At 44.3% G+C, this 72089-nt stretch overlaps 2 protein-coding genes across 2 annotated transcripts; both read right to left on the reverse strand.

Moving 5' to 3' along the window:
- Nucleotides 1-5615: 5615 nt before the first annotated feature.
- LOC101170482 (anoctamin-9) lies at nt 5616-44117 on the reverse strand. Its single transcript, XM_023953744.2, has 24 exons — nt 43851-44117; nt 37393-37449; nt 30821-30940; nt 30591-30724; nt 30017-30066; nt 29505-29572; nt 28724-28803; nt 27798-27932; nt 25554-25647; nt 22540-22600; nt 22381-22463; nt 20304-20408; nt 17482-17646; nt 17275-17311; nt 12066-12177; nt 11378-11432; nt 11209-11306; nt 10929-11125; nt 9455-9607; nt 8628-8772; nt 8439-8552; nt 6670-6763; nt 6483-6595; nt 5616-5906 (listed from the first exon to the last, which is right to left on the reverse strand). The coding sequence occupies exons 1-24, from the start codon at nt 43869-43871 to the stop codon at nt 5861-5863; spliced, it is 2337 nt and encodes a 778-aa protein (XP_023809512.1). The 5' UTR covers nt 43872-44117; the 3' UTR covers nt 5616-5860.
- Nucleotides 44118-60036: 15919 nt separating this feature from the next.
- Nucleotides 60037-64693, reverse strand: LOC101164027 (aerolysin-like protein). The gene is made up of 2 exons (XM_004085069.5): nt 64617-64693; nt 60037-63532 (listed from the first exon to the last, which is right to left on the reverse strand). The coding sequence occupies exon 2, from the start codon at nt 63516-63518 to the stop codon at nt 62568-62570; it is 951 nt and encodes a 316-aa protein (XP_004085117.1). The 5' UTR covers nt 63519-63532; nt 64617-64693; the 3' UTR covers nt 60037-62567.
- Nucleotides 64694-72089: the final 7396 nt, after the last annotated feature.

Genomic DNA, 72089 nt, shown 5'->3' on the forward strand with positions numbered 1-72089 from the left:
GACAAGCCACCTAAATAGCTGAATGAAAGTCTCCAGGCGCCGCAAATGCTTGAAGCTGTTCTGTCATTCCAGCGCAAGCTGACTGTCTTTGCAGAGATGTACAGCGAAAGAAGAGGATGCTGCTGTTTTACCCTTGAACTGACTTGCTTGACATTTGCACAGAAATCAAACTTAACTGTATTAATTTAATTTTTTATACACTACCTTTTCAAAAAGCTGCTGTTTTCTTTTTTATAAACGCAGGCTGGGTTTTATTGCACTCTGTGTAGTTCCCAGAGAGGGGCACGTCACGCACCTTCCATTTTATTGTTTTTTGTTTGAATCCTCAAAATAAAAATGACATCAAAAATCGGATTTCTTTATTACATTTCTTTAATTTTATCAAAGCAATGAAACATAATTCATTAATATTGTCTTCTTTCTCTTTCGGCTTTTCCCATCAGGGGTTGCCACAGCGAATCACCCTTTTCCACCTCACTCTATCATGGACATCTTCTACCCTAACGTTAGCCAACTTCATGTCCTCTGTTAAGACATCCATGTATCTCCTCTTTGGCCGTCCTCTTGCCCTCCTGCCAGGCAGCTCCATCTCCAACATCCTTCTACCAATATATCCACTATCCCTCCTCTGAACATGTCCAAACCATCTCAGTCTGGCTTCTCTGACTTTGTCGCTGACACAAGCAACATGAGCCGTCCCTCTGATGTACTCGTTCCTTATCCTGTCTAACCTGGTCACTCCTAAGGAGAACCTCAACATCTTCATCTCTGCTACCTCCATCTCAGCCTCTTGTCTCTGTCTCACTGCTACCGTCTCTAACCCCATAGAGCAGAGCTGGTCTCACCACTGTCTTGTACACCTTTCCTTTGAGTCTTGCTGACACTCTTCTGTCACACAACACTCTTGACACTTTCCTCCAACCGCTCCAACCTGCCTGCACTCGCCTCTTCACCTCTTTTCCACACTCCCCATCACACTGAACTGTTGACCCCAAGTACTTAAACTCCTGCACCTTCTTCACCTCAGCCCCCTGTAACCTAACGCTTCTACCTTGATCCCTCTCGTTCAGACACATGTATTCTGTCTTACTACGACTGACCTTCATGCCTCTTCTTTCCAGAGCAAACCTCCACCTCTCTAGCTGTTCCTCCACCTGCTCTCTACTCTCACTGCAAATTACAATGTCATCCGCAAACATCATTGTCCAGGGAGATTCCTGTCTTACCTCATCTGTCAGCCTGTCCATCAGCATAGCAAACAAAAAAGGACTCAAAGCTGATCCTTGGTGTAGTCCCACCTCCACCTTGAACTCCTCTGTCTGACCTACAGCACATCTCACCACCGTCATACTTCTCTCATACATGTCCTGAACTACTCTGACATACTTCTCTGCCACTCCAGACGACCTCATACAGTACCACAGCTCCTCCCTCGGCACCCTGTCATACGCCTTCTCTAAATCTACGAACACACAATGCAGCTCCTTCTGACCATCTCTGTACTTTTCCATCAACATTCTCAAAGCAAAAATGGCATCAGTGGTGCTCTTACGGGGCATGAAACCATACTGCTGCTCACAAATCTCCACCTTCTTCCTAAGCCTGGCTTCCACTACTCTTTCCCACAGCTTCATTGTGTGGCTCATCAACTTTATTCCTCTATAGTTGCTGCAGTTCTGCGTGTCACCCTTGTTCTTAAAGATCGGAACCAGAACGCTTCTCCTCCATTCCTCAGGCATCTTCTCACTCTCTAAAATCCTATTGAACAACCTTGTTAGAAATTCCACTGCTGTCTCTCCTAGGCACTTCCATACCTCCACAGGTACGTCATCAGGACCAACGGCCTTTCCGCTCTTCATCCTTTTCAGAGCCTTCCTAACCTCATCCTTTCCAATCTCTGCTACTTCCTGCTCCACAACAACCACATCTTCCTCCCTTCTTTCCCTGTCATTTTCCTCGTTCATCAGCTCCTCAAAATACTCCTTCCATCTTTTCTGTACACTCTCCTGGGTTGTTAGCACCTTTCCGTCTCTGTCCTTAATCACCCTTATCTGTTGCACGTCCTTCCCATCTCTGTCTCTCTGTCTGGCTAGCCTGTACAAGTCCTTCTCTCCTTCCTTTGTGTCTAACCTGTCATATAGCTCATCGTAAGCTTTCTGTTTGGCCTTTGCCACCTCTCTCTTCACTCTACGCTGCGCTTCCTTGTACTCCTGTCTACCTTCCTCAGTCCTTTCTACATCCCACTTCCTTTTAGCCAACCTCTTCCTCTGGACGCATTCCTGTACTTCCTCATTCCACCACCAAGTCTCTTTACCGTCTTTCCTCTTTCCAGATGACACACCTAGCACCTTCCTACCTGTTTCCCTGATAATCTCTGCTGTAGTTTCCAGTCCTCTGGAAGCTCATCCTGACCACCCAGGACCTGTCTCAACTTCTGCCTAAATTCCTCACAAGTTTCTTCATTCTGTAGCTTCCACCACTTGGTCTTCTTTTCTGTTTTCCCTCTCTTCTTCTTCCTGACCTCCAGAGTCATCTTACACACCACCATGCGGTGCTGTCTGGCTACACTCTCTCCTACCACCACTTTGCAGTCATTAACCTCTCTCAAATGACCTCGTCTGCATAGGATGTAGTCCACCTGAGTACTCCTACCTCCACTTCTGTATGTCACTCTATGTTCCTCTCTCTTCTGGAAGTAAGTGTTGACTACAGCCATTTCCATCCTCTTCGCAAAGTCCACCACCATCTGTCCCTCCAGATTCCTTTCCTTCACACCAAACCTGCCCATCACCTCCTCATCACCTCTGTTGCCCTCACCAACATGGCCATTAAAGTCTGCTCCAATAACAACTCTCTCTCCTCTGGGAAAACTCTCTATGACCTCATCCAACTCACTCCAGAATCTCTCCTTCACTTCTAACTCACAGCCAACCTGTGGCGCATACCCACTGACTACATTCACCATCACCCCTTCAATTTCTAACTTTAGGCTCATCATCCTGTCTGAGACTCTTTTCACCTCTAGAACACTGTTTACAAACTCCCCCTTCAGAATCACTCCTACCCCGTTTCTCTTCCTATCAACACCATGATAGAACAGTTTGTATCCTCCTCCAATACTACGTGCCTTGCTGCCCTTCCACCTTGTCTCCTGCACACACAGTCCATCTACCTTCCTTCTCTCCATCATGTCTGCCAGCTCTCTGCCTTTCCCTGTCATTGTGCCAACGTTAAGAGTCCCTATTCTCAAACCTATGTTCCTGCCTTTTCCCTTCTCTCTCTGGCCACGGACCCTTCTGCCTCCCCTCTTTCTTTGACCAACAGTAGTCAAATTTCCACCGACACCCTGTAGGTTAACAGCATCGGTGGCGGTCGTTGTTAACCCAGGCCTCGACCGATCCGGTATGCCTAAAGTGTTGTGGATGATTCGCATGGTTATTTTGGCAATTTTTACGCCGAATGCCCTTCCTGACGCAACCCTGTCCATTTATCTGGGCTTGGGACCGGCACAGAAGTAACTGGCTTGCAACCCCTGTGGCTAGATTAATTCATTAATATTGTAATGAAGTTAAACTCCCACAACAGAGCAGTCACGTGGCGCGTCGTTCTCCGCAGAATGCACTGCAGGGCAAATAAACATTTAATCGTTAATAATGCTCATTATGTATTTGTAGCAACTTAGTCATTTTGACAGTAGACTAATTTAGCTAATATAGATACATATTGCATATGTTGCTTTCATTATAAAGCAAGGCTTTTACTATTTTGTGCGGCTCCACAAATATTTGTTTTTTCGTCCAATTTGGCTCTTTCTACATTTTGGGTTACCGACCCCTGGTTTAGTGGGTCTAGATGACCCACTCCCAATGTTAAAGTGCCTAGGATAGCACAAGGGTTAGGGCAGCTCACAGTGGTGCTAAATAAATAAAATTCAATTTGTGTAAAATGTCTTATGGAACACATCAGTAACTGTTGCGTTCAAGTAAAAATGGTTCTTACCTTGGGGCTCTAAGCTCAAGTGTGAGCGAGCAAACGGAGCTTTCAACAATGGGGAGGGGCGACTCCAAGCCAACAGTCACAAACCAGAATTGTAGTTCAAATGAGCTACTGACGCTGGGCATTAACAATTTTAAAAAATGACAGTCTTTGATTTCAGCCACAAAATGCACAATCATATTTAAAAGACACCAGGAAATGATTATACAAAAGAAAACAAATATGGTTGGAGTAGCGTAAAGTAAGGGATGCACGTCCCTACCATTCCATATCACATGTAGCTGTTTTGTACTGTGCTTTTTTTCTGTAGTGGGGTTTTTTTGTCTTCTCAAATACTCTGCTCTTACAAGAGCAGAGTGAAGATGCATGCTATTCTGCCTCCACTGCTTTTCCACATGCATTTCCCTTTTTCTTCCCATCTTAAAAAAATGATTTAAAAAAAGGCAATTCAAAAGGTGGTTGATCATAATAGTAAAGCAGAAGTCATTTTTAAAAATGTTATATTTTAATTTTTATGGTTTCTATTGGCAAGAGATTAAAAAAATGCAATGAAACTTAAGTTCATTTGTCACCTCTAATGAAACTATTACTTTAATTATGATAAAGTTATAGCTATATTTCTCTCTAATTGAGTCAATGGAAGTTGTAGCAATGTCACTGCAATTGAAGAACAAATTCCTACTCATCAAATGATGCCACTGTTACAGGGTGGAGAGGGTGATGAAGGTGATGAAGGGTTGATGCTTAACCCTAAAGCTAACATTCAATCAATCCCTCTTTTGCTCTTTTTAGCAGAGAGATCAAAAGAGGGAATGACTGAAGTGTTTTTTCTCTCAAATCAGTGGCTTTTGGTGTACCCACTGGACGACTCAGTTCTATTCATTCTAAAGGCCCGTACACACCGGGACGGCTATTCGCCAGGCATTATTCACCAGCGTTTTTTGCCACGTTTTTTGTGTTCACACCCAGGCGATTTTCGCTGACGATGAGCCGAGCGAACATGCAATTTCATTCCCTGACATTAGATGGCGCTTAATGTAAACAGAAATACTCCTGTACACAAGGTGGCGCTGCGCAACTTTACGCTTCTTAAACTCGCTTTTCCCTCAGATGAAGAGAGCAAGTATTTACGCGCTTGTCAGAATCATACAAAGAAAACATGAATATTTCATGCATCAGTAGCTCCAACTGGTGCTTGGTTCGGGGATATTTTAGAATGTCCGTCATTATTTCTTCGCGGCTGTGTAGATGCAACTCGTCGTTTATCTTCTTCGCTGGTATGTGTGCTCAGCAAGGCAGTTTTGTGTTTGAGCGCCCCCAAGTTGTGTTTTACTGTAACTTCAGAAGCTATAGACACGTGTGCAAAAGCGCCATTCTCATTGGTCGCATAGTTTTCGACGCGGCGCGTCCAACCAAAAAAACGAACCCGAGGCGTTTTTTAAAAAGTGACGTTTTTACGCGTGGCGTTTTTTCGCGTCGGTGTGCACACTCACGTTGGTGCCCTTTGTTTAGTCACGAGGCGTTAAACGTCGGCGAATATCGTGGGCGAAATTCGTCCCGGTGTGAACGGGCGTTAAATCTTTCTATGAAAGCACATTCTAGACCACAAAGACGGCCAGTAGATGTCACACAGCATTTATTCAGAAGACCAGACTTTTTTTTTTTGCTCCAACCTGAGTATCCAACCCTGCAGTAAAAGAACAAAATCCACACATTCCTTTCAAAAACATACACATTTCAAATGGAATGAAAACAGCAACAGTGTTTTCATTTACATAGTAACAAGCAAAGCAAAACTGAAAAATATATATATACGGCCTGAATTAACCAGGACAGAAGAAATGGATCTGACATCAGCTGCAGGTTACACTTCAGTAGATTTGAATTTGTATTTGGTCCGTTTTCTTCCCCTGAAATTCAAGACAAAACATGTTTTCGTTAATTTATTACCATAATATGAAACTCAGTTTCAACACTTTGAAATAAGTCTAAATGCTAAGACCATAAAGATTAAAAACATCAAAAGCTTTGAACTATCTTTAGTCTAAGATTAGAATATGGTGGATCATCCAATATGGAAAACTATCATTTTGTAAAAATAATCCAGCTATTTATTACAAGAACACATAGTTCTGAAGCTGCATTTACACAGAACGTGATTTGCACGTCAGCGATGTCCAATTTCAATGTTAAGTTTATGAACATTTGCACTCAGATTGCGCTGTGATTGGAGCGTCGAGTTTATAAACATATTTTTGAACAAGCGTCTAGCAGCGAATTCATCCACATGGAGGCAACCAATGACAATCTGACCAGCGAATGCCGTTTGGTGTGAGCGCAGCTAAAAGTTAAACCCAGTCTGCTTGGAGTTGATCGGTCCCAGCAGAGTCATGCAATGCATTACCAGTCTGAGAGGGTAATGTTCTAGCTCTAACTTGATGATGAACGCCAACACAGCCACCCGCAGTGATGGGACGGTTACTTACTTCAGCTCTTTCTTTAGTCGGTCCAGCTTATTTTGTAGCCGCTCATTCTTCACACGCAGGGAATGGTTGGGAACAAACCAGGCTGCTATGAACTTAAACACCAGGACAACGTGCTGCACAGAAACAAACGTGGTAAATACTTCCTGAAGACACCTTCAGCTGTCCTCGCCTTATTTCTGAGACAAACCTCAAAGAGGATGACAAAGGCAAACCGCGCTGCCACCACCAACCAGAAGTGAAGGGTCAGAGAGTGGTCTTCCTCACTTCTGAAGTCTCTGAAGCTGCAGACACAAGATGAGGCTTTATGAACCAGTGTGGAAATCCCTTTGTTACAGAAGTATTTGTAGAAACATGGACCACAGGATTAAAATTATTTAAAAAAATTTAACTGTAAAAGAAAGCATTTCTGTGGGACTGCAGTGATGTGTTGTAGAGTCCTGTTGCCGTAGGGAGGAATGAACGGCGATGGCGTTCCTTCTTGGTGTGTTGGCGTAACAGTGTTGTACGACGGGAGCTGCTCCGAGCCTCTACATCCATGATGGAGGTCAGTTTCACCCAACATCATTGTGTCGGCCCCTTCCTTAAGTGTGCCCAGCTGCTCCCAGCCCTGCCCAGAACAGCCTAGAAGTGTGGAACCATCATGCTTTGGGGCTGCTTATCAGCAAAGGGACCAGGACGACTGATCCATGCAAATGACAGAATGAATGGGACCATGTATGGTCAGATTTTGAGGGAAAACCTCCTTCCATCAGCCATGGCATTAAAGCTGGGTCTTTCAGCATGACAACAATTCCAAACACGTTGCCCGGGTAACAAAGGAGTGGCTTCATAAGAAGCATTTCAAGGTCCTGGAGTGGCCTAACCAGTCTCCAGATCATAACCCCTTAGTAAATCTTTGGAGGGGGTTGAAAGTCCTTGTTGCCCAGCTACAGGCTCAAAAGATCACAGCTGTAGAGGAGATCCGCATGGAGGAATGGGCCAAAATAGCAGCAACAGTTTGTGAAAACCTTGTGAAGACTTAAAGAAAACAGTCGAATGATGTCATTACCAACGAAGGGTGTGATACAAAGTATTGAGATGTACTTTTGTTACCGACGTTCAAACTAATTTTCCACAACAATTTGCAAAAAATTGGGATTTCTTTTCCCATTTTGTGAGAAATCCCAGGCCGCCCTCATCCTTAAAGTGGTAAAAGTTGCACAATGTCCCTTTCACAAGTTTTTACAATCTCAAACAATTTTCACAGACTGATCAACATAATTTAAAATGTCGACCGCTGGTTTAAACTTTTTTTGTTCACTAGATTTTATGCAGGATCCATTAAAATGAGATCTACAGCAAGTTTCCCTTTAACTTGAATTGGAAGCTAGAAACGAGGCGCCAACTTCAACAATGTCTGACTTACAAGGTGTGGTGGAAAAATACTACGAATTATAATGAAAGAACCATCATAAAACCTGGTATTTTCTAATTAGGATTATAAATATCAATCACCGTATTTGCAGCGTTTTATGTAAATCACGCTAATTTGTCTTTGTACAAGACATCTGCTATACAAATAAACTTGCCTTGCCAAAGTGATCTGCAGCTTGGGGGCTGGGAACCAATGGCGTGGAGGACTACTGAAGCTGGTACCGTCATAAAAGGTCTGTAGGAGTTCCCTCTACACCAAATGAACTTAGCCTTTTCAGCAGGTGGAAGCAAATGTTGGTTCTTTTCATACAGGCCATCTGTTTTTAGTTTAATCCAGTTTATTTCTTCAGATGAACATCAAGGTATCTAGAAGTGTCCACAGTCTCAGTGTCTGAGCCCGAAAAAGCTCACAGGTGTTTGTGTTGGAGGGTTTCATTTGAGATCAACTACAAGCTACTTGAACTTACTGGTGTTCAGTAGCAGAAAAGGGTTATTTAGCATTTATCCATACAACATGTGCGTGCACAATAGTTCATGTCTTACCTGCACTCAGTCACATTGAAGAGATGTCTTTGGTTTGGAGGAACAAACTCATCTGGGTTGTTGTCAAACATGTAGGCCGTCGTCAGAGTGCTGTTAATGTAACCACTCATGCAGCTGCAGCAACACAACACATGATGGCATCTCAGAGTCTGTCTGCAGAGGGGACATCGGCCATTTTGGGGGACTTACTGTGTGTCGGTCACTCCTCTGGCGCATGGGCCGTACACGTAACGGTAGACGAGGCGAGGAATGAAATCGGATGTGATTCCAATGACCAAACCGTTAGCAATCACTGCCAATACTCCAACAGCCTCCAGGACCATTGTCCAAATACCTACAGACACAAATCACATAACCTCACCAACAACCTGATCCTGAATGTTGAGAAAACCAAGCAACTGGTGATTCACTTCAGTAGAACATGCAGGTGCACACCCCACTCTACATCAATGACACTGCTGGGGGGATCATCCCACACACCAAGCTCCTGGGGGGCCACGTAGCTGACAACCTCACATAAACGCAGCACACCTCATCCACTGTAAAGACGGCTCACCAGCACCTGCACTTCCTGCAGAGGCTAAAGAGGGCCGACCTCAGCCCCTCCACCCATCATTGGGGTCACACTGCCAACCATCGGGGACCTGGCAAAATAACGCTGCCTGGCGAGGGCAACACAGATTACCAAGGACCCCACTCACCCACCTCATGAGCTTTTCTTCATCCTACCATCAGGCAGAAGATTTTGCAGCCAGCCATCCAAAACAGTGAACCTGCACAACAGCTTCTACACAACTGCCACCGGACTCCTGAACCCGGGTAAAACCTCAGGTTTTAAGCGTACCTGTTAATCCGCCTAGGCCTACCTCTGTTTTTGCTTTCCTTGGCACATGCCAGTTTGCACAACATCTCTTTGCACAGCTGTATTTCCTGTATTTATTTAAATTGCATCTGCCTCAGTGACACATTTCTGACTCTGCCACTTTGATTGAGACATAAACCAATGCACAGCTCACCAATGGTGTTGGTCTTTTTGGGAACCAGGCGTCTCTCCAGCCGGACCATCTTGATGGCATCCAGACGGATTTCAAAGATGTTGTTGATCAGAGCGAGCAAAGGTGCAAGAGGGAACGCAGCCACAAATATGGTGGTAAAGCTGAACTGAATCACTGAAACAAGAACCAGCGGCACAGTTTATGACATCATCTTCCTTTGCAGATGAACATGAAGTGTAATTGTAAACAGTAAATGAAAAATGCTGAAACAGCAGCAAGTAACTAAATATCATGACATAGTTCTACACTTATTAATCTAAAGACACTGCAAAACAACTAAAAGGGGGCTTAGGAATTCAAAACAAGTTTCAAAATAGGAAACTAGTTAAAATGATTTTTATAGAGATAAAAATATGCTAAATGTTTTTTTTATGCAATATGTTTATTAAAATGCAAAATATGTTAACCTAGCCCAAAAAAGGTTTAAAGGAAAGAAACGAAACATTAAAAATTCCAACATTGGTAAAACAAATCCAGAATGTGCTTCATACTTGATCAACTGCAATCGGGTTATGGACAATGCTAACAAAATTTAGCCTTACAACTTAAAGACTAAATTGTAAAGAATATAGAAGATAGCTGGAAAGCTTTTGTTCTCATACACAGTTTAATGAACGGTACAAGTTCATTAAACCTGGAAGCTCCCTGAACTTATCTTTTTAAATGATTTTAAAGCCAGACTGAGAGCACTTGAGGTCAACTCCTTTAAATGTAACTGTTTTTATAATTGAAATTGTAATTGTATTTGTTGTCTGTGTTTGTAACTTTTTGCTGCCTCTTGGCCAGGACTCCCTTGTAAAAGAGGTTTTTAATCTCAATGGGACTTTCCTGGTTAAATAAAGGTTAAATAAAAAAATAAAATAAAAAAAAGTTAAAAATAAATAAACAGTATAATGACATTTAAAAACAGCTTCTAAAGAAAGGGCACACAGAAGAGTAAATAAACAATGTACACAGTCAGGTATCAGATTTTAGTGTTGTTTAAGATCAATGAGCTAATTGAATGGAATGTTTAAATGATGGGGAGTTTATTCAGAAGACAATGTTGGAGCGACTGGTAGAGGAAGAAAAAGTGGTTCAGCTTCACACAAGTTTAAGTTATCCAACAACAGAGAATTGATCATCAGGCCTCAATGTTTTCCACTGCAGTACCTAATAATGTAGACTCTACAACTGACCAGTTCACACTAGTGTAGACACAATTAACCCGGGTCGCACGAACATCCAAAAGGTTTCTTATTTAACTCCAATGGGATTTTGGCATGGGGGGTGAAAGTGTGTCTGAGGATGAACTCACTCTGAAAAGATGGATTTAGAAGAATTGCTCACTTCTCAATAAACATTTTATTTATGTTAATTTGGGTCTTTTTTATCCAACATCGCTACTATAAGATTTCTGTCCAAAGACAAAATGACTGAACTAATGTGGACTTACCCATCTCCAGGAACTCATTGAACAGACTGAAACAGTCTGAATCAGCCAGCTGGTAGTTTTTCAGCCACTCTGCTATTTTGCACACATCACACGGCTCAACACAGCCATTTTCATCACGGCAGGAAGACCGGTAACAGTGACCACACTTCCTCCTCAACTTCTTCGTGGCCCTTTTTCTCCAGCAGTTCTTCAGCCAGCTGTAGGAGATTGACACACAAAAACCCAACCCTGTTTTTCTCTGAAAAAGCTCAGACTAAAGGAGTTGGGAAGGAACACTTACGGGCCGATGAATTCAACAATGTTGTTGATAACCTGTTTCAGCATCATGATGATGGCCATCTGGATGAAAAGGTCTGTCAAACAACCGCTGGGGTGGCACTGTGATAAGCACACAACACACAAGTTAACACAATGCAGTCTGAACTTCTGTGGAAACTCAGTCCTCTTACCTCCTCCAGTCTGTGTCCTGCGATGCGTGCATAGTTCCCAGGGTGGCCATTTATCCTGTTGAAACAATAAAACAAGTTCATTAAAACTGTGTGACATCCTGTCGACAGCATTTTTTAATCAATTAGCTTCACTGCAGAAATTGATGAAGTACATTAGCCTGTAATTTCAGAGCTGGGATCCCTGAAATCAAAAGCAAGAAATAAATCAAGGAACACATATAACGGTGGAGACACCTTAAAGCAAAAAAGCAGTCCACACTCCTGGTTCTGGAAGAAGACAACACCTCAACATCTAGGTCTGCTGAAGTTCATGCTCTTTGTGTTCTAACCAGCTAAACACTGATCTTTTCATCTTGGTTGAACATTTATCCTTTATGAGAGAGCAAACAACACAACATCATCAGCATATGGCCAAGCTTTTGTATTCAAAGTAGATCCCTAAAAATAGCATGGTCTTAAAATTTGTTTGCATGATGCAAAAGATCAGCTTTTACCCAAACCTACGTTTACTCACATGGTGAGAGTCACTTCTTCAAAACATTTGTATAGTAGTTTGAAACTAATGTTCAAAGCATGCATGCGTGTGTGTGTGTGTGGGTGTGTGTGTGTGTGTAATTCTGTGTCCCTGCGACCCTGTTCAGGGTGTACTGTAACCCGCCTTCACCCAACAACAGTACCTGGGTCATACCTGCCAAGGAAGAAAGCCACATAGAAGAGTGAGGAGAACAGAGTGAAGAACTGGAAGGTGAACATCTTGACGGTGAAGCTTTTCTCTTTGGCAGCAAATGAGTTTGGCTTCTCTGAAAAAGAACAGAAAACATTTGAAAAAAAGACAGCCTAATGATCTAAAAACAAGATCCTTTGAGACCGAGTTAAACAATTACATTGTGTCATTTCTCCAAGTCAAATGAATCAACACTGTTGGTGTTTGTTTTATTTGCCAAACCCAATTCTCTGGACAGGGAGAATGATCCATTGGGAGACTTTGAAGATCTTGCCAACCTCTGTTCCCGTCTTCAGCCCCTTTGAATGGACCCTCTGCCAGCTGTCTGGACTCACCCCCCACCACTACTGCAATCTTTTTAGTGCACACTAAGCCTCGCAGAGTTTTTAGGTGACTTTACTGTTCTGTCTTCCCACCTATAAACTTTCTAATTAACACCTTGCTGGGAGACTTCAACATTCATCAGGAAAATGCCTGCCCCTCCTTGTCTGATCTGTCACCTTTGTGTCTTTTATATTTGTTTTTACGTTTTCTCACTTTGTGCATGTTTTATGTACTATATATGACTGTCTACTGTACATGTATATTTTCTATTAATGTATTTAATTGATTCTTTGAAGTTTTTAGGTTGACGATTTTAACACCTGTCCAGGGACTACAGATGAAAAATAGCCTCTGGAATAATTTTGGCGCATTGCAGCCATGCTTTTAATGTGCACTGTCCCTGTTAAATAAATGAATACATAAAACTCGTAGCACCTCTCAACAGGAGACTGCATCTTCTGCCCTGACAGGAATTGAGTAGCTTGTGGACTAACTCTGGACCTAATCTGTTGTTCTGGTTTCTCAACCTTTGACTGTTTGTCTGTACTCCTGTAGCATCTCCATCCATCCATTTTTGTGAACCCCCTGAATCTTTTTCAGGGTCACAGGATCCCAACTACTGTTGAGTGAAGGCAGGGTACGTCCTGGGCAAGTGGCCTGTCTCTCTCAGAGCCACACAACCACTTTCACATGCATGCTTAAAGACAATTCAGAATCACCAGTCAAGCTATGAAAGATTTTTTGGGATTGTGGCAGAATACTAGAGGGAGTAAATGTTTCTCTGTTGCCACCCAGGAAGAGCTAATAGCTCAGAACAAATTCTACAATTTTGATGTGCTTGAATCCTACCTAAGGCAAAAAAAGTTAATGTAGCGCAGGGGTGGGCAAACTGCGGGCTGGATCCGGCCCGCCCCCATGTTTGGTCCGGCCCACTGAACACTATCAGAGACCCATGTTTTTTTTTGTTTTTTTATCTGGCCACACAATTAAGACGTGACATTTTCTTCCCCCCTTCTGCAGTCTGTGTCCTGATCTAAAAATCTCTGACAAATAGAACAGAGCAGAAGACAGTCTTTCTTTTCTATGTCACAGTTCATCTTTTCCGGTTTAGCTCTTTCTTTTAGAGCGATCATGCTGCTTTTTTTTTTTTTTTTTTTATAACTTGTCCTGTCCAACAGCTAGGCAAACAGATGAGAGCTGAGGGCCTCTTGTGTTGGACATATTTTATTCTAACAAGAGGGGTTATTCATCTTCAGACAAACCAAAGGTATGTCTGAATAAACCCCTTTTGTAATTGAGGCCAAACTTTATTAATTTCAATCATGTTTGAAAATCTTTGGTGTTGGACCGGACGGAAAAGGAAAGAGGGGAACAAGAGAGAGGGACGTTAGAGAGAGGGGGGGTAGGAGGGTGATAATAGGAGGGGAAGGGGGGTAAGACCATGAAGCAGCATAGAGCAGGCAGGTTTACTGGTTGTTTATCGTTACGGTACGGTTCACATGTAGTACAAAAAGGGCGGGGCCTGTTCACACACACTCAAATATTATCAACACACCTGCTAGCCGCAGAAATGTCCACATGTCAACATGCACACAAAACAGATAGTGTTCACGAACGCATACTTATGCCTTTAAACCAACTAGTGTGAAATCTTTCATTCATTCAATCATGCAAACTATTAGTGCAAAGGTGAGCTAACACCTGTGCTCAGGTGAGTGTTTATGTTCTTCTAAAATGGATGGTGGAATGTGAAAAGAAGGAGGAGGAGCGCCCAGCCACCCCCACACCCATACCCCCGCCGCAGCAGCAGCGGCAGCCGGAATTCCCCCAGCGCCACACGGGAACAGGCAGGGAACAACCGCCCCCCGGGCGACCAAGACCGCCACCCAGGCCAGGGCCAGCAGGACCGCCGCGAGGCCCCCAGAGCCAGAGAGCAGGGAGGCGCAGAGGGAAAGAGAGCGCCGCCCCAGCCCAGCCAGGAAAGCAGCCCCCCGCCGCGCCGGAAGAGCCCAACGCAGGGCCCCACCGGAGAGGGACGCCCACAGCCCCAGACGAGCACCCCACCACCACCCAGGAGTTCCGGGCATCCCCCCGCCCCGACCCCAGGTACGAGCCAGGACCCCCCAAGGGAGACCCGCTCCGCACTCCAGGCAGCCACCCACCCGGCCCACGGTTGGTCCAGGTAGGAGCAAGGCAGGGGCCCGCCGCCCCCGCCCAGGAGGGGGGAACCCCGGGGAAAAAAGGGCGGCCCATAAGGGATGTTATAAATATGGCCCGACCAGGCTCGGCCATGTTGGAAGTTTGGCGGGGCCCAGCGCCCAGGGGCAAGGACCAGGACCCACCCCCCAGGGACACGAACACCCCCGGCTCAGGTGTAATATGAACCCCCCCACCGTGCGGAGAGAGCACCGCCGGGCCCAGGGAGCCGGCACCCAAGGGACACGGCCGCCATCGCCAAGGGGCCCGCACCCCCCACCAGGGACGGGGTAGGGGACAGATGGACCCAGGTCCCACCTTCCTTGTAAAATGTGTGTGCGTGTATGGGTGTTTGAGAGGGTGTTTGTGTGCATGTGTGTGTGTTTATGTTTGAATGTATATATTGAAGGGGGAGGGGTGTGTGTACTAAGGGGGGTGCAGTTAAAATTGGCGAGTAGGGCACTAAGGGGACATCTCCTGATTACTCACAGTGATGTCCCCTCACCCTCCACACCAAGGGGCCCTAAATGTCTAAGGTGCGGTTAAAATTGGCGGGTAGGGTGCCAGGAGGACATCTGCTGCTTGCTGGCAGTGATGTCCAAGCACCCCCCCTACCAAGGATCCTACGTGTCTAAGGTGCAAATAAAACCGAAAGAGGGGGGGCCCACTCCATACGGCAACCATAGGAGGGGGGCCACTCCCAAGTAGCCCCCCCCCAAGGCGCATCGCAGGCTAAACCCCCCACCCCCTCACCCTAATATGAGGTTATATAAGGAAGGGGGTAAATTGGGGACAGCTGGTAGACTGTCCCCCGGTGGTCAAACAGCCGTCCCCCAGCCCACCCCCAGCAAAGGGGCCAGGGCCACCCAGCCCAGGGGCCCACCCCCGGAGGCGCCGACACCCCAGGCCCGGCACCACCCACCCCACACAGAGAGAGAGGAGCCAGAAAGCGTCGCCCCCCCCCGGAGCAAGCCCAGGCCCCCACCCCCAGACGCCGGCCCTAGAAGAGCTCTGGTCAGGCCTCGACGGGACCGAGGAGGCCAACCGGCCGAGGCAACCACTGATTGCCTCAGCGGAGACCCCGACCCGCTAGCCCCCCCGACCCGTACTAATAATGGGCCCCCCCTCCCCCCCAGAACGCCCCCCCACAGGACAGGGCCGACAAGCCCCCCACCCCACCCCACCCCAGACCCCGCAGCCGAAGCGGGTGACACCCAGAGCGACCGGGGGCCCCGAGAGGGTTGGCCATGTGGGTGAATTCGCTGCTGGACGCTTGTTCAAATATATGTTTATAAACTCGACGCGAGTGGGAGGAGCTACTATCACATGTTTTTAGCCTGATCGCTACAACGAGCGATGACTTTGTTTGTCATGACCAAAAGACCCGGATGATGTTTAGAGATCAGGTTTATTCTGAAGAGCTCTACAAAACCATCAGTCATCCCGTCTCCATGTCTGGGTTCATGACATCACTTGGTGACTCTCTCGGTACGGTGCTTCACCGTCTGCTGCAGGAGCTGCGTCTGTACGATTTCTGTCTGATCATGCTGCTTTTTTAAACAGCCCGTTCTGTGTCCTGATTGGCTGGAGACCCTGTCAATCAATCTCCTCCGTGCCGTGTCTCCTGTACAGAAACGTGGAGCTCTTCAGATCAGAAATCTGTGATGGATCAGATCTTTGTTTCCATTCTAAGATCCTGGACCTCATTTCTGTGAAGGTTTGAGAATTTAAACCAGAGAAAAGTGTGAAAATGTTCATGTCTGTGTGAGAAAAGTGTAGAAAATGAACAATGAGGAGTTTTACTGCCATAAACTTCTGTAATAATCAGAATCCGTGGATTTCACCGATCACGGGTGATTTTTAGAACGTAATAAACGAGGGAACTCTGTACTGGTGAAAAGGTAAAGCAGATATATGCTTAGCTGCAGCAGAAGACATAGAAATGTGCTTTATTTCATTATTACTGGATGAGAAACAGATGTGCAGGACACAGCTGCTCAGTTTTAGTGCAAACTGTGAGACGTGGGGAGCTGCAGCTTCAAAGTCTTTATTAGGATTATGATGGGAGAGGATCCACTATTATTTTTTTGTGTTTTTTTTTTAATGCATGAGTATCTTTTTCCATATCATGGTGTTATTTGGTCATAGTTTTATTTCATAAATAATGTTATTTCTTTTATTAAAAGGATCATGAATGACTAAAACTTTATTCATATAGCACTTTACAACTCCTTGAAGGAACCAAAGGGCTTCACAATAAAAAAAAAAAAATCTAAAATGGGAACAAAAGTTTTAAACTAAAGAACCCAGTGTGGCCCGCCAGTTAAAATAATTGCCCCACCCCTGATTTAGCGCAATGTCTCCCGATCCCATCTGTCAGGTGTTTCTCATAGCTCAGTTCTGGGGTCTCGTCTCTTTATTGATTATTTTCCCTTCTGCAATATTTTCTGTCAATATAACATCACATTTCCTCTGATGACATCCAGCTCTGCCTCACCACACACACAAGTTCAGATCTCCTCTAACAACAGTAAGAGAACATAAAGCAGAAAAGAATAAAACTATCAATTTCATTCATGAGGGAGTCATTGTGATGAGCGTCACAAACATTAAGACATTCAAACACCGATGTTATGTAACTGAGGGATCTTACCTAATTCACACAGCTTTAGAGAAACCTTCCTATTGACCTAGAGAAAGCAGAAAGAGAAATTCATGTAGTCAAAATATGCATGAACACAAAAAAAAGCTGTTGGACAACCTCAATCAACTCCATAAATGGTAAATATCAAGTCAATCTGTTTGGTAGTCAGTTGAGGTTCACACTGAAGATAAATGTTTGACCTGAGCAGATACGAACCACAGTCATGATCTGGATGGTGAAGTAGTGCAACACAGCTCCTAGCATCACGGCCACGACGTTAGCGTTGTCTCTCATGAACTCCCACCTGCTTTCAGACAGAAGGGGGGCGGCCACCACTCGAAACACCACGAGAGCATGAGCCAGTCCGATGATCACCATCAACTGCAACACATCCGTCAAATTGTCATTCTTCATACTTCTCCAAATACTAAAACTAAGTGTTTTCAGACTGGAAAAATTATTTGGTCCGGATAGAACCTTGTGTTTGGTCTGTATCAGAGAAGTGTTGCAGCTTCAACCGGGTCAAAACTGTCCATTGTTTCCTCAGCTAAGATCCAGCCATCATTTCCAATAAAAAGGCTTTTCTGTTCATTTACGTTTCAATGTATTCGTTTAGCCCAAATTCACAACAGTCGTCTCGATGGGCTTCGTATCGGTAATTGAAAAAGTAAAACATAACATCAAAAGGATCATGAATACATAGAATTCAATAGGAAAACACTAAATAGAACTAAAAAACTGACTAAATTAAACTGGACATCCCTGCCCTTAGACCCCCCTTTGCTGTGTTCGATCGTACAGAATCAGTCTTGCTCCTGAAGTGGTCCACAAAGTCCTCACACAATGAGGCGGTAGCTGGTTTGTGTATTCATTTACGTTACAATTGACAAAAGATTCAATTGTGTTGAAAAGGACTCTGGGGCTATTTTCATTTACAGATGTGACATTCACAAAGTATGAATTCCTGGTCTGTTTTACTGAATGAGTACATTGTTTTAATTGGTTCTGGTATATTTGATAGTTTATTTCAGGTTTCAGTTTTCTCCAATGTCTTTCAGCGGACCTAACGTCTCTTGAATTGTTTAATTTCCTCAGTTTTCCAAGGGGGTGTGGGTTTGATTCTTTTTAGATTTTATTGGAGCAACTGAGTGGAGACTAGATTTTATTTTACTGTTAAAACTTTCTATAAGTAGATCACAGGAGGCCGGTAAGACAGGTGGAGAGCTGGAGTGAACAGATGTAATAAATGTTTTTAACCACTTCAGGAGTCATGTAGCATTTCTTCACCGTTCTCACAGCAGTCTCTTGTTTTATAAAACCAGTGATGTTAAAAAGCAGACAGTAATGGTCAGATCCAGCCAGGTCCACAACAGCGGACACACTGGAAGGTAAACCATGACTGATGACAGGGTCAAGAGTGTCCCCCCTGCTGTGATGTAATGAAGGTTTTAGATAAAAATCAAATGTTAAAAAGTGCCATGTTAAAAGAGGGGGGTGGAGTGTTGGTTGCTGAAACTGCTTCCTCAGGCTTTGGTGCTTCCTTTAGTGGACGAGAGCAGTGAGTTTTTGGTTTTCTCCCAGCACGTCCCCTCATAGAAAACCTGTCCGTGTTAGAGGTCTTAAATGCAAAGGCTGGGTGGGAAACATGAATTGGATGGGAAGCAGTGTTGATGGTTGAAACAGTTGTTTGTTGGGGAATGTGGGGGGGGGGGGGGGGGGGTGATCCAGAATCTAGTCAGTCACTTCAACAGACCGACATCTGCACAGATGAAGAGGAGGTTTGAACTGGTGTGGGCATGATGGGGGCATGATGGGGGCAGGTGAAGTCTGGACAGAGTGTCTGACGTTGGCAGCTAAAGCTTTGCTGCCCAGTGGACTGGGGTGAATACCATCAGTTTTATAAAATGAGGTTCTGTTCCAAAAAAGATTAAAATTGTCAGTAAAAACAAACTTGTTCAGGCTGGAAGCAGACTGGAGCCAGGAGCTCATACTCAGCAGCCAGCCGGCCGCGGGAGAGGGAGGGGGGAGTTCCAACTTAAAAACAGTCAATAGTTAGGAGTTTAAAAAGTTAGAAAGTTTAATCAATGCCTTTTTGATTGTTTCACACTCTCTATAAGACGTAAAATCAGCCTCCTGACTGAGGAAGGGACAGAACGTAGCAGGTCTGGGAGTTTCTCCAGGATATCCAGAACAGCTGTGAGTGACCGCGTTAAAGAACCGGACCTTCCTCATTATGGAGTCCCAGATTATAGCCGTTGTTGGGCCAAACAGGGTGGGAGGAGACACGGGCGCAGGTGAGGCCACAGCGGAGCGCAGCTGCATGACGGTGGTGGTGGCAGCCTCACGTTCCAGCCGGGGGTCTGCTTGTGATGGCGGCGAGGCAAAAGCCTTGCTGGACTGGAAGCGGACAGCCTCCTTCAGATGCTGCTGACCAGGAGGACGTGGGGAGCTCCAGCCGGAGACGCTCGTCTCTGTGATCCTCGGGGGTCGAGCAGGGTTGATGATGCATCCCGCGATGCTTCCGTGCTCCTCAAAGATCTGTGTGGAAATCGCAGATGGAGTCCAGAGAAGTTCAGGGAAGTACAGCTGTGGGAGACTAGCGAACCGGTTTGAGAGACTCAGGACAGGGGGCTTCTGGGTCTCTTGAGAACTCCTTCTGGGCCTAAGGACAACCACTTCTTCATCCAGAGATCTTTGTTTTGGAGTTGAGAATGAAGAAGGCCGTGGGCAGATGGAAGGGTCCCATGAATCTGTGTCCTGAAGCATGGCGCCATGCCAGGTTAGCCGCTTAGATTGGGCAAAGGAGACATCCATGAACATCGACAGGAGACCATCTTTTAGTCGACGGATGTCTTCTTTAAGGTCAGTAATGATTTCAGCAGCTTTACTGAGAGACTGTGAGTCCAGATCTTTGGTTGCTTTATAATTTTGTCCTGAAATCTCTTCTCGACTCACTGCTGCTGTTGTATGCATGTCTGTACACATTCATATGGAGTGGAGTCGTTGATTAGTGCAGACGGTGTAAAAGTGCGACTCACCATGATCGTAACCATGACCAGGACCAGAGTGCTTCGTTTGAAGGAATGTTGGAAAACTTTGGCTTTGCATTCTGAATCATTGACAATCTCCAAAATGAGTTCCTCCTGATGACACAAATTTATGCAGATGTTACAGAAAAAATACATCCATGGAAGGAAACTGAGAACAAAGAAAACTACTATAAAACTACTATAGTTATTACACATAAATATGTTTGTAAAAAATCTGTTAGTTGTTCAAAGTGAAAATAAATTATTCTAAACAAACCCGCAAAAATAATATTTTATAAAAACTATAGTTTTGAAGATGGAAAAGTTCTCTGTAACATGTTATCAGTGTTATCAGTGGTGAGAAAGTAACTTCCAAACTCCTATACATTACAAATTACTTGTTGCCTAAAAGTTACCCCTTAATTTACATTGTTATTGTCTCTGCATAGTCATGCATCACGACTCCTAACCCTGTATTCAATTGGAATGATGTGATTGGTGGTGACGTCAACGACTGCTATTAGTTTTTCATAAAGCACTGAACAAACATAAATGCAACCAAAAGGGGAACAATCCAGTGGTTTCCAGAAGAGGAAAGGCGGGAGTAAGGACTTAGAAACTCTGTAAGTAGGGACTTTGTCAGTAAAACTACAGAGATGGCCGACATGATGGAAAGAAGGTGGATCTTTGTTGTGTTTAAGAAACTGGATGAAAAGAACGCAAAGCTAATAGATTAGTAGCAGCTTCAAGCTATTTTGTCATCGTGTGGATAGAAAAATGAACGGGAGAAGAGATCCTAAAGGAGATACAATCTTTGATAAGAATGTTCTGGAGGTGAGGAGAGAGTCAAATAGGGTGGCGAGCTTGAAGCTGGAGCTTGAAGGTGTGATGATAAATGTTGTCAGAGGTTAGGTCCCCCAGGTGGGACGTGAGCAAAAGGTCAAAGCTCTGTCAGGAGGGGAGAAAGTGGTGATCGGGACAGACTCTAATGGACATCTAGGTGAAGGGAACGGATGAGAAAGTGATGGAGAATTTTGGCGTTAAGGACAGGAATGCAGAAAGACAGATTGGTGGTGGACTTTGCTTAAACAATGGAAATGGCAGCGATGAAGACATTTTTCCAGAAAAGAGAGGAGAATAAGAACAAACCAAGGTTCCATGAGAACCTGTATGACAGGTTGGATACGAAGAAGGTAGAGGTGGATCCGTACAGGTGAGGCAGAGACACAGAGATGGAAGGATACACAGCAGGTTAGATTGAACACGGACAGACATGGAAATGTGGTGACAGGTTCCACAAGGGGGGTGGAGAGACAGAAGGAGAACTTTGAAGAACTGATGAATGAGGGAAAATAAGAAAGCACAGAGGTGGATGTTGTAGAGCAGGAAAAGAAGATGAGGAGCAGAAAGGTAGATGATCCTAAAAATACACTGGTGGGGGTATGGAAGAGTTTAGAAGAGGAGACAGAAGAGCTTCTGACTGTTTAACAGGATCTTGGAGAGAGAGAAGATGGCAGAAGAAGGGAGATGTGCTGAGTATAGAGATGTGAAGCTGATGAATCACTCACTGGAGTTATGGGAAAGAGTGGAGTAAGCTAGGACATGTATGAGAGCTGAAAAACAGTTGTGAGATGGTCTGTAGGTTAGGAGTTGAAGGTGACAATGGGACTCCACCAAGGAGCCCCTTCTTGTTTGCTGTGCTGATGGACAAACTGACAGATGAGGTAAGATGGGAATCTCTCTGGACCATAATGTTTGCAGATGACACTGTGATCTAGAGAGAGCATGGAGAAGGTGGAGGAACATCTAGAAAGGTGACGTTTTGCCTTAGAAAGGAGAGGAATGGTCAGCTGCAGCGAGACGGGGTATCTGAGTGTAAATGTGAGGAACTCAAGTGGAACAGTGAGGCTACGGGGAGCAGCCAAGATCAACGGAGAGCGTGGGAAAGAGGCAGAGATTTGTGCAACCAGGTTGGAACAGTTGGTGGAAGGTTTCGGGTGTGATGTGTAATCAAGGAGTGTCATTAAGAATGAAAGGAAACGTGTGGAAGACTGGTGAGAGCAGGCATGTTGTTGCAGAGCCAAACCTCTTCCTCACTCCAGTCGTAAACCTTCCATCTGGACACATACTCTGCCCGTTCTCTCCTCCAAAGCTCCAGGAATAAAGTGGCTGAAACCCCAAAAGACAAACCTATAACTACACAATCACAAATGACACAACAAACATGCTGGAATGACAAACTTACCCCAGATGGCCATGAAAATGGCAAAAGCCACTGTGCCTTCATTGTCAAACAAATGGCTGACCTGTGGGGGGGGGGGTTGGACAGAAAAGGGTGGTTTTACTCTAAGATATCCAAAGTTTTAGTTTAAATGGGCAGTAAATGCTTAACTAGGTCACACATTTTTTTTAGTTTGGTCTTTACCCGATGTCCTAGAAAAAAAAAGCATTAGAAAATATTTCACAGTTCAAACAGCTGCTCATGGGGGGCAGACAGACGAGCTCAAACCAGCTGAGCTAGAAGCGACCAGCTAGCTATGCTATTCATTCATTCATTCATTCATTCGTTGTCTGCCATTTTATCCCTGTCGGGGTCATAGGGCTGCCGGAGCCTACCCGGCCACTTGTAGGCGAAGGCAAGGGACACTATGCTAGTCTTCTGTCATATTTCTATTAGAACTTGTAAAAACCTTTCCATATTTATAGCAGATATTTTCCAATGTCTTTTCCTTAACCCATTAACACATCGGCCTTAGCTCCAGTGGGCACAAAGTAACTTTTCTCTGCACCAGAATCCGTTGGTATCGTAAGAGTTACGGTAGTTCAGTGCCTTTCATTTTGTTGTCCCCGGCGACAGTTCAGGTGTTAAAAGGCCTTCAATGGCATTAGGAGGATGTCCCAATTTTAAAGTAGTTTTTTTCCATATTTTATTTTATTTACATATTTTATCTAAGTGCACAACCCTACAAGGCACACACAGCACTGATGAAATTCCCTCTGAATATTGTTGGTATGTGAGAGATTTTATCATCCATTAGCATCACAAAAACGAAATGTGACCCAGAGGCACGTTTGATTGGTTGGAGCGATGACATTTACATTACTCACAAGTTCAGGATATTGTGAAAAACTGGAAGTGGATGTTGTAAACAGTGTTTGTATCAATTCACAGATTTTCAGGATAGAGAGGGAATTGTATTGTAGTGATAGACACTCCTCATTTTCTATTTTCCACATAATGGTCTCACAGTGGATCAGTGTGTCTGATTTATCAGGGCAGAAGCCAAAAAAATCTAAAAGAAAAACATTTTCAATGTGACATCAATGTCCACATTCTATAGGTGTAAAAAACCAAGATTCATTCAGACAGCCATGAACACAGTCATGAACACACAACATCCCTTAACAGACAAGCACTACCTGGCTATAGTGCCTTCAGGTTGGTAGTAGACAGTCAGGTGTTGCAGGTGAACTTGTCTGAAAGTGTCATCAGCAGACTTGCTTCCTTAATGAGCTCGTATTTATCTGGCGAGAACTTCAGAGCTGATAGTAGGAGGAGAAACGCTGGGCGGCTTCAATAAACACTCCAGTTGTCAGGAGTGGTCTTCTGACGGGAACATGATGAGCAACGGGGAAGAAAGAGACTTTCTGATGACAGAGGGTTTGCGCTCAGTGAATTTAAACACGCGTCTGCAGTGACGTATGTGTCAGACATTTGTGTCATGTCAATCAAGTCCCGTACTTGTCGGAGAGGATTTTGATTGGCTGGTGGTCATGTCCTTGAAGATCGACCGGTCGATCGCGATCGACGTAATGAGCACCCCTGTTGTAGATGGTCCAGTCAATGCAGGTTCTTACATCAGAAACAAAGAACCATCATCTTCCCCCAATTCCACTAGAACACCCCTAACTCTCTGTTCATGGATGATAATATTCCACCACATTGCACCAGAATTGTCACAGCAATGTCCGCTAGATCAGTGTTTTTCAACCTTTTTTGAGCCACGGCACACTTTAACCTTGACAAAAATCCCGCGGCACACTAGCATCCAAAAACATAGATAAATATAAAAAAAAGAAAAAGCTCAGTCTGTATTGATCTACAGTCCCTCCACAATCTCACATGCATTTTTGTTATAATTGTTGCAGAAAAAGCTGGAAACTGCAGCTGTTTTTTTTTAAAGATGTATTAAAAATTAAGTCAAAAGATTCAAAAACTGTTTGATGTGTGTTCGTTGTTTTAAGACGTTAAGAGGAGAGACTCATTGTGCGCTAATAGTCACTTTACTGCATCATGGGAGATGTAGTGCCGATAATCCGCCGACCGTGGAAAGACCAGCGTCTTTGAGCTTCATGGTTTTGTTCACTTGTTCCAGTCTGATACCAGATTCTGTGGAAAGCTACACCGCTAAAGACGAGCTTTAGCTGGTATTTTTGTTAGAACAGAGAGACTTTTTTGTGCTAAATCGAAACAAGGAAGTGAATACTTTAACCACTTCTGATTGGTCTGATGACATGTGATTAAGCCTTCAAGATTGATTGGTGGAGACAGTTAAAGGGGCGGGACTTTTCCTTACACAGTTATAGCTGCAGCTAAATCGCGGTACTGTCATTCTTGTCAAAGTGTCTTTAATAGGATCATATAAACAAAAAGAAAAAATAATTTTATGATATTTCATATTCTTAACTTCTCAGTGTTTTATCAGGGCCTGTTTGGATGAATAAAGAGCTGAAATCCTGGAGATGGAAAATGTTTTTAGATCAGTTAATGAGGGCAATTTCCCACGGCACACTTGACCATCTCCCGCGGCACACTGGTTGAAAAACACTGCCCTAGAGCATGTCTAGGGCCAGCTGAAGTAGAGGCTGGATGATCGGACCCCACCCCCAAGTGGCCTGACAGAACTTGTGGAACAGTGGAACGCCTCAGAACATCATGGGGTTAGTAAAGAGCAGGAGGCGCCGCTGTCAAGCTGTCATAGCAGCAAATGGTGGAAATACCCGCTATTGACACGGTCAATGTTTGCTATTTGGGGCGATCTTTATTATTGTTGTAATTATGGGGAAATAAATGTCAAACCAACAAAAATGGTGTTTCTACTCATTCATTGTTTGCAATATCAAAGGGAATTTTTAATCTATTAAAAATTCAGATCAAACAGCAGAAGCACTGATGTAAAAACAATATCCTTAACCTATTGTGAGTAGTGTATTTATCTTCTGGTGGTGGAACAAAGAACAAAAAAACAAAAGATTAACCTTTGCATAAGTGCAAGTGTCAGACAGGTTCCATGGAGGACATCTTTTCTCACATCGAGGACACATGGTGATGTTGGAGTCACACACTTCCTTACTGCAAATAAAAGCACAAGTGCAAAAAGGTTCATTTGCATTCAAAACCAATTTAACAGACTATATAATTATTTTCAGATTCAAATCAGAAAGTCCATCATGAGCCATGAAAATCATTACAGAATTTTAATCTCCATGGTTACAGACTTCCAACAGGCCCCGGTCGGGTCTAGCTTGACAGAGGTGGGTGCCTGAACGACCCAAACTCTGGTCATGGAACTTGTCTTTTGTACCTTGAACTGTCACCTCTCTGAGAGGGAAAGAGCCGGACCTTTGCTGGAGGTTGAGAGGTACTGGCTAGATATTGTTGGGCTCACCTCCACATCCAGCCTTGGCTCTGAAACCAGTCCTTCAAGAGGGGTTGGACTCTCTACCATTCTGAAGTGGTTCACGGTGAGGCAGCAGGCCAGTCTGGGTTTACTGGTGAGCCCCCAGCTCGCCCTTTTTAGTCATTTAAGGCAACCTTCAGCTGTATCTTGGACACTCTGGTAAAGTGAGAAGAGGAGCTGTCCACTGATCACTACCTGGTGGTGTGAGCTGAATTTACTGGCAGGGCAGGATGCTGGAAAGACTTAACAGACGCAAACATGCTGGGACGGTTTGCTGGGAACATCTGGTTGAGCCCTCCGTTACCTCAGGGAGGTCTTCAACTCCCACATATGACGACAGTGATTGGTCTGAGTGGGTCTGAGGCAACGTTTCTATGGCAACTACTGTCGCCAATCAGTAGTTAGCTTGTGTGAAGTCCACATCCATTCCACTGAAAGCAGCTAGGGAGAATCTGTCAATCAAATGTTTAAGGTGGGGCCATCGGAGGTTTAATAGATCTCTGTTAAAAGACCAAGAGTTTATCCAATTCTTTAAAAAAAAGATTGGGCAACCTTCTTAGAATTAAACAACACTCCTGCCCATCACCACCAGGGGGCACCACATGCTTTTACTGAGGCATCTGATTGGTCAGTTTACAACTTGAATAACTTGAAGAACATGAAGAAAATAAGGATTATGAAGAACATAAAGGGTTTCAGAGCTACAATGGTTATTCTGGCCAATAGAATGAGCAACAACTGTCTATTTCTCTATAGAAATCTATGGGACTTTGGCTTCTTGCAGCCAGCAGGTTCTTCCTGTTTGGAATGTGATGGGGAGGGGGGTCACTTAGTCCAGTTCTCTATTTACAGTCAATGGCCTCCCCACAGACAATATTCAAAATCCAAAAGCAACGAATAAAAACTAATTTCATGGAACCAGTCACCTATGTGGTTTTAGTCTATTTAGCAAACTTTTACTTTTAAGGTTTTTCTTTTGAAAAAGGAGTATAAAAGTTGTATTTGTAAGGAGGGACTGTAGTATGTCATATTTTCCAACCATAAGACTACCACAGCCACCAGGGCGCCATGGTGATGAACTACAAACATTTTGAAAAACTTTAAAAGTTGTGTGTTTGAATTGAATTACATATAAATAAACAATTAAAAAACATTTGATTTCATCCAATCAAAGGAGTTTAAGAAAATTTATAGAAACCTTTAAGCTGCTCCTAAAGTTACAAAAGCAACTTAAGTCAAATGTTTGTTTTCAATTTCCCAAGATGGGATTAATAAAGTATCTTTATCTTTATCTTATCTTATGTAGCGGAGTAATTGTAACTTGTTCTGACCCACAAGTTACTAAGATGTGTTTTTCTTGTGTAACTTCACGGTTACATCACTGTTACACAAGAGGGTGCCATTCATAAATGTGCAAACTCATTTCTGCAACAACGTTTTTTGGCTATGTGAAAACATGTATCGATTTTTTATAATAATTACTGTTTTAGTCTAAAGTTTATGTGGTCAGAATCAGGCTGACTGCATGCACACCAAATATATCCTGATTTTTGATTTTTATTGAGCTTATTCCCAGTTACCTGAACTTTATAGGCGTCTAATCAGTGATGACAGCAGAGACAGTGGTTTGATAGATGCAATAGATGCAAACTCTTGGACAGTTTGCATCTATTAGTGTGTTGGTGAGGCCCATTTGGAATATTTTAGCACACATTTTAGGACAAACCAAGACATTTTTGTCAAAGCTCTTACAACATTTCCTCAAGCATACCTCACAGCAAAACATGTTTGAGTTCCATTCACACGCCTGTATCTGACTCACATGAGAGGGTTGGTGTTGAAAAATGCGAGGGCATAAAGGAACACCACAACACCCAGAACAGCGGCTGGAATCAGCAGAGTGGTGTACCAGCCCAGCCACAGGTAATACAGGGCCACCTTCTCCCCGAAGTATTTCCTGGTCAAAAACAAAAAGTTATGACCGATAAGATGAATTATCCTTTCATCTGAAATATAGACCATCTGTTATTAAACGTACAACTAAGACAAATAGTATTTGACTGCGACGCACTTTCCTTCTGTTTAGGTGCATTATGTGTGCAAGCTAATTATTATTAAATTGTAATTTCTTAACCAACAAAACAAGCAGCCTAAACACGTTTACCCTTCTACCAAAAACACCCCTTCATGACCTTAAAAGGGAATCAGAAGACATATGAAGAAAACTCAGTAAAATAAAAGAGAAACAAATGCTGAACAAATAAAAACTGAGATATCAGTTTCAGTCTACTGATATGGTTGGGTTTCATTCACAATTCTGTGAAACCTTATAGTCTATCAGCTCTGAAAGACTTACCACTGATCTGCCAATGGACAGAGTCCTGGCAGAGAAGACTGCTGCTTCTTTCTACCCACCTGAAACCAGTTTCTATGATTAAAGAGTAAAACCTCTGCCACCTTTGACCCCCAACTACCTGAATGAGAATTGTTAGCTCTGGCCTTCAGGTCTTTTACAGATTGTTGTGGTCGTCTGGATGAGACAACAGTCAGTAAACCAAAGACTTCAAGGTTTCTTCAAAGACTTCCTGATATTCTCTGTTGGACTAGGATTAGTGTCCAGGCTGTACCTGCCCCCGCCTTAAAGCAGCTGGGGTAGGATGGATGATTGAATACGTTCTGCCACAAACTGATGAGACTCTGCTAGAGAGCCACAACCAAAGATCCAGACAGTTGGAGACGTGGACTCACTGGATGTCATCGTACGGTTGTTTCATGAAAACGGCTGTCCATCGCGCCCAGTTCCCCTCCAGCTTCTTCTGTTCCGTTCTCTTCAAAGTAAAATAAACACAAACATGACTTTTGTAATCTTTTTGCAAAAGTTTTTCTTTCATAGTTTTTCACACCAAAAACTTTCCTTCTGTAAGTAATGTTAGATTTCTTCTTCTTTTTAACCCAAATGTAAGAAGGCCATCATTTTAACACAACCCCATTATTCTAGTGGTGTGGTTTTAAGTTCTTTGATTACAACTCCACTTATATAAAGTAATAATATGTCATTTTAAAAACGTTTTAACATCCCCTGCATTTATAGCCATTGATTACATGATTAGAAGATCACGTTATCTAATGTAGAGATGTAGACTTGTCATTTTTACCAAGTCCGTGTCACGTTTGAGCTTTAGAGTTTGAGTCAGGCGTCCAGTTTCCAGTCACAAGTTAAAGTCAGTTTATGTCTGTGATCCACAGTTCAAGACACATTTCAAGTCAGATAGTAAATCTAAGTCAAGTCTTCAAGACAGTCAAAATTGAGTTCAAGTCAATTTTTCACTCTTTGAGTTTGAGACTAAAACAAGTCTCAGCGGATCCAAGTTGAGGTTTCTGATCCAAGTCGAGTTTGATGAGAATTCTGTTTAGACTTCAATCTTCTCTGAGGATCAAATCCAAGTCTGAGTTTCTATTTCAAACCATTAGAGCCTCAACTTTCCACAGAGCAGCAGTTTTCTCTGCATCATGATGGAATCAGACTCACCTCATGCAAGCAGAACATGGTTTCAAAGACGCCATCGTTCATCAGATCCTCCAGACCTTCTGTTCCCTCTATTAGATAGAGATAGATATGCTTTTATTGTCATTATCCATTGTACAATGAAATTAAAGCCATCCCTATTTCTGTGCAAGACAAAAATGACGAAATATAAAATATATCAGAGTGTACAACAGGTACAAGTGTAGAAATATAAACTGTACTAAAAGAATGTCCAAAGATTGTGTGCAAACATCAGATGTGCAAAAAAAACAGCAATGAGGTAGAGAGTGTTTATGTTGGATAAATACTTAAGTGGGCAGAAGTATAGATGAGCATATGTACATATACATATATACATATATAAACATGTACATATGAATGTGATATTGCAGATTTTATCTGTGCATTTTAGAGAAATAACATCATATCTCTGTGAGAAGATGCTGCACTGCTGCACATTTTCTATGCTGATGATGTGATTATGATAAACCTAAAAAACAGCAGCTCCTACTCACCTCCTGTGTCTATCTTTGTCTCATTGAGAATGGAATTAACAATCCTGATCCTGAGGGAAAAATAAAAGTGTGATAAAGTTCAGACAATAGAAACATTGACAGTGAGACACGTTTTCAGACTTTCTCCTGTTGTTGTTATTCACAGCTTAATAGAGATCCTGATTCTGGAAAACAAACATGTGAATGTTCAGCTGAACTCTGGTTTGGACCATCAGAGGAAACCAGCTGGAACGTGGATGAAACATCTTGGTGAATTTTCTCAACTCTGGAGATTTTCGTTAATACTTGAGCAAGAAAAAAGGGAGGTGAACATTTAAAAAAGAAAGTGGTAAATGTCAAATTCCAGATCTCATTTCTCTCCACAGATCAGTGTGTAAAACCTCCAGGATGTTTTCTGTTGTTTTCAAATGGGTTTGCAAAACAGGCTGAAATGAAACGGTTTAACAAGTCTCTGCCTGCGTGCCTGTGTGTCTATGTGTATTTCTCTCTGTGTGTGCGTGCCCATTTAGATTTAGATTTGCATGTGTGTGCAGGTGAGTGAGGATGTGTATGCGTTTGTGCACGTGTGTTGTACCTGGTTGCCAGGGTGACGCTCACATCTTCACCGTTGCAGGAGTCTGACACTTTGAGGAGGTACCGATAATCCTCAAACTTCTCCTCTGGAGCTCGCAGACCATAAAAGGTTTTTTTATCATCATGGCTTAGCTCCTGCAGAAACATGGCCACCGACATGCACACACACGTGCACGTGTCAGTTCTCCTGGTCTGATCATCTCATCATTTCAATATTTCGGGGAAACTCACCACAACGTGAATCTTTTTCTTATTCAGTTCCTTGATGAAAGCTTTCTCTTTCTGAGTTTTTTCTACATCCTCTTCGTCCTTTTCACTCACGAGAACGAAGTCATAGGGCCTCCGGGGAGCCTGTTGAGGCCCCGCCCCCCACATTAGTCAGCAGACAAACTGCAGTTTGACAAACATTTGTGCGTTTTTTCTGGATCTTTCTGTCTGTCTGACATCAAAAACAGTATGTGTGAAACCAAAGCCGGGTTCTTGAATGTTCTGCTTCTTCTTAAGAAATCCAGTTTGCTCAGAATTATTTCAGAAGCAGCTGCTCCCAGCTCTGCAAAATGTGACTCTTTCAGTTGACAGCTTTCATCCTGTATTGTTGTTCGGTTATTAACACGTCTCTGGTGCCTTACAAAAGTATTTACCCCCATGACTTTTTACCTGTTTTGTTCCATTACATTGTTGAGATCGATGTTTGTTGATGGGGATTTTATGTGACGATCGCTGACGTCTAAGTTGGTTGAAATGAGAACTTTTTTACTCAAAACTATTTTTTAAAAGCATAAGGTCGGATGGTTCTCTTTCTACTGCCGTACAGGTTTTTTTTTTTTGGGGGGGGGGGGGGGGGGGGGGGGGTGTGTGGCTGGACACTCTCCCTCTTTCTTTTCGGTCTGAATGCATAAGTATGCTTGTGTGAACATCAGTTGTATTGTGTACATGTTGACGTGTTTGGTATGTGGGCATTTTTGGAGCCCACAGGTATGTTTGTGGCGTTTGGGTGTGTGTGTGTGGAGAGGCCCCGCCCCCTTTTGCATTTACATCACTTATAGACCTCACTGTAATGATTGTAAACATCCAGCAACTTTTTACTTTATGCTGCTTCACAGTTCTACCCCCCCCCCCCCCCCCCCCTTCTTTAATCACCCTCCTACCCCCCTCCTGCATCCCTCTTTCTTCTTCCCTTCTTTTTTCTCCATCCGGTCCAACAAAAGACTGTTACAGATATGAGTAAGATTAATCAAGTTTAGCCTAAATTACAAAATGGGGTTTATTCAAATATACACCTGGTGTGTCTAATATTTCATAAACCCTTATTGTAACAGCAAAATATTTCTAACACAAGAGGCTTTCAGCTCTCATCTGTCTGCTCAGCTGTTGGACGGGACAAGTTAAAGGGAAAACAAAAGAAGTAGATGGTAGAAAATTTGGGCTTGTCAATGTATTGACCCCCTCAGTTATGAACACCATAAAAGGTTCTGGTGTAACCGGTGACCTTCACAAGTCACACAGTGAAATGATGCCCACCTCCATGAAATCACATGATCCATCTTCACACACCGTGTTCCAAACTTTTATGCAAAGGACATTTTTCCTTGATATTTCTGAACAGTCAACACAAATAACAGTCAGCGTAGTTTTTAAGATGTTGCAAATGATGGCACACAACAGGGTTATAAAAGATTCTATTGTCTTTTAAAATGGTCATTTGTTGATTTTTCACATTTATTAGAATCAAAACTTTTTCAATCAAATTGTCTCAAAAGGTCAAGTTCCATTTGAACATATAAGTCCTTATTGTGCAGCAGCTCCACAAATAATGCATCCATGAACTTGAACTTGTGAGTTTTTGGAGTCTCTGCTTGAATTTCTTTTCAGGACATTAGAATAGCCCCACATGGTGGGTTGTGCTGGGCCTGGGGTGTCGGCGCCTCCGGGGATGGGGCCCCTGGGCTGGGGGGACCTGGCCCTTATGCTGGTGGGACAGTTGTTTGACCCCCGGGGGGACATTATACCAGCCGTCCCCAACTTACCCCCTTCCTCATATAACCTCATGTTAGGGTGAGGGGGTGGGGGGTTTAGCCTGCGATGCGCATTGGGGGGGGGGCTACTTCGCAGTGGCCCCCCTCCTATGGTTGCCGTATGGAGTGGGCCCCCCCTCTTTCGGTTTTATTTGCACCTTAGACATGTAGGGTCCTTGGTAGTGGGGGTGCTTGGACATCACTGCCAGCAAGCAGCAGATGTCCTTTAGCACCCTATCCGCCACTTTTAACCGCACCTTAGACATTTAGGGCCCCTTGGTGGGGAGGGTGAGGGGACATCACTGTGAGTAATCAGGAGATGTCCCCTCAGTGCCCTACCCGCCAATTTTAACTTCACCCCCTTAGTACACACACCCCTCCCCCCACAAAATATACATTCCAATATAAACACAATCACATGCACACACACACCCTCACTAACACACATACACACATTTTGCAAGGAAGGTGGGACCTAGGACCATCTGTCCCCTACCCCATCCCTGGTGGGGGGTACGGGGCACTTGGCAACGGCTGCGTGTCCCCTGGGTGCCGGTTTCCTGGGCCCAGCGGTGCTCTCTCCGCGCAGGGGGGGGGTTCACATTACACCTGAGCCGGGGTGTCCATGTCCCTGGGGGGTGGGTTCTGGTCCTTGCCCCTGAGCGCTGGGCCCCGCCAAATTTCCAACTGTGGCCGAGCCTGGTCGGGCCATATTTACAACACCCATTGTGGGCCCCCTCCTTTGCGGGGGCGTCTGGCCCCTGCCTTGCTCCTCCCTGGACCAACCATAGGCCGGGTGGGTGGCTGCCTGGAGTGCGGAGTGGGTCTCCCTTGGGGGGTCCTGGCTCGTACCTGGGGTTGGGGCGGGGGATGCCCAGAACTCCTGGTTGGTGATGGGGTGCTCGTCTGGGGCTGTGGGTGCCCTTCTCGGGTGGGGCCCTGCGTTGGGCTCTCCCGGCGCGGCGGGGGGGCTGCTCTCCTGGTTGGGCTGGGGTGGTGCTCTCTTTCCCCCCATGCCTCCCTGCTCTCTGGCTCTGGGGGCCTCGCGGCAGTCCTGCTGGCCCTGGCCTGGGTGGCGGATTTGGTCGCCCGGGGGGCGGTTGTTCCCTGCCTGCTGCCTTGTGGCGTTGAGGGGTTCCGGCTGCCGCTGCTGCTGCGGCAGGGGTCTGGGTGTGGGGATGGCTGGGCACTCTCCCTCCTTCTTTTAACATTCCTCCATCCATTTTAGGAGAACATAAACACTCACCTGAGCACAGGTGTTAGCTCACCTTTGCACTAATAGTTTGCATGATTGAATGAATGAAATATTTCACACTAGTTGGGTCAAAGGCATAAGTATGCGTGTGTGAACACTTTCATATTTTGTGTACATGTTGACTTGTGGACATTTTTGCAGCTAGCAGGTGTGTTGATAACATTTGAGTGTGTGTGGACAGGCCCCGCCCTTTTTGTACTACATTTGAACCGTAACGTAATGATAAACAACCAGTAAACTTGCTGTTCTATGGTGCTTCATTGTCTTACCCCCCCCCTCCTATTATTACCCTCTTATCCCCCCCCCCTCTTACATCCCTCTCTCTTCTTCCCTTCTTTCCTTTTCCGTCCGGTCCAACACCAAAGATTTTGTTTGGCCTCAATTACAAAAGGGGTTTATTCAGACATACCTTTGGTTTGTCTGAAGATTAATAACCCCTCTTGTTAAAGTAAAATATGTCCAACACAAGAGGCCTTCAGGTCTCATCTGCCTGCCCAGCTGTTGGACAGGACAAGTTAAGAAAAAAAAAAAGAATAGCCCCACATAGCTGCTGTTTGGATGTGAACTGCCCCCCACTCTCATGGATATTTTGCTTAAAGATGCTACAAAGGTTCTTAATAGGGTGGAGTTTAGGGGAGGATGGGAGCCACGCCATCAGTTTATCTCCCTTTATGCCCATAGCAGCAAATGATGCAGAGGTATTCCTTGCAGCTTGAGATGGTGAGTCAGAAGCTCCACCTACTTTTCAAAGGTCATTTTCACACCTTCAGGAACCCTAAAGGGCCTCTCCCTGTGATTCCAGCCCAAACCATGAGTACACCACCTCCTCGCTGACGTTGCAGCCTTGTTGGGACATGGTGGCCATCCACCCACTACTCCATCCATCAGGACCATCCAGGGTTGCACCAATCAGTAATCAAAACAAGGGGCCTAAGCCAGGGTCCCATTAGGCCAGTCCAGGGCTCCAGACTGCGACCATTTGGTCGCATTTTGCGACCAAAATTTAAGAGCGTGCGACTGAATTTTACATCCACTCGCACATGTGCTACCAGTAAATTTGCCTCCCCCACCCTCCATATTTTTTATACATTAAATGTGGAAGGGGCAAGTCAATGATCAATGAAATAATCAATGAGACGCGAGCGCACACGCACGCAAACACACACACAAACTCGCACACATACTCATGAGACGAGAGCACACACTCGCGTATGTGGCTAAAATGCGTGGAAGGGGAGGGGCCTAGAGATAATCGAGCGCGCGTAAACATCTGTGGGAAGGAAACGGAGACAAATATCATCACAACCTGATATATGCGTCTGAGCTATGAGCAAGCAAACTATTGATTCATTCTTCTGACCTGCGGCTGGTGTACCAGTGCCAGAGTCTACAGCAGGGGTCTCAAACTCGCGGCCCGCGGGCTATTTGTGGCCCCCACCTTGAAATGAAAGTTTAATTTTAATGCGTCCTGCCAGTTTGTATGAATGACACCTTTTCATTGTCGTGTGCGGAGCTGACAAACCAACCAATCACAGTGGAGTAAATGACTATTGGGAGCGTGAAAATGACCGGGCTTGAAAGCAGGAAACCTGACAGCCCCCTCCCCAGACCATATGAAGGAGTTCCTTACTTTCCTTTAGAACGTATCTATTCATTCGTAATTTTCTAAATGCATGCAGTCCGTGCTGAACTTTTCTCTGGGCCGCACAGACCCGGAGGTTACGGGGGTTACGGTTAAGCGCGCGGCGTCGCATCCCCCCAACCAAACGGTTTATGCACGGCTGTTACGGCAGCACACCGCTTACGTGGCTGAGGAGAATAAATGTCCCACACCTACATGCGTGAAAGCTAACGGAGCTTGAACTTTAAACACGTGCGAGCAACAACACGCTTTAGTCCGAGACGCACTTAAAACACGTGGTGAAAATGCAAGGACAGACGTGTTTGAGATGAACCAGCGGCTCGCCTGGATCATTGGGGAGACCAGGCCGGGGGGAATCTGCAGCGAGCCTGAAGGAGAACGGGAAGTTGAAGTTCAATTCAGTTCAATTTAGTTTTCATATTCCTCTCCCCCTTGGTATGATCTGTGTTATTATATATTTTATATTTATTTGAATGTTTTGTAATGGATTTAGCCTATTTTTAATCAATTGGTATTTTAAATTATTTCAATTTCTCACTTAACTACAAAAACCATCAGGACACATGTCCCATAATGCATTGTTTTGTAGTCATAGGGCAGCTGTCAGTCAGTTCAGTACTAAATTTCCAGCTGCGTTCGGTAGGTTGGGGCCTTGCTGCTCCCGCCCCTTTCTCCTGATATTTTTGTGATGATTGACAGGTGATGTTGGAGCAAAAACAAAAATATCCGTCACACACCAGGTGATCTGAACAGCGTTGTGTCCACCTGGGTGATCTCAAACACGCTTATTGTGCGTCTTGGCTGCACTTATTTGGTGTCACCAAGATAAATTTCCATCAGTTGTTCAGCCTCTCTCTGATCTCAAGTATCTGTATCGATTGTTCTGATATCCAGTGAACATCTCCCGTTCTTTTACAATTTACCTTCTGCTGTCAGTTTACCTCGTTGTTGCATCTTCAAAAGTGCAGATTAAAATGTGACACTGAATTTGAAACAGAACATTGTAATTTCTGCATCTACCATTAAAGTATTTATTCATAATACAGTGGAAATTAGTAGATTTGGTTTGCATTTTGCTTTACGGTATGCGCCCCTACATTTTCTGGTTGTGCCCCTAAAATTTTCAGTTGGGGGCCACAGTGCTCCTAGTGAAAAAAGTTAGTCTGGAGCCCTGCAGTCCCAAGCCCGGATAAATACAGACGGTTGAGTCAGGAAGGCCATCTGACGTCAAATCTCAGCCAAACCAAATATCACACCAATGATCTCCATGCCGGATCAGTCGAGGCCCGAGTTAACAATGACCGCCATCGGTGCTGTTCACAGCCAGGGTGCTGGTGGAAATTACACCACTGTTGGTCCAAGAAGGAGAATGGGAGATGCAGGATCAGAGGGGAAGACGGGACAAAAGCCTTAAACCCCAACTCTTGAGAATGACAAAGAAGGAGAGAAAAAAAGAGCAAGGGGTAGGAACCGAGGCAGAGTGGCCAGAAGACAGAAATTCCACTCAGCAGAAAAAAGCTAATGGCAAATTGAGTGTGCAGAAAGGCGTGAGGCAATCTGTTGACAAGCAGAACCCGTCCAACCTGAAGGAGCTGGAGAAGCTTTGAGAGCAGGAATGGCATCAATGCCAGTGGAAGGTTGAGACGAGCTCATGGAGACGAACAAAAAGAGACTTGGAGCTGCTGCAAACTATTGACTGCAGGGGGTGAATCGTTCTGCAAATCGACCCCTCCTGTTATTCAGTCCTATTGACCGTTTCCTAACAAATATATAAATAAAAGTCTCCAAATTTTAAGCATGTTCTGTAGATTATGTGGTGTAAGTCCTCAAACAATCGTGTTATCTGTTGGTCACTTATGTAGAACTCCGACTGACTGAAGAAGACTCTTACGTTTTGATGGAGCAAAGGCTCGGCGCTCTCCTTTTTGTCCTCCAGCGGAACTTCTTCCTGCAACAAACATCACATCCAAACATGTCGTCATTGACAAAAAAACTCCAAAGGAGAACCAGTTTGGTCAAGTTGTTTGAAAAAAAAATTCAGTAAAAATGTGTAAAAAGTATTTCATTGAAATAATTCTCCAAGTTCTTTCTTTTTTTTGTAAAAAAATTATTCCTTAGAAAAAACATTGGACAAAAATAAGATGTTCCAAATAAAAACATAAGGACAGGTTTTCCTGCACTTTTGCACATTTAATGTCCACGTTTATTAGAAATAAAAGTCCTGGCTCAGAATTTTTTAACTTCTGTAAATTTTTTAGAATATCGCCATCTATAAAGATCAAAGGTTCACAACAACAAAACATTTCTTCCAGATTTTCTGGCTGGCAAATATGAGCAAATAAAATGACATTTGAGGAGCAGATTTCCCTTTCAGTCACACATTTCAGCTTAATGAGCTTTAGAAATGTTTTCTGTGACTTCTGTCTCTGGACTCGACCATCCATGGGCCACGTGTGCAGGTGTGTTTTAGAAGACATTCATGAAGGTCAAGAACAGACCAAACAGACTTTACCTGAAGGTGGCGCTCTTTTAGCAGGCAGAATCTCCCCCCCTCCCACACTTTACATCCACATTTTTAAGACAGGTAGACGTGTGGTGATATTCGGGAATGTGCATGTTTGGCAGCTCCACCGACTCCTGCTTCTCATGCTTGACAGTGAGTTTTTTGACTCAGACGTTTGTTCTGATGTGTTCAACTTTGAGGGAGTTTTTTTTTTTTTTATCTCAATGGGTTTGAATATGTCAAAATGCACTGAGTCAGATGGTGGACTGGATGTAAAAGCTCCTAATCTCTGCGTCATGTTTCTCTGCTCCTGCCGGATGGCTTCCTGAACTGAAACCAGGAGTCAGGTGTGTGAGGCCTGCAGGTTCAGACACATCCACGCTCTGCAGCTGCTCGGGTTTATTGCCTTCATGTAATCCAGCAGAAACTACAGATAAGATGTTTCTATTCTGGAAGGGCAGAGGTGGAGACTGCAGGGGACCTTTGAGATGGGCGGGGCCACGATACCGAAGACAACTGCACCACTAACAAAGTACAGACCTGCCATTGTCATTTGTGACTCGGACTTTAATCCTATGGAATCTGGAAAATCAACAAGGAGCAACATTTTAATAATATTTTGTCTCCATAAATAAAAACTCTTCATATTCTGTTTCCTATGTGACCTCATTCAGCTAAACCAGTGTTTCCTGGTTTCAACACAGTTCACACGTAGAGCTGTGACAACAACAGGTACTTCATCTGTCGTCTGTTTTTATGATTGGAGTTAAGAAGAAAAAAATGGGTTTGAGAAACAATATTTTCTCACAATTAGCTTTTTTATTCCTCCATGGTGTCATAAGAAAAAAGGTCCAATCACGCTGCAGTCTTACTGTGACTCCGCCCACCTATATAATATGGGCACTTTTCTGCAGCCGCCTTGAATGGGACATTTCATTTTATGCACGCTGAAATGAAAAAGTTGTGTGTTAGAAACTGTAGATGACAGGCGGGGCGGCGAGTGTGTCTGAGCGGCCGTCAGCGTGTGCGCACTTTTGGTTTCAAACCATTCCAGTTACAACACCATTTCAACTCTGACCCATTTTCCTTGTACAATACTGTTAAGACAGCACTTCTTTGAGCTAACGTCAAAATCTGTGCAACCCTTGTGCTATCCTAGGCACTTTACCATCTGGAGTTGGGTCATCTAGATCAGTGTTTTTCAACCAGTGTGCCGCGGCACACTAGTGTGCCGTGGGAAATTGCCCTCATTAACTGATCTACAAACATTTCCCATCTCCAGGATATCAGCTCTGTGTTCATCCAAACAAACCCTGATAAAACACTGAGGAGTTAGGAATATGAAAGATCGTAAAATACTTTTTTCTTTGTGTTTATTTGATTCTATTAAAGACATTTTGATAAGAATGACAGTGCCGCGATTCAACCGCTTCTTAAACTCTGTTTTAGGAAAAGTCTCGCCCCTTTAACTGTCTCCACCAATTATTTTTTAGTCTTAATCACATGTCATCATCTGACCAATCAGAAGTGCTTAAAGTCTTCACTTCCTTGTTTCGATTTAGCTCATAAGTCACTCAGTTCAAACCAAAATAGCAGCTAAAGCTCGTCTTTAGCGGTGTAGCTTTCCACAGAATCCGGTGTCAGACCGTGGAACAAGTGAACAAACCAATGAAGCTCAGAGACGCTGGTCTGTCTGCGGTCGCCGGATTTTTCCACTACATCTCCCATGATGCATTGGGTTAAAGTGACAGCGCAAGTCTTAGCGCACAATGAGTCTCTCCTCTTAATGTCTTAAAACAACAACGAACACACAGTTTTTGAATCTTTTAACTTAACTTTTATTGCATCTTTTAGAAAAAATTACTGCAGTTTCCAGCTTTTTCTGCCACAATTATCACAAAAATGCATGTGAGATTGTGGAGGGGCTGTGGATCAATACAGACTATGAGCGTTTCCTTTTTATTTATTTATTTATTTTTAATTTTTGGATGCTGGTGTGCCGCGGGATTTTTGTCAATGTTAAAGTGTGCCGTGGCTCAAAAAAGGTTGAAAAACACTGATCTAGACCCACTAGACAAAGCTCTGACCCTTTTTTCTTCAATGATTTGTGATCTTCACTGGTGTCCATGGATTACATGAAATCTTTCCACCTTTATCCACCTTTGTCATGGTAGGGAGAACACGTCACTGGAAGGGGGGATCATCTAAGATAGCACAAGGTTTAAATAGTTATTTGACCTGCTGTGTGAGAATTCAAGCATTCAAACATTTCACATCTTTTGGAAAAATAGCACAGTTGTTGAGGTAAACTGAGTCTTTTTTTTTAAAGAAAAATAACTTTTTGGAGGAAAAGTTCTGCATAAAAATCTTTCTCAAACGTTGCTTTGAGTGTGCGGAAAGGCATCAACGCCGTTAATGTCACAACGTCTGAAGCAATTCTGGTATTTTTGAATGTGTGATGAAAAAATGTGAAGTTAAATACAAAAACCTGTTAAGATTTTGGGCCATTGATCAGAAATAAACCAATTTTGAACTTTTCAGTTGAAAAACATTCTTTGGGAAACTTAAGTGAGATGGTTATTTTAGAATCAGTGAAAGTGCAGCTTCAGAAGAAACGATTCACACAGGAAAAGTTAACCAGTGACGGTAAAAATCCATGTCATGCTAAAGTCTGTATGTCGACGATGGACTGATGTTGAGTCACAGACGTAATTCACAGCTTCCAACAATGTGGGGTAAAGGGGTTTGCCCAAGGACACCATGAGGGATTTGAACCCCTAACCCAGGGGTCGGGAACCTTTTTGGCCAAGAGAGCCATAAACGCCACATATTTTTAAATGTAATTTCGAAAGAGCCATACAATAAAGTAGTGTCCTTTTCCCACACTGAGACTTAACCTCTTTTAAGGTTCTTTATTCTGGTTAATGCAGGCTGTAACAAATGCCGTAAATTAATTCAGCAGCTCCTTATTCTCTCCCGCCGTGATGAGAGCGCTTCTCCCAACTTTATATTCCCCCCTCCCGCTCCAGCCCTCCCATTTCCCTTATTCGGCCCATAGCTGAACCCCATTGGTCCAAACTAACTAACAACAGGCTGAGCGACAGAACTGAGAGCCAATCAGATCTCTGCTTGATGCGTTCAAGGAACTCCAGAACTTTTAACGCGGCTCAACAGCCAAGTTAAACTCAGTCCGCGACAATATGTTTAAAACTAAATATTCAAGTGAATGTGTGCATTTGATGTAATTTCAACACTTTTAAAGTACAATAAGTCTGTGGATTCTTTTTAATAACATTGTTTTGCTGTTGCTAATAAATGATGAGTATTTCTCGTGGTAGTTTTGCTGATGGTCTAGTCTGGTTGATACGTGGTGAGTTTCTGCTTCACGCAGGCGTTGAGACTTCAAACGTGATCGTAGGTCTGAATGTTCTGTAGATGTGACAAAGACTGATCACATGCAGACGGGGAGCCAAACACACACTCACACGCTGCAGTGAGTGACAGGCAGCAGGTTTTATGTTTTTACAATCCCTGCGCGGTTCACCTTACTGACCGAGCCCACAACTCCACCCTCTGCTTTCTCCCTCACACATCCCGTCCCCGCATCTGCGCGCTCATTCTCAGAGACGGGAGCGCGCAGTTTTAGGCACGTCAATTCACAGGTTTCCGGCTGGTACTAACTCTGTGAAATAATAGATAATAGTAAAGTGATAACGCTGGCGCAGATCCTTCTCTCCAAGCACCGCTACTACTGTGCGCCTCTGGCATCGCATCGCGCCCGAGAAGGACTGGTCTAATGAAAAAGAAAAAATTAAAAATGTGTCTGCGAGCCACATGTGACCATCAAAAGAGCCATAGGTTCCCGACCCCTGCCCTAACCCATTCACTGAGGAGCTTTCTGAGCTCCAGCCACCCGCTGACTTAAACTAATGACAGGCGAGAGGCCGAACCTTCAGAGGAAAACAGATTTGACTAAGTCTGCGGGTTGTAAATAAATCTGAGATCTAAAGTTTCCAGTCTTTATAGAAGTGAAACAGAAATACGTTAAACAGTTTAAGAAAAACAGATTTTCAAGAATAAAGTTTGAGTCACAAACAAAAACAGTTTTGGGATCAATTCCATCTCTTTATCTGTTCAAATAAATATTATATGTTTCTATCGTCCTAGAAACACTTTGAAGGGAAAATGTCAACATTTCTAGAACAAAACTGAAATGACCTGAAAACAAAATCTAAAGATAAAGTAAAGCGACACAAAAACAGATCCGATGTTGTTTCAAGGCCAAAGTCTTGTTTACAGATGAAACGATGTCGGCGGTTCACAAACTTCAGGGTTCACTTATTTCACTCTTATCTCTATCTGCGCACAAACGGATGTTTGTCACATCAAAAAGAAAGGAAAGAAACGTGTTTGTTAACAAACCAGGATCCTTTCTTGATATTCACAAACTACGCCGAAAAGTTCCTCGTTTGTTTTGATTCACGCAGACAAACAAACATAAACAGCAAAAGTATTTTTACGTCGACTTTGGTTTCCGTTTGTTTCAGGAGAATTCTGAAACTTTTCCCTGCGAGGACCTTTTATGTATTTCTTCAGCATCTTAGCATGACCGAAACAAGACATCGGAAGCCTTCAAACTGCTATTAAAAGGTTAAAACTATTCAAATCTAAACGTAGATAACAATAATAGAAGGTAAAAAGCTAAAGAAAACAGACCAGCAGAGCAAATGTCTGGTTAGAAAAAGGAGATTTGTTCTATAATCCACAGAAAGGATTTCTGTCCAGCGCTCAGAGGTAACGCCTTCCACGGCTTCCTCTTGGACTTTGAGACCTGATGGGCTCAGGCATCGGCCCGGGTTGGAGGAGAGACGAGTTCAGGGAGGAACGTCTGTGTGCGATTATTTCAAAAGGTCAAAGAAGATCTTAAACTGAACTGTAAACGGTACCGGCCGCAGGGGAAGGGAAGCCAGAATGGGGGGGGTCCCACTTTTGTGGCTCGGCCAGAACACGAGCGGCAGCGATCTGGACCATTTGGAGACAAATGAGGGACGACTGACTCCAGAATAAAAGCAGGGCAGTAAATCCAACCGAGAGGAGATAAAAGCACAGATTTCTGTCTCAAAACGCCGTTTTGGGAAAAATGGTTTGACCTTCACCAATAGCTTCCAATAGAAGGATGTAGAGGTCGAGTTTAACATTTCTGAATCCATTTTTAAGTTTTATTTCGGTTCAAAATTTAAATTTATCACGTGTGTGATGGACCCTTTCAATGTAAACATATGCAAACATATAATCTAATTTAATTTAATGGTGTAATGGTTTTAAACCGATAATGGAGGAATCCTTTGTCAATATATATCCGACTATCATCAGCATAACGGGGAAATAAACCTCCACGTTTTCCCAAGAGGAACATGATGATGGAGGTACAAAGATAACCAAAGAGCTTCTAGAATAGAGGCCTGTGGAACCCCGAACAACGCTGGAGCAGCAGAAGAATAAGATCTGGAAAAGATCTGGATGAGGAACCAGTGGAGAGCAGTTCCACAACCATTTACTGGAGAGTGGAAACCATCTGGTCCACAAATGAAAGCAAAAAATTTATAAATAAGACAAAGACCAGAAGAAAGAAAACCCTCAGAGCAGATTCTGGCTTTACACAAAGCCTGACGAAAACATCTCCTTTCCTTAGAGGAAAAACAACCTAGAGATGGACCTGAAACTCTTCACACCTGGACTTCCTCTGGCTGTTTGGTCACCGGTTTTCCACGCAGCAACCGGATGTTTTGCTTTGGTTTGAAAGCAGCAAACGTCTCTAGAACCAGGACTCCCCCGGAACCGCTCACCTGCGCCTTCTTGTAGAACATGTTGCCGGTGGTTCCGGGAGGACTGGATCCGGCAGCGCGCACTCATCCAGCGCAAACGCGTCCTCGTCCTCCCCGCGGGTTGGAGCGGCTCCTCGGCTGATCCTCTGCGGTTGTTCAGCAGCTCTGCTCCGCGCTCCTCTTCCGCATTCTCCCAGGTGACTGCGGCATGGCCGCGCGCGCCTCAACCCTTTTACAGGTGTGTCGTTTCACCTGAAAGACAGTGACGTCACAACTCGACAAGTCAAGACGGGGCTTGAACCGAGTTCCAGTTTCACAGAAAACTCGTTTCATTTTGATCAAATCTGCAGATTAAACTCTAAGGATTTCTGTCCAGAGAAAACCCATCTTCATCAAAAAGTTGAGCTTTTGTCATTTCTTCTCTCAGGTCAATATCTCAATTCTTTCACTTTTTCAGCTCATTTATCATTTAGCAGCGTTTCTTGTTGTCAGCTTCCTCCCTTTTTTCTTAGGGAGGTGTTTCCATTTACCAGCAGTCATTTTCTGCTCTAGTAGAATTTCCTCTGTGTCTTTTATATTTCCAGCATTTTTCAAAAGTAAGAAAGAAAGAAAAAGAAAGTTTTACTGTTTCTCCAATATTGTTCATGCAGCTGTGTTCACATACATAACTTGCTGCTTAACTATTTCTAGCTGTTTTAATAAATGTAAAACTATTTTGTTTTTTCTTCTAATTCGTTTCTTTAGTTTGACATTTCTTTTCTGTTTTGATAGTGGCGAGTTGCATGGTTGCTGCCATCGCCATGGCAACCAGTGGTCACTTCTGGCAAACATCTCAGCATATGCAGATGATGCAGTTGTTTACTCTGATTATCCCTGATGATACACTAGAAAACATGTGTCAAACTCAAGGCCCGCAGGCCAAATGTGGCCCTCCATGTCCTTTTATGTGGTCTGCCAGAGCAGAAAAGGTTTTATTTCTTAAAATATAGAAAATTCATATCTAGGGGGAATCAGACTTGAAATATCAGATTGGGAAACGATACATTCGGACTTAAACATTGTCCATATAACCTAACCTGACAGAATCAAATGTAAAAGGATTTATGCCAGAGTAACAAGCAAACATGTGTTTTCTATGCAACTATAATTTTCACTTTAAAATGTTATAATAAATAAATAAATGAGTTAAATGTAACTACAGAGTAGTTACATTTAGTTTTCATTACATTTAGTGACATGTATAAGTTCTAGCTGGCCCTTTGAGGACAGCTTTATGCTGATGTGGCCCTCAGTGAAAATGAGTTTGACCCCCCTGATCTAGAGGACTGAAAAAGTTTGACAGTTTGGTTAAAGACATAAACGGCACTTTTTAACTAGTAGCTGCAGGCGGATGGAGAGCCGCCACTCTTTGGTGATGAACGTTCCCCCTTTGGAGAACATCTTCCATTACTGTATGAAACACAGACAGTCACCTGTCACTGAAGTGTGTTCTCTTGTGTGACTTGGCTTCAGAGGGACTCACCTGAGCTGGGTGTTTACCTCCAGGAAGAGTGGGTGGAACACAATTCCCAGAATTGATCATAGTACTCAGTAAAAATGCCGCCATCTAGAGTCACCCTTTCTGGAAGAACCAGCTTCTGACATTTAATCCTTGTTAAAAGACATGTTTTTTTTATTACATTTAGTATTTCATTATTTTGAATGTGTTCAGAAAATGTCATTAATCAGCCATTTTCCTCATCACGTTAAATGTTTTATGTAGCGTTTTTTAAATTCTTTTAATAAAGTATTTTCATACTTCTTTTGGCCATCTAATACTTTATTTTGCTGTTTTGTATTTAATTGAATAATATTGTCTTGTAACTTTCTAAATGACAGACATGTTTGCAGTTAGGTTTTATTTCTGTCCATCTTTTAGCTGCAGCTAGCATCATTCTGCACCTTTTTAGAACGCAAAAGAAACACAAACTTTTTTAAACTATTTTAGGTGAAACATTTAATCTGCTGACACACATTTTTCTAATTCCTTTATAGATAGATAGATAGATAGATAGATAGACAACTTTATTTATCCATTTGGGAGGTTCCCGCATGGAAATTGACATCTCCATCGCATACAGCACTGGTTGACATTCATATAGTAAAGAGGAAAAAGCAGCACAGTGACTAGAAAAATTCCAAACAGTATATACAAAAAAAAGGTCATTCAGGCCCTTTCCCTTTCCTTTTCCGTCTTCCCCCCCCCCTCCTAAGTGGAGGTTAAAGAGTTTGATGGCACGGGGGACAAAGGAGTTCCTCAGTCTATTAGTGCTGCACCTTGGGAGGAGCAGCCTCTTGCTGAAGGTGCTTCTCTGGCTACTGATGGTCGTGTGCAGAGGGTGGGTGGCATTGTCCAGGATACCTGTCAGTTTTTTCAGTGTCCTTCTCTCTGCCACAGTAGCCAGAGGGCCCAGCCTTGTGCCAACCACAGAGCCAGCCCGCCTGATCAGCTTCTCCAGCCTGGAGAAGTCTGTCTTTGAGGTGCTCCCCCCCCCAGCACACCACAGCGTAGGTTATTACACTGGCGACCACAGACTGATAAAAGATTTTATGTTCAGCTCAGTGGCCTTGTGGTTAGTGTCCGCCCTGTAACTGGAAGGTCGTGGGTTCAAACCCAGGCTGAGTCAAACCAAAGACTTTAAAAATGGGACCCCTTCCTGCTTGACACTCAGCATTAAAAAGGGTTGGATTGGGGGGTTAAATCCACCAAATTGTTCCTGTGCGGGGCTGTGACTGCTGCTCAACACTCCCCCAGGGGAGGGGTCAAATGTGGAGAACAAATTCCACAGACCTAGGTGTGTGAAAATAAAACGTTTTACGTTTGATTCTTTAAGACATTCAAGACAAGTTTTCAGCAAATCTAACATTTAGGAATATTTAGAAATAGAACATGTGTAGTGAATAAAAGGTCATCTATCAATTATTCTTTCATGTTTGTCTGATTATTATGGATTGTCCATTAAAGGAAATGTTGCTGCTTCACTGTTGTCCTGCTCTGGTCGTGTAAACTGAAATGTCACCGGCCGCCGTGGACGGCCCGTCCACTCATGGTCAAAGAAGAAGCCCGTTCCCTCATTTTCTTATCCACGCAGTTCTATCAGCTGTACATCTATGGAAAGCAGCTGAGGCTGCCATGCAAAGCTGCAGCTCCTGCATGGCCTCCTCCTGCAGGGAAACGCAAACAGTTAGGAGCAAACAGGAGACGCTTTGGGATGCAGATTAACTTTATTGCTGAGGAAGTTTGAATGCTGGCTGGACGCTGCTGCTCCGGTCCACTAAACACACAGGATGGAAAACGGCAGCAGGAGGAGAGACGTGATATCAGACCAGAAACACCAGAACAGAAGCTCCAACGCGACTGTCTGAGGATGAGAAACTCTGTTTTAGGAAAAGACAAACTTTAGAATCCATTCCCTCTGATAATGTGAGCAGCATTCAGCAGGACAAAGAATCTCGTGACTTTAGTCGTCTGAAACCTCTGTAACTAATTTATTATGAATTTAGCATTTGAACCTTTGACTAAAAAGATTAATTTAAGGAGGAATTTCAGGCCTTTTTTGGATTCTTTTATTGTATTTCCTGCTCTGCTAAGATAACTGCAGCATTGTTGGTCGTTAGTTTTATGAAGAAAGAATTCATGAAACGTCACTAAACTAAACTCTCATGCTTTTTTCAGCCTGGTTTGTATTGATAGTTTGTTCATATGTCAAACTTTCTTTGAATAAAACATCAAATGTTCCAGCTTTAGCACAAAGTCAGCATCAAATCGAGCATTTTAGCAGAAATGATTCCATCGGGCTTTCTGGGTAATTTTTAATTTTAGTAAAGATTTCTGAGTTCCATCTGAGTCGTCCAGAATTGTCCTGCGTCAGCCTCTATGACCCCCTCTATCAGGGAGGGGGGTGACACCCCCCTCCTCTGTGTTTTTGGACGCCCCCTGGTGTGGAATGAGGTGAACTCCTCAAACTTTCCATGGGGGAGCGAGGAGCAGAGGAGAACAGGTTTGCTGACTCTGAGGAGAACGTGTCGGTACAGAGAGCTTTGTCACTCATCCTTGTGATCCGAGCTCCTTCTGTTGCTCTTCCTCTTCATTTTCTTCATACATCAGTTTGTAGTGTCTTTGCATTTAATTCTGTTCGATTGAATCCATTGTTTCTTTATAATTTTCTCCAACAGTATTCAGATGGAACTGAGCATCATATGGATCTTCAGCATCTTTAGCTCGGTTCCAAACCAGAAAACTTATGAGGAGGCTGAGGAACCGCAAAAGAGACAAGAAAGACACCCTAGGTGAGATCTGAACCCCAAAACAGACGAGGAGGAGACCCAGGACAGACCCGTTTCTTAGAAGAAACTTCTCTCTTTGGCATCGTGAATGTTAGATTCACAAAAAAGTTGCAGCCTCGTAAGCTAAAGCTAGATTTTGTTTCATTAACAAAAAGTTTCAACAATCCAACCTGAATCACTTTAAATAAACCATAATTTGTAACTTCAACCAGAACAGAACACATCAGTAACCAGAGATCAACGAAAGCATTGAAAGAATGAAGTCACACAAGGAAATAGAAAATATAATATTTCCTTTCTTTCTCGGTTCTCTGGGAAGATGCTACGGAGGCACAGAGCAGCGGCACTTCCCAACTCTACTTACTTCAAAAGAGCGTAAATATAGCGAAAAGCAATTCCTAATAATGCCCCCGAAAAAAACCTGTGTCGGAGGAATCTGAGGATATCAAGATCACACTTACCATTTCATATGTCTATTAAGGTTTATGTAATTATTTGTTTCTTGTTCATGTTTTAAATATATTTTAATTTTATTCCTTTTACATTTTATCACACTCCAGTGTTTTCCTCAGAGGGATCCTCCACATCGGTGACTGCCCCTCTCAGTGAACGGGGTCGCTGCAATGGGATCTCCAGGGTCTGACTTTTTTGATCGGATCTGGGGGGTCCTGTGGTAGTGTGCTCCGTGAACTTGGGTGGGGGGTCACTGATGGGGACATGTCCCCAAAATATTGTTTCCCCACTTTAGGAGGAAGCCAGGGGCCTCATTTATAAAACTTTGCGTAGGATTTGCGTCAGAAGTGGCGTACGGATGAAACATAGGACGTGCGTACGCACAGAAATATTCGGATTTATAAAACCGTGCGCACGCACATCCTACGCATCTTTCCCTGAATAAATCACACTCAATCCTAAATGCAGCGCAGCTTTTGCGGCTTCATGACACGCCCATAGTTGCCCATAAATAGTCCGTGAAACGCCCACAAATGAATATTCATTGATTGCGAAACCATGGCAAACACCGAGAGGAAATCAAAAAAACGTAACTTCACTCAATGTGAAGTAGAAGTTATCGTTGGCGAGGTGGAAAAGAGGAGAAAAGTGTTGTTTGGAGGGCACAGTGTGGGCATTACTAATGCCAGAAAGGCACGTGAGCGGCAAACGGTGGCAGACGCCGTAAATGCTGTAGCCTCACAACCTCGGACCGTGGCCGAAATAAAAAAGAAATGAAAGTAATGGTCGGACATCAAAGTCGAGAAGAAAAAACGTCTAGCGCTCCATTGCTAGAGTGTGTCTGCCACGGGTGGGGGACAGGGGACACCGGAGCTGACCCCTCTTGATGAGAGACTGGCGGCTATTATTGGGGAATCCCAGTTAAGTGGATTGGTGACTTAGGCGCAGGGGGAACACCGACGCGCCAGATGCACCGGGTGAAACGCGTGGTTCCTCAGAGTGCTCCTCTGTAACCCAAAAGCCCGCAGAGGTCCAAGAGGACGGCTCGAGGAAGTCTGAACCGGCTCATAAGCCACTCGTCCTCGTTTGCCAGCAAGTCTTCTTGCTGTCTAAAGATGCGTTCACTCCGAATTCTTCCATTTGCCACATCTTCTAAGAGCGCAAGATCAGCCATTGTGCGTCATTACGCATTGTGATGGGGCATTTTATTTCCCTCCATTTATTTACATCTGACAAGCTACAGATGTCGGTAATAATCGACATGGTTGTTTTACTATGAAAACAACTTTTCCCAGTGGACAATGAATCTGTCTGTCTGTCTGTCTGTCTGTCTGTCTGTCTGTCTGTCTGTCTGTCTGTCTGTCTGTCTGTCTGTCTGTCTGTCTGTCTCTCTCTCTCTCTCTCTCTCTCTCTCTCTCTCTCTCTATCTATCTATATCTGCTCCACCAGACGGACACATTGACGAGAATATCAGTTTTGTACATTATTTCGTTCTGTTAACTATATTATTTTTGAGGATGAATTGCACAACATGCCAATATTGCAGAACATATTTCACTTTTCTTTCTGCAAATATGTGTTCATTTGAATTTCTGTTGTAATTTTCGTTTGATTTTTTTGTTTGTTTCACTGCTGATCGATCAAACGGGTGTTGGTGTAGCTGTTAATTGTAAGACTTGCTTTGTGAAGTCTTCATGTTATTTCTGAGAGGCAGTATTGTCATTTTCACTTTCACGTGTTTCTTCCATCTGCCGACGGTGTCGCCGTTTCTCATTTCATCCGTTTTTGTGCGTACGCCTGGGTCAGAGCTTGCGTGAAGGACCGCACATTTTCCCGTCAAGTTTGCTTTTTATAAATCTCAACCATTGCGTAGAGAGTGGCGTACGCCTTCTTTCGTGCGTACGCAACCTTTATAAATGAGGCCCCAGGTCTGTACATTCCATCATTCTATCACTCTTTTTATCATGGTGTGCGTATGTGTGTGTGTGTGTTGGGGGGGGGGGGGGGTTGTCGGCACTCTTTGTCTTGTCATCTTGTTTTTAAATTTAATTGTATTTTATGCACAGCACATTGAGTGACATGTGTTGTAAAAGTGCAATAAATCAAGTTTCTTTCTGTATCCTGTGTTTGGGTAACTTGGATAGATTTCTGCAATGATGGCATCAAGCTCTGCATTTGTCAGTACTGAGTTCATGTCTGACTTCCTGGAAGAAGAAAAAAAAGACAAAACGCTCTGAAAATAAACACAAATGGTTTGTTTTGATGTCTACACTGCTGTCAAATTATTTCCTCCATCCTGTCAGGTACAGGGGTTAAAGAAAGAACCAAACTGCAGAGACTGGAGGCACACGGTTCCAAGTAGAGACGGCCCGTTTGACATGGACCCTCTGCCGCTTGTTTGACCTTCGTGAAGCAGAGTGGTTCGGCACAATGTTTCGGGCTTGTGTGAACTAGCACAGATCACGTGGTTGATGATGTATGAAGCGCCAAATGTATTGTTTGGTCCGTTGAAGCATATGATAGACGTCCATCTGCCACCAGATGCCGCTGTTCTGTGTGGTTTCAAAGCCCTGAATGGTTGGTTCAGTTTTCTGGCACAATTACAAGAATCCCTAGCAAAAGCTTCCAAGGCAAGGGGTTTATTTCCAAATAAAAGACAGTGCCGAGCAGGGAACCAAAAAACCCAACTACTGTTTACTGAGGGTAAACAGGGAAGCCGCAGGACCAGAACAGAGGAAGGTAGTGACAAGATATAGAAGCAAACAGGACTACGAAACGAGACACATGTGACACAGGTGAAAACGATCGCGGGAGATCGGGACAAGGGAAGTCAAACTTGGCAGGGAGAATCTTCAAAATAAAACAGGAAAAAGAAACAGAACCCTAATCACAGGTCACATCCATCTTCTAATCTAGTCTTGCTGCAGCCCATCCCAGCCAGTCAAAGGCATTGGGCGGGGTTCACCCTGGACATTATTTCCTCCTCTATCTGTAATTGTCGTTGGGTTTGTAACATGGAGGTCTATATGATGGGGCATTGTTATCATTATACTGATGCTAGCCTACAAATACTTAATGGATGCAAACACTCCTCCTTCAACTTCTGAATGTCTCTACTTTTGCAAACATCTGGATAATAATTAAAGTAGTTAAACGAAGTTTACCTCAATCCATTATCATTCATATTCTGATGTATGGAATGGCTACATACGCCAAACACCTCAGCTATTTTCTGGATGTTGAGGCCATGCAACAAATATGCAACAATCACATGGAAAGAGATGGTGATGACTGGTTGTCCGCTTCCACGTGTGACGCCATCCAGTTCCTGAAGGACTGAGAGCAAGTTGGCCACGCTTCTTCTTCTGCATTTCCAGCTGTATTACCAACAACACAGAAGAAGAAGAAGCGTGAGCACTGACGTCATAGACCCGCCTCCCCCCTGAAAATGCTGACTGGAATTCAATTATGCTATACTTTTCGCACAGTGGATGTGAAAAAGGAAAGTGCAATCTCCTCTTTGCATTATCATCTTAATTATGTCACAGAATGAGGGGTGTTGAAGAAGAAAATGAAAAAGCATTTTGGAGGATTGATTTTATTTTTGAGTCATTTGGTGCAGTTACATTGTGAACATGAAAAAGCATTTATGTTAATTCATTTTAATTATCAAATTACATATTTCTAATTGAATTTTGCTCCACATTTAACAGTAAACTTTTTAAAAATGAAATGTCAAATACTATTTTTTTATCATTTTAATTAAGTGACAGAACAAATTTGCCAAATGTAAAAAATTGTAAAAAAAAAAGAAGCTCTATAAAAAATTCTTAAACAGAGATCAACAGAAACTGAAAGATACCAATCATACAACAATAGACTAACTGAAATAACAGTAAAAAAATGTATTTCAATAATCTACTGAATGAAAATAAAAACAACAAAAAGCGGACAGATTACTTTACAGATGAGAAGGGTCAAAGCTTTAACATCCATGAAACAGCAAACAGCCTCAATAACTACTTTGTAAACGTGGGTTCAGAGATAGCGGCAGAAATTCCAAAATGCAAAACCAGCAAAGACGAAAATCCACCACTAAAAGGATCCCACACTCAATCCTTCTCTCTGATGTGAATGAAAATGTGCTGATCTCAATTGTAAATAAATTGAAGAGTAAAAAAAATCAAAAGATTGTGAGGATATAGATATGAAGATGGTGAAAAAGGTCATTTATAGTATCTCTAAGCATCTAACACACATGTGTAATTTATCATTACAAACAGGGAGATTCCCAAACCAAATGAAAATAGCCAAAGTGATTCCTGTTTATAAGAGTGGAGACAAACACCAATTAACAAACTATAGACCTGTTTCTCTTCTTCCACAATTTTCAAAATTTTTTGAAAAATATTCAATGATACATTAGTTTTATTTAGTGATAAATTTAAGGATTATAAATGAAAACCAATATGGTTTTAGATAAAACAGATCATGTCACGGTGCCCCCGGCTGGCTCCTCCTCCTCATCAGCTACACCTGATGCCTCCAGCTGCACCTCCTCATCCTCGTCTGGCCCTAGGCTCTTAAGGAGACCACGGACCTGCAATCGACGCCAGTTCGTTGTACTTCCACGGTGCATCTCCTGGCCTCGTATAAGTCTTGTTTCATGTTTGCCTCGTTCCCTGCTAACCCAGTCTGTCTTACCTTGTCTCAGGATTACATCTCCGTTTGGTCCCTTCTGGTGGCTGCTCTCATCTCGCTGTTCACGTTCCAGTCGTTCCTCTGGATATCCACCTTGGATTCAACGGTTGACTCCGCCAAGACCCTCCAACCACTTCTGTTGCCTACCACAGGAAACCTGGGACTCAGCATCATCCCCGCTACCACATTAAAACCAGTTACACTTACCTCTCTGCTTGCCTTGTGTCCTTCTGGTTCCAGCACTTGAGTCTGCCTTAGCCTGCTAGCCATGACAGATCAACCTCATTGATTATCATTGATATCATTTTTTTCCCTCTGCTGTCAGTTGTTATGGTGACAATTTCCCACGTGTGGGATTATTTCTGATTAATGCTGTGGAGGAAATTTGACTACTGTTGGTCGAAGAAAGAGGGGAGGCAGAAGGGCCCGTGGCCAGAGAGAGAAGGGAAAAGGCAGGAACATAGGTTTGAGAATAGGGACTCTTAACGTTGGCACAATGACAGGGAAAGGCAGAGAGCTGGCAGACATGATGGAGAGAAGGAAGGTAGATGTACTGTGTGTGCAGGAGACAAGGTGGAAGGGCAGCAAGGCACGTAGTATTGGAGGAGGATACAAACTGTTCTATCATGGTGTTGATAGGAAGAGAAACGGGGTAGGAGTGATTCTGAAGGGGGAGTTTGTAAACAGTGTTCTAGAGGTGAAAAGAGTCTCAGACAGGATGATGAGCCTAAAGTTAGAAATTGAAGGGGTGATGGTGAATGTAGTCAGTGGGTATGCGCCACAGGTTGGCTGTGAGTTAGAAGTGAAGGAGAGATTCTGGAGTGAGTTGGATGAGGTCATAGAGAGTTTTCCCAGAGGAGAGAGAGTTGTTATTGGAGCAGACTTTAATGGGCATGTTGGTGAGGGCAACAGGGGTGATGAGGAGGTGATGGGCAGGTTTGGTGTGAAGGAAAGGAATCTGGAGGGACAGATGGTGGTGGACTTTGCGAAGAGGATGGAAATGGCTGTAGTCAACACTTACTTCCAGAAGAGAGAGGAACATAGAGTGACATACAGAAGTGGAGGTAGGAGTACCCAGGTGGACTACATCCTATGTAGACGAGGTCATTTGAGAGAGGTTATTGACTGCAAAGTGGTGGTAGGAGAGAGTGTAGCCAGACAGCACCGCATGGTGGTGTGTAAGATGACTCTGGAGGTCAGGAAGAAGAAGAGAGGGAAAACAGAAAAGAAGACCAAGTGGTGGAAGCTACAGAATGAAGAAACTTGTGAGGAATTTAGGCAGAAGTTGAGACAGGGTCTGGGTGGTCAGGATGAGCTTCCAGATGACTGGGAAACTACAGCAGAGATTATCAGGGAAACAGGTAGGAAGGTGCTAGGTGTGTCATCTGAAAAGAGGAAAGACGGTAAAGAGACTTGGTGGTGGAATGAGGAAGTACAGGAATGCGTCCAGAGGAAGAGGTTGGCTAAAAAGAAGTGGGATGTAGAAAGGACTGAGGAAGGTAGACAGGAGTACAAGGAAGCGCAGCGTAGAGTGAAGAGAGAGGTGGCAAAGGCCAAACAGAAAGCTTACGATGAGCTATATGACAGGTTAGACACAAAGGAAGGAGAGAAGGACTTGTACAGGCTAGCCAGACAGAGAGACAGAGATGGGAAGGACGTGCAACAGATAAGGGTGATTAAGGACAGAGATGGAAAGGTGCTAACAACCCAGGAGAGTGTACAGAAAAGATGGAAGGAGTATTTTGAGGAGCTGATGAACGTGGAAAATGACAGGGAAAGAAGGGAGGAAGATGTGGTTGTTGTGGAGCAGGAAGTAGCAGAGATTGGAAAGGATGAGGTTAGGAAGGCTCTGAAAAGGATGAAGAGCGGAAAGGCCGTTGGTCCTGATGACGTACCTGTGGAGGTATGGAAGTGCTTAGGAGAGGCAGCAGTGGAATTTCTAACAAGGTTGTTCAATAGGATTATAGAGAGTGAGAAGATGCCTGAGGAATGGAGGAGAAGCGTTCTGGTTCCGATCTTTAAGAACAAGGGTGACACGCAGAACTGCAGCAACTATAGAGGAATAAAGTTGATGAGCCACACAATGAAGCTGTGGGAAAGAGTAGTGGAAGCCAGGCTTAGGAAGAAGGTGGAGATCTGTGAGCAGCAGTATGGTTTCATGCCCCGTAAGAGCACCACTGATGCCATTTTTGCTTTGAGAATGTTGATGGAAAAGTACAGAGAAGGTCAGAAGGAGCTGCATTGTGTGTTCGTAGATTTAGAGAAGGCGTATGACAGGGTGCCGAGGGAGGAGCTGTGGTACTGTATGAGGTCGTCTGGAGTGGCAGAGAAGTATGTCAGAGTAGTTCAGGACATGTATGAGAGAAGTATGACGGTGGTGAGATGTGCTGTAGGTCAGACAGAGGAGTTCAAGGTGGAGGTGGGACTACACCAAGGATCAGCTTTGAGTCCTTTTTTGTTTGCTATGCTGATGGACAGGCTGACAGATGAGGTAAGACAGGAATCTCCCTGGACAATGATGTTTGCGGATGACATTGTAATTTGCAGTGAGAGTAGAGAGCAGGTGGAGGAACAGCTAGAGAGGTGGAGGTTTGCTCTGGAAAGAAGAGGCATGAAGGTCAGTCGTAGTAAGACAGAATACATGTGTCTGAACGAGAGGGATCAAGGTAGAAGCGTTAGGTTACAGGGGGCTGAGGTGAAGAAGGTGCAGGAGTTTAAGTACTTGGGGTCAACAGTTCAGTGTGATGGGGAGTGTGGAAAAGAGGTGAAGAGGCGAGTGCAGGCAGGTTGGAGCGGTTGGAGGAAAGTGTCAGGAGTGTTGTGTGACAGAAGAGTGCCAGCAAGACTCAAAGGAAAGGTGTACAAGACAGTGGTGAGACCAGCTCTGCTCTATGGGTTAGAGACGGTAGCAGTGAGACAGAGACAAGAGGCTGAGATGGAGGTAGCAGAGATGAAGATGTTGAGGTTCTCCTTAGGAGTGACCAGGTTAGACAGGATAAGGAACGAGTACATCAGAGGGACGGCTCATGTTGCCTGTGTTAGCGACAAAGTCAGAGAAGCCAGACTGAGATGGTTTGGACATGTTCAGAGGAGGGATAGTGGATATATTGGTAGAAGGATGTTGGAGATGGAGCTGCCTGGCAGGAGGGCAAGAGGACGGCCAAAGAGGAGATACATGGATGTCTTAACAGAGGACATGAAGTTGGCTAATGTTAGGGTAGAAGATGTCCATGATAGAGTGAGGTGGAAAAGGATGATTCGCTGTGGCGACCCCTGATGGGAAAAGCCGAAAGAGAAAGAAAGAATGCTGTGGAGGAAATCACAAACGCTCTGGATGAAAAGAAATATGCAGCTGGGACAGCTGTTTGACCACCGGGGGACAGTCTATCAGCTGTCCCCAACTTACCCCCTTCCTCATATAACCTCATAATAGGGTGAGGGGGTGGGGGGCTTAGCCTGCGATGAGCCTTGGGGGGGGTTTACTAGGCAGTGGCCCCCCTCCTATGGTTGCCGTATGGAGTGGGCCCCCCCTCTTTCGGTTTTATTTGCACCTTAGACATGTAGGGCCCTTGGTAGGGGGGGTGCTTGGACATCACTGCCAGCAAGCAGCGGATGTCCTCCTAGCACCCTACCCGCCAATTTTAACCGCACCTTAGACATTTAGGGCCCCTTGGTGGGGAGGGTGAGGGGACGTCACTGTGAGTAATCAGGAGATGTCCCCTTAGTGCCCTACCCGCCAATTTTAACTGCACCCCCCTTAGTACACACACCCCTCCCCCCTCAATATATACATCGCAACATAAACACACACACATGCACACACACACCCTCTCAAACACACATACACGCACACACATTTTGCAAGGAAGGTGGGACCTGGGTCCATCTGTCCCCTGCCTCTTCCCTGGTGGGGGGTGCGGGCCCCCTTTGCAACGGCGGCCGTGTCCCCGGGGTGCCGGCTTCCGGGGCCCGGCGGTGCTCTCTCCGCGCGGTGGGGGAGTTCACATTACATCTGAGCCGGGGGTGCCTGGTCCCTGGGGGGTGGGTTCTGGTCCCTGCTCCTGAGTGCTGGGCCCCGCCAAATTTCCAACTGTGGCCGAGCCTGGTCGGGCCATATTTATAACACCCCTTGTGGGCCCTCTTTTTTTTCCCCGGGGTTCCCCCTTCCTGGGCGGGGGCGGCGGGCCCCCTGCCTCGCTCCTCCCTGGACCAACCGTGGGCCGGGCGGATGGCTGCCTGGAGTGCGGAGCGGGTCTCCCTTGGGGGGTCCTGGCTCGTACCTGGGGTTGGGGCGGGGGGATGCCCGGAACTCCTGGGTGGTGGTGGGGTGCTCGTTTGGGGCTGTGGGCGTCCTTCTCCGGTGGGGCTCTGCGTTGGGTTCTCCCGGCGCGGCGGGGGGGCTGCTCTCCTGGTTGGGCTGGGGCAGCGCTCTCTTTCCCTCCATGCTTCCCTGGCCTCTGGCTCTGGGGGCCTTGCGGCGGCCCTGCTGGCCCTGGCCTGGGTGGCGGGCTTGGTCGCCCGGGCGGCGGTTGTTCCCTGCCGGTTCCCGTGTGGAGTTGGGGGGATTCCGGCTGCCGCTGCTTCTGCGGTGGGGGTATTGGGGTGGGGATGGCTGGGCACTCTCCCTCCTTCTTTTCACGTTCCACCATCCATTTTAGAAGAACATAAACACTCACCTGAGCACAGGTGTTAGCTCACCTTTGCACTAATAGCTTGCATGACTGAATGACTGAAATATTTCACACTAGTTGGTTTTAAGGCATAAGTATGCGTGTGTGAACACTATCTGTTTTGTGTACATGTCGACAGGTGGACATTTTTGCAGCTAGCAGGTGTGTTTATAACATTTGAGTGTGTGTGGACGGGCCCCGCCCTTTTTGTACTGCATTTGAACCTTACCATAATGACTAACAACCAGTAAACTTGTTGCTGTATGCTGCTTCATGGTCTTATCCCCCTTCCCCTCCTATTATCACCCCCTACCCCCCCTCTCTCTAGCGTCCCTCTCTCTTCTTCCCCTCTTTCCTTTTCCGTCCGGTCCAACACCAAAGATTTTCAGACATGATGGAAATTCATAAAGTTTGGCCTCAATTACAAAAGGGTTTTATTCAGACATACCTTTGGTTTGTCTGAAGATTAATAACCCCTCTTGTTAAAGCAAAATATGTCCAACACAAGAGGCCCTCAGCTCTCATCTGTCTGCCCAGCTGTTGGACAGGACAAGTTAAAAAAAAAAAAAAAAGAAATATGCAGCTGGAATTTTCATTGACTTAAAAAAAGCATTTGACTCTCAATCATGACATCCTTCTTGACAAACTGGAAGTGTATGTGAAAAGAGGACTAGCGCTAACTTGGGTCAAAAGCTATTTAAGGGGAAGAAAACAATTTGTTAAGTTTGAATTTACATCAGAAACCAAAGAGATATGTTGTGGTGTCCCACAAGGATCAATTCTGGGCCCGCTGCTATTCAATATTTACATAAATGATATATTCAATGTTTCAAAACTTATGAAACTCATATTATTTACTGATGACACAAATATATTCTATTCTAAAGAAAATCATAGGGAACTTATCAAGGTGGTGAACACAGAGTTAAGCAAAATAAAACTATGGATGGATTACAACAAGTTATCTTTGAACCTAGATAAAACCAAAGTGTTTTTTGGAAACTACAACGCAAATAAAGAGCTTTCAATTAAAATAAATATTGTCTCAATTGAAAATGTTAGAGAAATCAAATTCTTAGGGGTTTTTATCGATGACAAACTAAGTTGGAAGCAACACATCAGACACATACAAACTAAAGTCTCAAAAAGTATTTCAATCATTAATAAATATTAAAATATATTAGAATACAACAGTAGATATTTATTGTACTGCTCCTTAATATTACCACATTTCACCTACTGTATAGAAATTCGGGGAAGTAATTATAAGAGTTAACTACATCCTTCATTTTAACTTCAAAAATGAACCATCAGAATTGTACATAAAACTGGATATCTTGTTCATATAAACAATTTATTTTATCAATCCAGACTTTTACAACTATATGACCTTGTTGATTTTACAACCAATTTACAATCATTGCTAGGCACTGGATTTTGTTACTTGAAAAGAATCTATCGCATCAGAATGATATAATAAATGAACTCTGTAGGGGTGGGATTGTTTAAGTTTGTTTGAGTTTGCTTCTTCCCACTCCTTTTTAAGCAATAAATCAAGCTCTACTTATACCTTAGTTAATGATCAAATCAATAAATCACATCAAGTCGAATCAAACCAAATATGGTATAAATAAATAACGGGATATAAATGCTTTTACTCTTAAAAGGGGCAGGAGACCCACCTGGACCTCAGAGAAGAAACACTGACACACCCTTAGACTACTCCCTCTCACCTGTGCACTTAGCTGATGGTCACAGTTGATGATAGGCAGCTCAGGTGGGGGGGGGGGGTGTTTACCTGATAACTACCGATCACCTCTGTGATCGAGTCACTCTCAGGTAGTTTTTATGGTCTAAAACTAAGTAGTAGTTAGAAAGATTATTCAAAAGTCCCAGTGCATTATGGAGTTTGTAGTTTTAATGTTTGTGTTGCTTTGATTGCTGAGCTTTCTGAATCATTGAATCTGAAACTCTGACCTGTAGACCAGCGCCTGGTAAGGCGTAAGATCACCAAAACCTCAGGGTCCAGAGGGAACCAAAGACAACCAGACAGACACTTGTTTTCTTATTGGAAGGCAAAAATTTATTGCAGACGATAGCAAAAGCAGCTAGCTCCAGCACAGCACTTAGCAGTAGAAACGTCCGCTGGTTAAAGATCACAGATTAGAACAAGGATAAGAACAATGATTACATGACACTTCCAAAGAAGACATTGCCTGTTGTGGGCCAATGGGTCAATCCTCTAAAGACTATGGAAGACATAGTAGACCACACTGTGAACATTGGGTCTCTAGAGACAGTGATCTACACACAAAGCCCAGGACAGGTAAAGTCCAGCAGTAATTATCACAAAGGTCACAGAGACAGTTTGGGTTGTTACAAGGTTATGATATAGTGCAGGGGTGTCAAACTCATTTTGGTTTGGGGGTAACATTCAAGGTGTCTGATCCTAAGTGGGCCGGAGCAGTAACATAAAAGCATATAATAAACTCAAGAGGAGCTAAGGAAAAATATGAAACACCTGCCTAAAATGTAAATGTGCAAATCAATGAATAATTAAACTAAATAAAACTTGCAAACATTTGTGAACATAACAAGAATTTGGAGTTAACCTCCTTTCTCTCCGAAAACTTCAGCCAGCCATCAATATCAGGATTCAGATCCTGTGCAGAAACGTATTTACTGTCATTCCAGTGAGCAAAACACAATGAAATGTTTAAGAATTTTTTCCTGGATTCTGCCTCAATTTTGTGGCAACACCTGCCTTCTTCCTGAGCTTTGATGGGCGCCATCAATGACCAAATTCACGTCACGTGACCAGTTCACTCCAACATAGTCCAGCACAGTAACTAGAGAGCTGACTATGTCATCAGCTATTGTTGTGTCCATCAACTCAAGAAACTCCGCTATGACGGTCTCTTCAGCACCTCTACGAAATATGCACACACTCAAAAAAATGATTCAAGCCCCTCTTTCATGTAACACAATAAAATTATGTTTGTTTTATTTAAAAATATTTATTTTAAAAGAATGTATCTACATTTAATTGACCTAACACAAAATGTATTAATAGTTTACCCTATAACTCCAGTAATCCAAAATAATTGAGTTCAAGTAAGGGGCATGCTGATGAATGCTGTTTTCCTGTTTCTCTTTATGCTTTTTGCCGTCTCACGGCTACAATTTTTCACCTATTTTAACCATTGAACTATTAAAATGTTCAACTCCTTCATCTAATGTAATGCCTGGTATGACTATTAGTCCTTCAAATCCTTCGACTTTTCACAAGTGGAAACTTTAGTTCGTTTTTTCCACATAAAAACGAAACTGTGGCATGAAATCGTTTCAACTCGGCTTCTCCCAATAAGACGATACACGAAGAGCCTCATTTATGGAAATGATGAATCTATTTCTTCATACCGGCAGACTCATTTCATCACTGGAGTGTTAGCTCAGCGGCTTAGTTAGCGGGTTTATAAAACAGAGGTTCTGAGTTCAAATCTGGCTTCAGACCTCTGTTGCATGATTTTTTTTCCTTTGACTTTCTTGATAAAATTGAGTTCGACTAACTCGATTATATTTCGTTACATGGAAGAATTTTCTTTGAGGTGGGGTTACTCATATTTATTGGATAGAAATCCTGCCCACAATTAAATTGAGTTCATCCAATGAGTTATTTTTTTGAGTGCAGTTGTGTATCTATGCTTTCATTAATAGTGTCCGAAAATAAAATAAATGACTGGATTCCTTATTATGGCGTCTAAGTCTCTAAGATGTTGTATCTGTAATAATAATCCTTGCCAGACTGTTTTTTGGGAACAGTCTGGCAGGTTCACCATCTGAAAATGGTTTGGATGTTTGCTCCAACTTATCTGCAATCAGGTGTCTGTCACTGCTCCATCACTGACGTCACGCTGCAGTAAATGCAGAGGGTTGTTTTTTTCAGTCCAGCTTTAAGTTGGTAAATCCTCTCTTTTCTTAACTGCAAATGGTGAAACTGTCCTTATTATCTCATTGTCTCACAGTGGTGCTGAAAATTATATTCTTTGAGCACTGCCAACTGTTGATGAAATAACAAGCGCACCGGTTTTGCATTCAACTCCGCAAACAAATAAAACTTTGTCCATTTTTCCTGGAAAGCTCAGGACTTCATTTCAACCCTTTTTTTTCCTTTTTTTCTTTTTGACAACATCTTGGTCATTAGGGTGTCACTACTGATCATTCTTATAACAATGTAACAGCAATGGCGCTTGTGGGGAACCAAACTACATCTTATTCAGACAAGGAGCCGTTAGGTTTCCCTTTTGGCAGGTGCAAAGACATGATTTTTCACCTGTTTTGAGCATTTTGGTTATTTCTTTAAAAAATCATAACTTGCCACAGGAATGGACTATAAACGTGCTTGTTTTTTAAACATTCTTATAATTTTTACTCTTCATGACTGGACTTCATGATTGAACCATCTGATGGGCCGTATCCGGCCCGCGGGCCGTATGTTTGACACCCCTGATATAGTGTGTACAGGTGAGGACAGAAAATGCCTGAATGGGGAAAGGAAGTTAACACGAGGAGCTGGCCTCGGTAGGATTCACTTTTCTGTCACAATGGTTTTAGCGTTGGTGTAGGTGACGCCTTTGTAGATCCCGCTGGTGTTGAACTTGAGGGTTTTCCCGTTGGAGCAGGTTATCTTCTCCTTTGCCATGTAAGGGAGATCCACAGTGGCTCTGCCAATGGTGACTTTCACATCCACCGTCTTCCCAGGAGGAACATTGACCGGGAAGGTGTACGTCTCCTTCCTCTCATCAGTGTTCTCTAGACCGTAGGAGCTTTCTGTACTGACAGTGAAGCTGAAGCCAGTAGTCGCTTCGACCACCTCTGGTATCCCTGCCTTGACCTCAAATTTGAAGGTCGCTTCCATTTTGTTTGACACGGACCAGGAGGATTTCTTGGTGATGGTTTTACTGGATTCAACTGTGTAGGACTGAGCCACGCCAGTGTTATTGGTGTAAGTGACAGACTTGATCTCCTCTGTGGCCACCTGAGGGATCACCTGGTGGAGGGTGGGGTAGTAAATGTTGATCAGCTCGGTTGACTGGATGGTGTTGATGAATGCAAACCCCAGACTATCTATGTCATGACCACACCTTCCTAGAACTCCCAAACAAATTCCAGACCCAACAGGAATGGGGTACTCTTTTTTCTCTTGTTTCAGATCCCATTTGGTCATCTTTGGGAAGAATTCCTGGGATGCTGGGGTCCTGATCCTGATGGCGCCTAGGCGAGTTCCATCATTATTGCCCCACAGGGAGAGCGACTTAATCTGCTCACCATCCTGAAATTCCAACTCTGAAAATCCTCCTTCAGGCTTTCCAAACTGCTGGACCTGATCATCGGTCAGCCAAACCTTGATGCCCCTCACCTGCCACACTCCCACCCACACACACAGCTTCTTTAGCGTGGCCCCGTTGCTTTCCCCGGTGAAAGTAAAAGAACCACCGCCGCGTTCCCCAATAACAAGCACAGGTGCTAGGTAAGACATCTTTGTGGTAGTAACTGCAAGAGAAACAAGAACAACCTCCATTTCAGTCACAGACACTCAAGGTTCAGCAACAATTGAAGAGATTTCAGTGTAACAGACTGGTGCAATGAAGACTCTGAAGTCACAGGAACTGCTAAGTCAGCAACACTTTAAGTGTCTGGACTTATCTGTTATGCCCTTTTTCTGTCTAAGGGCATCTAGAGGAACATGACCTCCACTAACCTCCCTAGTCTAACATAAACAGAAGAAAACATAAAAGAAAATGAAAATAGCAGTTCACCCCTAAAGCTTCCCTTTAAAGTAGGAATCACACTCAACTGGGCACACTGGGCGGCAGTGGCTCAGGAGGTTGACCAGGTCATCCAATGATCTAGGGGTCGGCAGACTGATCCTTGCGTCCCCAATCAACTGTTCTTGTATCCTTGGCACTTCATCCTCTCTGTCTCCAGTGTGACTCCACTGGTTTGTGCGTATGAATGTCCCGGTGATGGTAAGAGGGGCCGTAGGCCCAAACCGGCAGCCACGCCTCTGTCAGTCTGCCCCAGGGCAGCTGTGGCTACAACAGTAGTTACCATCACCAAGTATGAATGAGGGGTGAATGAATAATGGACACACTGTAAGAACTTTGAGCGTCTGGAAAAGTGCAGATAAATCTCATCCATTATTATTATTATCATCAATTGACTACACATAGTGGGAATGAACACAAAACACTGCAAAGAGCACTACAAGGTAAAACACACAAGTCAGCTCAACACAGGCATGGAGAGGAGAACTGAGCTGGAGACAGGTCGCAACACATCTGCATTCTCTGGCCTCCAGGTGAAAATGTTCAGAGACAGACACACAAAGAAAAAACAAGGTCCCACTCTGACAGAAAGAAAGAAGACAAAACACAGAACAAAAAGAAAAATTATAACTTAATGTGTCCACAGCCATTACAACGTCTTAAACTACAGACCATAAACAGACAATCACACCAAAGCACAAATCTTTTTCCTGATATAAAATCTAAACTTTCCTCCAGACATCCAATCTGGTGATTTAAAGACAAACTTCTTACTGTGGGATTCCATCCCAGGTTCTTACAATACTCACAGCAAAGTTAGACCTTTGATTGGACCTTGGGTTTTGGTTCTGGGCGGTGTGGCTCCCTCCTCAGTGCTGCTCAGACTGAAGCTGCTCTCTCTTATATAGACCTGAGGGTGGGGCCCAGGATGCTCGGCCTCTCCTCCAGCTGTGGATTTTTCCAGCGTGACCTCCTCAGGTTCTGTTCAACCTGAAACCTGAAGAGAAAGACACTCAAGGTCAGATTCAAACCCGCACATTAATGAAGAAGACACCCCAAGTCAGATCCAAAACCAACGAGAAAGACACTCAAGGTCAGATCCAAACCCCAAAACCAACGAGGATGACACCCCAGATCAAAACCCTAAAAATGACAAGAAAGACACCCTAGCTAAGATCTGAACCCTCCCAAAACGGACGAGGAGTCATTACCTCTTAAGTGTTGCAGTTCGGATCTGACCTGGGGTCCCCTCCTTCTTCAGTTTTGACGAGGGACACAAGGTTTTTTTATAGGTTTTTTTAAAGAAAAGTAAACCAGTGGTGAAAAAAACCCCAGAAAGATTAGGATCTCTCACATGAATAAACAAGGTTCTTCACTGTTTCTATACCATCACAGCAGAAGGTCCATGTGTTTGTGTCAATATTGGATTCATCATGAAGAGAATCGTTGGACAGATACGATTTTGAAGTGATTTTCTTTTTCTTTTGTGGGGAATTGGAAATTAAGTTTCTTTTGTCAAAAAAATTTGATTGTACTCTCTAAAATTGTCATAATTTTGATCTTTCTTTTTATTTAAAATGTGAAAAAATGTTGGGTAAAATGACCAGAAAAGAGAGTTTGTTGGCTGAACTGAAAAACCTAAGGGTGTTTCTCCAATCCCAGAGACAACCTGCAACAGATGTGAGTAACTCTCCACGCTCAGCTTGGAGTGAGGCCTCCTTGTTGCCGCTCCCAGCACCAGTGCCCCCACACTGTCGAGAAGATAGCAATGAAGTTGACAGGGACACGACTGCTGTACCCTCCATGGTGCAGCCACCACCCTTCCGTTGGAAGGAGCCCAAGATGCTACCACATCAGCCTGAGGAAGACATTAAAAACATTTTCCTCCGTTTTAAGAGGATTGCAAAGACTTGAGGATGGGCGTACACTGGATGGGCAAACAGACTTGTACCTTTGTTAACTGGAAAGGCTCTAGCAGTCTACTCAGCGATGGATGAGGATCTCTCAGACTCCTATCCTAATATCAAGGAGACTTTATTGGCCAAATTTAATGATTCAGCGGGGCCTGTCCACACACACACTCAAATGAATGTTATAAACATACCTGTAGGCTGCAAAAATGTCCACATGTAAACATGTACACCATACAGATAGTGTTCACACATGCATACTTATGCCTTCAGACCAACTAATGTGAGATATTTTATTCAATCACGCAAACTATTAGTGCAAAGGTGAGCAAACACTTGTGCTTATGTGAGTGTTTATGTTCTTCTAAAATGGATGGTGGAATGTGAAAAGAAGGAGGGAGAGTGCCCAGCCATCCCCACACCAAGACCCCACCGCAGTAGTCGCGGCAGCCAAAACCCCCAAGCCCTCACGGCAACAGGCAGAGAACAACTGCTCCCCTGGGCGATCACATCCGCCACCCAGGCGAGGGCCAGCAGGACCGCCACGGGGGCCCCCAGAGCCAGAGAGCAGGGTGGCATGGGGGGGACAGAGAGTGCAGCCCCGGCCCAACCAGGAGAGCAGCCCCTCCACAGCGCTGGGAGGGTCCAATGCAGGGCCCCACCCGAGAAGAGTGCCCACAGCCCCAGATGAGCACTTCATCACCACAGTTCTGGGCATCCCCGCCCTAACTCCAGGTACGAGGCAGAACCCCCCAAGGGAGACCCACTCCAGGTTAGTCCAGGAAGGAGCAAGGCAGGGGCCAGCCGCCCCCGCCCAGGAGGAGGCACCCCGGAGAAAAGGGGGCCCACAAGGGGTGGTGTAAACATGACCCGACCAGGCTTGGCCACAGTTGGAAATTTAGTGAGGGCCAGTGCTCATGGGCCAGGACCCACACCACAGGGACATGGACACCCCCGCCTCAGGTGTGATATGATCCCCAGCTCTTGGCCTTGCCAAAAAGTTCAGGGATCCCTCTCCCTGCGTGGAGCTAGCACTGCCGGGTCCAAGAAACAAGCACCCACGGGACACAGGCGCCGTTGCCAAGGGCCCACTACCCCCTACAAGGGATGGAGTAGGGACAGATGGTCCGAGGTACCACCTTCCTTGCGAAATGCGTGTGTTTGTGAGGGTGTGTGTGTCCTTGCAAGAGTGTAAGAGTGTATATTTGGAGGAGTAAAGGGTGTGTGTACTAAGGGGGTGCAGTTAAAATTGGTGGGTAGAGCACCAAGGGGACATCTCCTTTTTTATTGTCATTTTAACTGTGACTACCTGTCGCGGTGCCTCTGTCAGTCTCTCCTCCCCCTCCCCTCTCTGCTCTGCTGCTGACTCATCCCAGCTGTGACTACTTACCTCATCACCTGCCTGATCTACTTAAGAGGATTCTTCACCACAATTCATCGCCAGTTCGTTACCCATTTTGCTGCTTTATCTGGTCTACTGTGCTTATGTCATGCTTCCATGTTTTTGCCTCTGGCTAACATTTGTTCTCCTGGATTAGGATTATCATTCACAAGTGTCACCTGAATCAGGGATCTCCACGAGCAACCGCTACGTTCCTGAAAATCCTGAAAACTCAAAACCACTTCCAGACCTCCAGTCACGCCACAAGTCCTGTCTACGCCAAGATCTCCTGCTACGCCAAGGAAACCTATACCGGGCTACAAAAATAAAACTCATCATTTACCTTCTAACTTACCTGGGTTTTCCTTCCGGGTTCCAGCATCTGGGTCTGCCTCGCCTCCAAGTCATGACACTACCTTGTCCATGAGGGACAGAGGCAAGTTGACCCAGCTGGTTAGATCTTCCTGTATGCTTTTCAGTAATAGGCGGTGGTTGAGCTGCACCAGTTCTGATAATTTGGGGGGAAAATAAATACCTAGATATTTGATATTGCCTGATTTAAATGTTATCTTGAGTTTTCTCCGCATTACTGTTCAGTAATAATAAAAAAAGATTTATTCCAATTAATTGAGTAGTCTGATATGGATATTCATTAATAATTGTGGTTTCCTTTACAGAACATGAATTCTTTAAAAACAGTAATATGTCATCTGTATAGAGACTAATTTTATGATGGCCGTGTTTGGGTCTAATTCCTTAAATGCGTTCATTCTGTTTTATTGCAGCAGCTAGAAGCTCAATAAATATAGCAAAAAGAGAGGGGGAGAGTGGGCAACCCTGTCTGGTTCCTCTTCCGAGAAAAAAACTGTTGGAAGTCCGTCTATTAGTTCTGACTGATGAATTGGGGTTGTGATATAATATTTAATCCAATTGATGAATGATTCTCCAAACCCAAACTTATGGAGGGCAGCAATGAAGAACTTCCAATTTGTTCTGTCAAATGCTTTTATAGCATCCAGCAATAGTATGGTCATTTCCTGGTTTTTAATGGTGGCAAAAGTCTATTAAATCAACGAGTCTGCGGACATTATCATCCGAGTGTCTGCCTTTGATGAATCCCGTTTGATCCAGGTGAATCATGTGAGGAGTGATTTTTCTCTATTCTCTGTGCTAGTGCTTTGCAGATAAACTTTACATCTGCATTGATTAAAGAAATGGGGCGATAGCTTGAAGGACTAGTGGGATCTTTGTCTGGTTTTAGGAGGAAAATTATGTTGGCTGAGTTCGTGTTAGATGGTAGTGATTGGCTTTCCTTGAAAAATGTGAACGTTTTATAAAACGTTGGTGCCAGCTGTTTCCATAGTTCTTTATAAAACTGAGCAGCAAAGCCGTCAGGCCCTTGTGCTTTACCATTAGGCATAAGTATCAATGCTTCATAAAGCTCAGACAACAAGAGAGGAGACTCTAAGGCCGCCTTTACACTGCATGGTTCAAGTGACCCAATTCCGATTTTTTCCTCTCATTTGGCACAGATCGGATATGACCGGTGAACGTGTAAGCAGGACAAAAACGCATGGATTTTTCTCTGATCGGATACAGGCCTCTCTCATATGTGGAAATAAATCGGAAACGAACCGGATACGTGCATTTGCGTGTGCCATGTAAGCAGACAAATCGGATATTCCCCAGTAAATGCGAGTCGTACATAAGTGACGTCAATTCAGGACACCACCAACTGAGATCACATGACTTATTAAGGTGCTTTTTTTGTGCTGATTTTGCTGTCAATGTGTTACCTTTCCGCCTCAGGCTTCAGACCGTAGTTGGAAACAGCTGTTATGTCCGGACGCAAACGGTAACTAATGAAGCGGGACACCGTTGCTATGGAACAGGCTAGAAGCCGTTTATTTCTTTAGGGGGTGTGTATGATGGGGACCGCGTGTGTGTGTGGGAGCGCGCGCGCGCGTGCTTGCGAGTGTGTGTGTGTATCTTAAGGAGAGGAGAGCGGGTGTGAGCGCGAGCGGGGGAGTGTCGGAGAACCGTAAATTAAAAATAAGGTGTCTCCCCCAAAAGTTTTGGAGTCTTTCTTAACCCACTCTGGAGGCTGAGGGTTCAGAACGGAAAAGAGAACCCAGAGGAAATCTCCCGTGTTGTTCTGACTACTGTCGGAAAAGAGAAGTCATCGCGCAGGAAAGGTTCAACACTTGGATCAAACTGTTAGCACAGTACGTCTGCAAACACTTCTTCATTCAAAATTCAGAGAGAGCCGAGCAGCCCTCCTTCTTTTCCTCTCCTGCGCATCCCCTCAGAAGCGCCCAAGGTAACGCCTCCGTCCGTCACCGCCTTGCCTCCATGACAACCGCAGTCACAAAAGTCCGAAAGAGGTCCGCGGAAGGCGGAAATACTGGTACGTAGTCCTCAGAACGTCTACGTATGATAGTTTCAGCATTATATAGTGTAAATGCAAAAATCAGATATGGGTCACTTTTAAAAGATGATGTAAGCGGGTCGTCAAAAAAATCGTATATAGTCAGAAAATCGAATATGAGCATGAAGACCTGCAGTGTAAATGCGGCCCATGTTTGTCATCTGATCTTCATTTAATCTGGGTAGGTTAATTTGATCAAGAAATGAGTTGATGCTTTGCTCTGATGGATTGATCTGTGATACGTACAAGTTTTGATAAAAGTCTTTAAACACGTTATTATTTTTCACCGGATAATGAGAGGCATCTCCTGTTTGGTCCATAACCAATATGATTGTTGATTTTTCTTAATTAATTTTAAGCTTATTAGCTCGGATGGTACGGTGAGAGGCTACCATGCAGGAATGCAGGGTTTAATTCCTGGAGGGAAATGCACAATGGTACTGGGGGCACTTACCATATCAATGGCAACGGAACACTTCCGGGTCCGGGGTTACAACGCGGACGTGTGTGGCTCTCTGCAGCTATTCAACTATCTTCAAATGACTTAAAAAAGTTGATTTACTCCAAAAAAGAGAGCTGACCATGGCCCCCAAGAAAACCTAGGAATACGAAGACCTTAAAGAGATTCTTGATGATATCAAAGCTACGCTGTATCCCTTTATGGAACAAGTGAATGCTAAGCTAGCTCCACTGATTGAACTGATGGAAGAGTTCCGAAGATTTCGGGCTCAAAACGAGCAACGAGAAAACCGGGTCGACATTCTGGAGAAAAGACTGGACGATGGGAAACAACAAGTAAGGATAAATAATGTCATTCTTACTGGAGTACCGATCAAACCTCGGGCAAAGCTAAATGCAGTTGGAGCCAGCATTGCTAATGCTAATAGCACTAGCGTAGCTAGCAGTGCTGAAACAGAGAGCGGTGCAGAGTCTCTGGATCACCTAGTAGAATCATTTCTCACGTCTAAAGGGATCTCCCTGGATCTTAACACCATCGAGACCTGCCACCCGCTCCCCAGAAGAAAGGAGACGGATAAACCAGCGATCCTCATCAGGTTTGTGAATCAAAAACACAAGCTAGCTCTGATGAATCAAAGAAGAAATCTGAAGGGATCTGCTGCTTATCTGAACGACCAACTCACCAGAAGGAATGCTGAAATCGCAAAACACGCCGAGCTTCTCAGGAAGTGTAAGCCTTTAACCCAAGTGAGAACACTTGGGTTAAAGGCTGCAGGATTTACGTCAAACCACTCGGTCCACCGCACTGGTCCAAGGTTCTGGTTGTGAACACCATGAAGGACTTTGAGAAGTGTTTGATCATGGTCGTCTGAAACAACATGCAGTAATAAATCAAAGAACACCCCTGCTATGGTTGCTGTATGGAGTGGCCCCCCCCTCTTTCGGTTTTATTTGCACCTTAGACATGTAGGGTCCTTGGTAGGGGGGGTGCTTGGACATCACTGCCAGCAAGCAGCAGATGTCCTCCTAGCACCCTACTCGCCAATTTTAACCGCACCTTATACATTTAGGGCCCCTTGGTGGGGAGGGTGAGGGGACATCACTGTGAGTAATCAGGAGATGTCCGCTTAGTACCCTTCTCGCCAATTTTAACTGCACCACTCTTAGCACACACACCCCTCCCCCTTCAATATATACATTCCAACATAAACACACACACATGCACACACACACCCTCTCAAACACACATACACGCACACACATTTTGCAAGGAAGGTGGGACCTGGGTCCATATGTCCCCTACCCCTTCACTGATGGGGGGTGCGGGCCCCTTGGCAGCGGCTGCCGTGTCCCCTGGGTGCCGGCTTCCTGGGCCCGGCGGTGCTCTCTCCGCGCGGTGGGGGGGGGTTCACATTACACCTGAGCCGGGGGTGTTCGTTTCCCTGGGGGGTGGGTCCTGGTCCTCGCCCCTGAGCGCTGGGCCCCGCCAAACTTCCAACAGTGGCCGAGCCTGGTCGGGCCATATTTACAACACCCATTGTGGGCCCCCTTTTTTCCCCGGGTTCCCCCCTCCTGGGCGGGGGCGGCGGGCCCCTGCCTTGCTCCTCCCTGGACCAACCGTGGGCCAGGTGGGTGGCTGCCTGGAGTGCGGAGCGGGTCTCCCTTGGGGGGTCCTGGCTCGTACCTGGGGTTGGGGCGGGGGGATGCCCGGAACTCCTGGGTGGTGGTGGGATGCTCGTCTGGGGCTGTGGGCGTCCTTCTCCGGTGGGGCCCTGCGCTGGGCTCTCCTGGCGCGGCGGGGGGGCTGCTTTCCTGGTTGGGCTGGGGCGGCGCTCTCTTTCCCTCCGCGCCTCCCTGCTCTCTGGCTCACTATTGCAACACAGATTTCTGTGTTGACTTATGTTTATATTTTTCTTGTTTTTCCAATTTATTAACCAAATTTTTTTAGCAATACAAAGAGTTATGAAAATGATAGATGCTATTCCTTCTTCTATATTGATGGCACTCATGTCACCAAGCACACAAAGTGACGGTGAGGCTATGATCGAAACCTTAAGCCAGACTGATAAATCAGCACATACCTGCTGCCAGAGAGCCTGGACAG

The sequence above is a fragment of the Oryzias latipes genome, chromosome 3, assembly GCF_053564925.1.
Source record: "Oryzias latipes strain Hd-rR chromosome 3, Olatipes_Hd-rR_3.1".
Classification (NCBI taxonomy): Eukaryota; Metazoa; Chordata; class Actinopteri; order Beloniformes; family Adrianichthyidae; genus Oryzias; species Oryzias latipes.

Bases quoted from the DNA above. Each gene is read 5' to 3' on its own strand.
- LOC101170482 (XM_023953744.2), bottom strand. From the start codon at position 43,871: ATGTTCTACAAGAAGGCGCAG. The intron at 25,648-27,797 runs GTGAGTCAGATA...TTTTATTTGCAG, and splicing joins TTCAACACCAACCCTCTCAT to TAAGGAAGTGTGTGACTCCA. The intron at 17,312-17,481 runs GTTCGTATCTGC...TGCTTTCTCTAG, and splicing joins CCATCCAGATCATGACTGTG to GTCAATAGGAAGGTTTCTCT.
- LOC101164027 (XM_004085069.5), bottom strand. From the start codon at position 63,518: ATGTCTTACCTAGCACCTGTGCTTGTTATTGGGGAACGCGGCGGTGGT.